The sequence below is a fragment of the Heloderma suspectum genome, chromosome 3 (genome assembly GCF_057233095.1).
Source record: "Heloderma suspectum isolate Gila_16-S chromosome 3, 16-S_ref, whole genome shotgun sequence".
NCBI classification, from domain to species: domain Eukaryota; kingdom Metazoa; phylum Chordata; class Lepidosauria; order Squamata; family Helodermatidae; genus Heloderma; species Heloderma suspectum.
In genome coordinates, this window is record NC_139460.1 from 177288672 (window position 1) to 177360760 (window position 72089).

At 43.6% G+C, this 72089-nt stretch overlaps 2 protein-coding genes across 4 annotated transcripts; both read right to left on the reverse strand.

The window, feature by feature from the left end:
* Positions 1-14748: 14748 nt before the first annotated feature.
* On the reverse strand, positions 14749-58840 carry FAM53A (family with sequence similarity 53 member A). Of its 3 annotated transcripts, XM_084845005.1 has the most exons (7): positions 58750-58807; positions 56480-56571; positions 53050-53119; positions 35325-35573; positions 32670-32724; positions 29491-30290; positions 16417-17786 (listed from the first exon to the last, which is right to left on the reverse strand). In XM_084845005.1, exons 4-7 carry the CDS (start codon positions 35400-35402, stop codon positions 17442-17444), a joined length of 1278 nt encoding a protein of 425 aa, XP_084701131.1. In that variant the 5' UTR covers positions 35403-35573; positions 53050-53119; positions 56480-56571; positions 58750-58807; the 3' UTR covers positions 16417-17441. The 3 variants fall into 3 exon arrangements, with proteins under 3 accessions (XP_084701130.1, XP_084701131.1, XP_084701132.1); XM_084845004.1 differs by lacking the exons at positions 53050-53119; positions 56480-56571 and having other exon boundaries at positions 14749-17786; positions 58750-58840; XM_084845006.1 differs by lacking the exons at positions 53050-53119; positions 56480-56571; positions 58750-58807 and adding an exon at positions 38411-38589.
* LOC146350452 (uncharacterized) lies at positions 48553-49143 on the reverse strand. The gene has a single exon (XM_084845555.1). It carries the CDS (start codon positions 49141-49143, stop codon positions 48553-48555), a length of 591 nt encoding a protein of 196 aa, XP_084701681.1.
* Positions 58841-72089: the final 13249 nt, after the last annotated feature.

The window sequence follows — 72089 nt, forward strand, 5'->3', positions numbered from 1 at the left end:
ATGCCTCCCACCCGCAACCCACAGAGTTGGTCCAAAAGGATACTTTGGTCAAAGGTATCAAAAGCTATCAAAGAGGGATCAAAGAGAATTAACAGTCACAATCCACCTGTCCTTCTCCCAACAAAGGTCATCCACCAGAACAACCAAGGCTGCTTCAGTGTCAAAAACAACCTGTGTGAACCAGCCTGCCTGTACCCTAAGATCTGATGGAGATGCCCTACTCTGTGTGCCCTGACTATGATGGAGATCCAGTTGATGGGTACAAGAGAAAGGACCTTCTCTGTGTTAGTGCCCAAATTATGGAATTCTTTGCTCTGTGAGGCTCAGTTGGTCCCCTCTCTTCCCATGTTTGTTTTAACAAGTATATAATTCCCTATCTGATCTCTTTACTATCTTCTGAAGCTGTGTCTGATCAGTATTTGCAGTGGAAAGGCAGGATATAAATGTATTAAGTTTTTTTTATCATATTATTTTTGTGGAATATTTTATAATTGGCTTGAATTGCTGTAAGCTAGCCTGAGTGGTGTGTAAGCACCAAAGTCAAATTTATCTATATGGTCATAGACCCATAAATCCTTAACTAAATACCAGGCCAAATTGCAAAGGGTTTAGATACTGCATTTCATCCAAGACTGCCTGGAATTGAACTACCACCACCCCACTCAAGCACCCTGTCCAAAAAGGGACTATTTGTGACTAGGTGATAATTATTACAATCTTCTGAGTTCACAGAGGATTGCTTAAGAAAAGGCAGCTAGAATCACTCCCTATCACATAGGGGCATTAATTACTTCCTGGACCCACCCAATCAATCTCCTCCAGCTAAATGGCACCAGTGGGACTCTGCTTTTAACCTCTACTGAGTAGAGGAGCAGGCACAGGCTAGTCTAGAACAATCACAAAGCTAGACACAAAAAGGGAAAAGAGGCTATGGAAGGACAAGACTCTCCAGTGGTGGTGACCTGCAAGGTGTGTGCAATGTTTGTTTTCTTGCCTGAGAACAACATGGCCTACACCTGCAACAAGTGCAAGTTGATCACGCTGCTGGAGGAAAAAGTAAGTGGACTGGAGCGGCGACTGTCAACCCTCCGGGGAATAAGAGAACACGAAGAGTTCTTGGACAGAATGGGGGAACTACAGCAGCAAAGGGCAGACCAGAAGCTTGAAGAGCAACAGCAAGATGAGGCAGTGGGAAATGCTGAGGTGAAGAAAAATGGAGTAGAGGATACTCCTTGGAAAACGGTGACAGTTAGGAGAAGAAGAACTAGACGCCACTCTGCACCAGTGGAAGCGGTGGAGCTGTGGAACCGATTCCAGGTACTTGCAGATGAGACTGGAGGACAGCCTGCAGAGGAAGAATCACAGGGGAACCTGCATGAGAGTGAGCAAGAGGCTAAAGGTCAGTCAAACAGAGGCGATGAAACCCAGGCCTACAAGAAGAAGAAGAGAAGAGTGGTAGTAGTGGGAGACTCCTTGCTGCGTGGGATCGAGACCCAAGTATGTCGCGAAGACCCGTGGACTCGCCAGGTATGTTGTCTCCCGGGAGGACAGATTAGAGACGTGACTGAAAGGTTGCCTGCACTCATAAAGCCCACTGACAGGTATCCCTTTCTTCTCATCCATGTGGGAACAAATGATACCGCCAAGCGGAGCTACGAAGAGATCACGTCAGACTTTGAAGCTTTGGGAAGGAAACTCAAGAACTTTGGGACCCAGATAGTTTTCTCATCCATCCTTCCAGTAGTTAGAAGAGGGATAGAAAGGGAACGAAAAATACTCCGGGTGAATGACTGGCTACGAAGGTGGTGCCGACGAGAGAGATTTGGATTCTGGGACCACGGGCTATACTTCCTGGAAGATGGGCTGTTGGCTAGGGATGGGTTGCACCTCACAAAGGCTGGGAAGAATGTGTTTGGCCACAGCATGAAGAACTTCATCAGGAGGGCTTTAAACTGAATCCTACGGGGAAGGGAGATGTAATGTTGGGGGTAACAATGGACGTAGGCGCATGCACTGCAATGGAGAGAACAGCGCTGATAGCGCCCAATAATAGTCTTCAGACACATGTAGGAAGAAAGCCAGACTATGAAGCACATGGTCTTCGATGTCTATATACTAATGCCCAGAGTATGGGAAACAAACAGAACGAACTTGAACTCTTAATACAGGAGGGAAATTATGACTTGATAGGTATAACTGAGACTTGGTGGGATGACTCTCATGACTGGAATACAGCAGTTGAAGGATATAACTTGTTCAAAAAGAACAGGAGGAACAGAAAGGGAGGCGGGGTTGCACTGTATGTGAAAAATACATATCTCTGCACAGAAATACAGGAGGAGGAGCTTGGTAGCCCCATCGAAAGCATCTGGGTTGAAATAAATGGAGCAAAGAATAAAAGGAACCTGGTGGTCGGAGTCTACTACCGGCCACCCAATCAAGGAGAAGCCAAGGATGAAACTTTTGAAAAGCAAATAGCCAATGTTTTAAGGAAGCATGATGTAGTAGTAATGGGGGACTTCAATTTCCCCGATATTTGTTGGGAGACAAATTCTGCAAAACATGGCCCCTCCAGGAAATTCCTGACTTGTGTGGCGGATAACTTCCTCCTACAGAAAGTAGAGGAAGGAACTAGAGGATCGGCTATCCTTGACTTGATCCTAACCAACAGAGATGACTTAGTGGATAAAGTAGCAGTTACAGGAACTCTGGGGGAAAGCGACCATGTTGTACTTGAGTTCTTGGTTCTAAGGGAAGCAAAAGCCGAGTGTACTCAAACGCGTACCCTGAATTTTAGGAAAGCTGATTTTAATAAACTCAGAACAATGATCAGTAAGGTCCCATGGCAAACAATGCTAGCGAGAAAAGGAGTCCAAGATGGGTGGGAACTTTTAAAAAAGGAAATTCTCAAGGCACAATCACAAACAATTCCAACAAGAAGAAAAGGTGGAAGACAACAGAAGAAGCCAATGTGGCTTCACAAAAAGCTTAGGGATGACCTGAAAACAAAAAAGGACACATATAGGAAGTGGAAAGAAGGCCAAGTAACAAAGGAAGAGTACAGGCAGGTAGCACAGAATTGCAGGGATGGCGTCAGGAAGGCTAAAGCGGAGAACGAGGTGAGGTTAGCGAGGGATGCTAAAAACAACAAAAAGGCTTTCTTCAGCTACGTGCATAGTAAAAGGCAGAGGAAAGAAATGGTTGTTCAGCTATTAAATAAGGATGGCAAAATGATAACAGATGACAAAGAAAAGGCAGAGGTGCTCAATTCCTACTTTGGCTCAGTCTTCTCCCAAAAGAGGGTCTATGACCCCCCTGGCAAAGGCGAAGTACAGGCTGAAGGGGCAGGATTGCAGCTTGAGATCGACAGGCATATGGTCAAGGAACACCTCATTACTTTGAATGAGTTCAAATCTCCAGGGCCAGATGAACTGCATCCTAGAGTCATAAAGGAACTGGCAGAAGAGCTCTCAGAACCGCTGTCTATTCTCTTTGAGAAATCATGGAGGACTGGGGAAGTGCCAGATGACTGGAGGAGGGCTAACGTTGTCCCTATCTTCAAAAAGGGTAAAAAGGAGGAACCTGGGAACTACAGACCAGTCAGTCTGACATCAATCCCTGGGAAAATTCTGGAGCAGATCATAAAGCAATCCATCTGGAAGCACCTTGACAACAATGCAGTGATTACTCGAAGCCAACATGGATTTGTCAAAAACAAGTCCTGCCAGACAAATCTGATCTCATTTTTTGATCAAGTCACCTCCCTTGTAGACCGTGGGAATGCTGTAGACATCATATACCTCGACTTCAGCAAAGCTTTCGACAAAGTGCCCCATGATATCCTGATGAGCAAACTAGCTCGAAGTGGGCTAGATGAAACAACGATCCAGTGGATCCACAGTTGGCTACAGAATCGGACTCAAAGAGTGCTTATCAATGGGACCTTCTCAAGCTGGGGAGAGGTAACGAGTGGGGTACCGCAGGGCTCAGTCCTGGGCCCAGTGCTCTTCAATATTTTTATTAATGACTTGGAGGAGGAGGTGCAGGGAATGCTGATCAAATTTGCAGATGACACAAAATTGGGCGGGATAGCTAATACCTTGGAAGACAGAAACAAAATTCAAAGTGATCTGGATAGACTGGAGTGCTGGGCAGAAAACAACAGAATGGCATTTAATAGGGACAAATGCCAAGTTCTGCACCTAGGAAAAAGAAACCAAATGCACAGTTACAAGATGGGGGATACGTGGCTCAACCACACTACGAGCGAGAAGGATCTTGGAATTGTCGTCGATCACAAGCTGAATATGAGCCAACAATGTGATGTGGCTGCAAAAAAGGCAAATGCTATTTTGGGCTGCATTCATAGAAGCATCGCTTCCAAATCCCGGGAAGTACTAGTTCCCCTCTACTCAGCACTGGTTAGGCCTCATCTGGAGTACTGTGTCCAGTTCTGGGCACCACACTTTAAGAAGGATGCAGACAAGCTGGAGAGGGTTCAAAGGAGGGCAACAAAGATGATCAGGGGACTGGAAACAAAGCCCTATGAAGAGAGACTGAAAGAACTGGGCATGTTTAGCCTTGAGAAGAGAAGACTGAGGGGAGATATGATAGCGCTCTTCAAGTACTTGAAAGGTTGTCACAGAGAAGAAGGCCAGGATCTCTTCTTGATCATCCCAGAGTGCAGGACACGGAATAATGGGCTCAAGTTACAGGAAGCCAGATTCCGACTGAACATCAGGAAAAACTTCCTGAGTGTCAGAGCAATACGGCAATGGAACCAATTACCTGGGGAGGTGGTGGGCTCTCCCACACTGGAGGCCTTCAAGACGAGGCTGGACAGCCATTTGTCAGGGATGCTCTGACTTGGATTCCTGCATTGAGCAGGGGGTTGGACTCGATGGCCTTGTAGGCCCCTTCCAACCCTACTATTCTATGATTCTATGATTCTATGATGAACAAGAAGAGCAAGGATGAAGTACCCAGGTAGTTGGCTGAATCCCTCAAAATATCCGGTGTACATCCTCAAGCCACAATAACTGAAACTGATCCCACACAATCAGACTAGATGGTGCTCTGGAAGCCTCTATAGCAAGGGTAGGCAAACTCTGGGGGCACATTTGGCAATTTGAGAAACTGTCCTGGGCACAAAATGGCTGCCCTGGGAGGCATGGCTAGTCACAAAGGACAAGTAATCTGCCCAAAAGACTGAGCATATGGCAGAAGTGGTGTCTGAGTCCCAACAGACTAAACAATTCCTTTGAACCCACAGTTTTCTGCCAACAGAAACCTATTTCACAGAAGGCAAACAGTTTTTCTCCCCTGACAACCTGACAACCAACTCATTCCCCCCATCCCTTTTTCTCTCTCAGTCCGGATCACACACACACACACACACACACACACACAGCACCCCTTCTATCTATCTATCATGCATGTGTGCACACAGACATGCATATACACACACCCCTCCCTTCTCCTCCACACTGCAAGCACATGAAAAACTACAGTAACTTTTTTTCAGGTTCTCTCCAAAATTCTGCCTAAGCTTTCTCTCTGTCTTCCCCACCCACATGTAGCCTCCATCAGTTCAGACATACAGGCACACAACCCTCCGCAACCCTCCAGGTTGCTTCCCGCTGGCTCCCCCAGCCCCCACTGGCTTCCTGCTGGCTTCCTTGCCCCTCCAGCAGGCTTACTGCTGCCTTTCCTAGCCCACCCCCTCCCGCTCGCCTCACAGAAGTGACAGGAATTCCCTTTTCTTTATCCCCTTCTTTTTCTTAGTGGCTGGACATGCTGCAGAGGAAAGCACTGGCCTGCAGCCACCCACCATCTTCATTTCCTAAGAATGTCTCTGAGCCTCACATGTGGCCCAGAGGGATTTATGGGAGATTAAGATGCTCACTGAGTGCAAGTGATGAAGCATCAAGGTAAAAAAAATTACCCAGTGATGAAGCATCAAGATAAAAAAATTAAGTGCAAACACACAAGCATCTGTGCCAGGAGAACGTTAAATGCATATTACTTGTTTCTTTATTAAATTCACTCAATAATAACTTAAACCCATAAATCATCAGCTGAAGCCAAAACAAGGCATAGCAAAGAGAGCTAAATCTCAAAAGGGTAACAGTTGAGAGCTAAATCCCAGGAGGAAAACCACCTACATTTATAGTTAGAAGTTAAATCCCAGGGGGGAAATCCTACAAATACCACTGAAAGCTAAATCCCAGGAGGAGAATCCACTAGATATTTAATCAGGCGCTAAATCCCAGAGGAAAAATCATCTAGATACTCAGTAAGGAGCTAAATCACAGTGGGAAGAAATCCTGCAAAAACTTATAGACAGGAGCTAAATCCCAGGGGGAAATCCTGCAGAAATTTAAAGTTCTTATAGCCCTGCACTAAGAGAGATTCCTGAGTGGTTGCAGAGATCTTCAACCACATACTTAACTAAACCCAAGTTTGGATAAGAGCAATAAAATATTAATAGCTCATTATTGACAAGGGCCACTGTGCAGACCTAGCTAGTGCAAGGGTATGCTTATAAAGAAAAAGTGGGGCTTAGGTTCAGTTCAGGTTCAGTGTAGGCCTAGGTTTTAGGTCTTTAAGGCCAGCTCACAAACTAAAATTTAGGTATAAACCTCAATCTGAGTTTTTTTTTTTAAGAGTGTAAGTCTAGAAAGTGCACATGCTGAGCCAGACTCAGGGTGACCAGCCCCTTGGATTCCCAGGGAAATTCAAACCACATCTTCTCCTTGATCCTCTACCCACTGTCTGTTGTCCTCTCTCTAATTAGAAATCTCCATTCCTAAGGAGCTCAATTGACCTAGATTTCCACTCACCGAAAGCTGATGCAGACCACTTGCTGAGCCACATCCTCCCTTGTTGTTTTTTTAAATAAGGCCCTCTAATCTGATTGGCTGCAGCAGCAGTTAGTGCAAGCAAGCCACAGCTATATAAGTAGACAGGCTTGCGAGGGAGTCCAGCTCACTGAGTGCAAGGAGCCCCAGTGACAATGCATCACAGCTAAACAAAGTTAAGCACACATGCGAGTTTAGCAAGAGAGCATAGAGGCAAGGGCAATTGACTCTTCCCCACTTTCTCCTAGTAAATAACATAGTTTTCCAGGAAAATAAACACAGTAATAACAATAAATGAAACAGGTATGAAGGTAGAAAGCCAGCAAGGGGGTAGGGGCTAACTGTATTGCACTAAGTATGACATGCATGACTATCGGTCAGCTGGATAGAAATCATGGATATGTGCTTGGTGTAATGAGTTCCTGGCTGTCAGGGAACAAATTCATTCCCTGGTGGCTAAGGCTGCTAAATGGGAGAAGCTGAGAGAGGCAAAGAGGTTAATGGACAAGACCTTCAGGGACCTGATAATGGTGTCCCAATCCCTGGATGACAGCCACTGTGCTGTTATGGAGAATAGGGGTCTCAGGAAAGGAGGGCATCATTCTGAGGAAGAGAGAAATTATCCCCTAAAAGGGACCCATTATTCAGAAGTTGAACAAATATCCTCTTGCACCAAGGATATGCGTCTGGAGGGCAGAGGGCTTGTGATAGTGGGAAACTCAATCATTAGAAACATAGACAGCTGGGTTTATGATGGACACATAGACCACATGTTAAATTGCCTGCCAGGTACAAAGCTTGTGGATATATTTCACCATCTAGAGAGCTTTGTACAAAGCGCTTGGGTGGAGTCAGTGGTGGTGGTGCATGTTTGTACAAATGATCTGGGGAAATATAGTTGTGAAGCCCTGGAAGCCAAATTTAGGTTGCTAGGAAGGAGGTTGAAATCCAAGACCACCAAGGTGACATTCTCTGAAATGCTACCAGCTGAAGCTGAAGAGTGCTCAGGTGAAGCTGAGGTGAATGCTCAGGTGAAGCTGAGGAGTTTCAATTTGTGGATGAGATGGCGGTGTAGGGAGGAGAGGTTTAGGTTTGTTAGGCCCTAGGGAACATTTTGGGACAAGCCAGGCCTGTACAAGAGGGATGGGCTCTACTGGAACCAGAATGGAACCAGACTGAGAGCACTTAACATAAAAAGGTGGCAGGGTAGCTTTTAAACCAGGGGTGGGGAACCTCTTTCAGTCTGAGAGCAGAATTCAGTTTCGGAGAACCTCTCAGGGACCACATTCTAGTGGTCTGTGGGGCCAAAGACAAAGGGGGTGGGGCTAAAAAAAACCCACCCCCAGCATATTTTAGCTTCAAGCTCTTCCTGCCAGTAACAAAGCCTTAGGAGAGGCAGTTCAGCCTTTTAGAATGGGGGGAAACTGCACAAAAGCCAAGAAACTACCAAATGATCAGTGGCTGGGGGAGAGTGGGTGGGGCCAGGGGCAGGGAGTGAGGCTTTCTGAAGAACTTTGGAGGGCCAGATTGGGATCCCTGGAGGGCTGAGTTCAGCCTGCAGGCCTGAGGACACCCACCCCTGTTTTAAACTGAACCTTGAAGGAAGCTGACAGGAGCTGGGAAACATCTGGTTCAGGTTGAATCATCCCTAGGGGATGAAGGTGAAAATGTTTCTGATTGCCCAAATGGGGACAGGGAGAAAAGAGGCCTATGGTGAAACATGGTAGTCAGTCAAAAAGGCCTAAGGGCCACAGCAGAATACACACATGCCAGAGATTTCTGGACAGTAATAGACATAAAACATCACCCAGCATTGTGGCTATCCAAGAATGTTTTTGCAGTTCTCATCCTTGCCTAAAACTGTGCAGTGAAAAACAAACAAGAAAATTTAATTACTGATAGAGAATGTGTCCAGTTGCTAATAAACGTAAGTTTGGCATCAGAAAAGCAGTTAATAGAACAACTGGAATAAATATAAATTTGGACCATTTGATATGTTTTATTAATCTTTACAAAACTCATAAGCATTAGATATGAAAAATTACTATTTTATGTGCTAACAGCAGCAACTGTCCTTTGTGCCAAATACTGGAGAGTGAAAGAGATGCCTGCTGTAGAAGACTGGGAAAACAAATTGCCTGAGTATCCTGAGTTATAGCAAAATTGACCTACTGCAGAAGAAGAAAGACAGAAATGTAATTGATTCAATTAAAAATGGCAACCACATATTACCGGAACAACAAAGCACATTCTTCCACAGATGTTATCTTACTGCTGAGTTTTGCATAAATACATTTCTAATTGTAGTTAATCACTATAGATATACACGTTCTTAAATTATCTAATTTAAAAACTGATTAAAATGTTGGTCTGGCAGAGGGCAGCTCTAATAAGGCTGTGTCTGCCCTCAATAAAGCCTCCACTTTATCCTGTGTACCTACAAATTGATTGCTTTATTATTTATTGCTTTGATTTTAGGGTGGAGATAAGTAAAATTGTTCGAAAAATAACCCCAACAAGTTTCAAATATGTGCTCAGTGATGTAGATTCTATTCTCAGCTGATGTGACACAGAAAAGAACATGATCTTCCCTTGATTCATCACCATCAGCAAGTAAGCAGTATCACACACACACACAGCATGAACCAGGCTGATGTCTGTATTTTTCTTCCCGCGCTGACTTGCCTTGATTGTGAAAACAGAGCGTTCTATTCAGCACAAACCTTTATTCCCATGGTTCTTTGTAAGGACTTGAACAAAGGGAAAAGATGTTGCATACTGATGACCATGTGCGCAACAAGGCCTTTTCTCAGCCATCTTCATCCAAAGTTTTGACTTTCACTGATCTCCAACTACTTTCCCCACCCAAAGGCATTTGTTTTAGCAATGGCCTCTGTTTAGAAGGGAACATAGGCAAGACAAGGAGAAGATGTTCAGTGGCTGTGTAGCAGCAGCCCCAAATCTGAAAGGGGATTTTCTTTGTCAAGAAAAGATGAAGGTTTGAGGAGGCCTCCCTCACAATTATCTATTGAAAAGTAACTCAGACCCCCACCCCACCCAAGACCTGTGCATGTTTCAGTCTGCTTTTAGCTCTGTTCATAGGTCTGTTTCCCCCCCACCCCACAGTTTCTTCATTAGCCAGGATAGAACTAGTATCCCAATAAAAGAGCGAAAGAACAGAAACCCAGGGGACTTTGCCAGTGTCACAATTTATCTTCTGTCCAGACAACAATGAAGCTTGAGATAGAATTACGATGAGTTTCTTCAGTCATAACTCAACAGACAAGAAAGTTAAGGTGTTGTTAGGAAAGAGATTGCAAACATCATAATGCCACTATATAATCTTACAGTGCAGTCACACTGAAAATACCACCTAGAGTTTTAACTGTAAATCTCAGAAAGAAAATTAGAAAGTTGGAAAAAGTAAAGAGCAACCAAAATGATCAAGAGGTTGGACCACCTTCCCCACAAGGAAAGAATAACACTGGATACTTTTAAGTGATAAAACAGGAAAAGATAGAGCCCAAGGGCCAAATCTAATCTCAGGAAAGTTCTTGGGGGCCATATTCCACTGGTGGATGGGGCCAAAATAGCAGCATATTTGAGCTTAAAGTTCCTACTCAATCATCCCATAATGCAGGACATGGAATAGTGCGCTCAAGTTACAGGAAGCCAGATTCTGGCTGAACATCAGCAAAACCTTCCTGACTGTTAGAATATGACAATGGACCCAATTACCTAGGAAGGTAGTGGGCTCTCCCACACTGGAGGCATTCAAGAGGAGGCTGGACAGCCATCTGTCAGGGATGCTTTGACTTGGATTCCTGCACTGAGCAGGGGGTTGGACTCGATGGTCTTGTAGGCCCCTTCCAACCCTACTCTTCTATGATTCTACTGCTAGTAACTAAGCTTTAGGAGAGGCATTTCAACCTTTTAGAATGGGAAAAATACCTCACAAATGCTAGGAAACTACCAAATGATTAGCGTTCAGGGGAAAGAGGGTGGGGCCAGGAGCTCCTGGGGAACACTGTGGGGCTGGATTGGGACTGCAGGCCTAAGGTATTTTTCTGGACAGTATCCATGGTATCCTTCTGGATGGCATAGCAAGGCTGGGCCTTGGAGGTGCTACTTTGGTCCTTTCTGTTGGGTCATGTCAAGGAAGTGGTGCTGGGGGATTAATTATTTGACTCCATGACTGGGGATGTCCTTTGGAGCTTTGGATTAAGGTTCCATCACTATGCTGATGACACCCAGCTCTATTGCTCTTTGTTACCTAATTTCAAGGAAGCAGTCAATACCCTTGAATGTTTGGATTCTATAATGGGCTGGATGATGGTGAACAAACTGAGGTTAGGCCCAGACAAGACAGAGATATTGTTGGTCAGCAGAAAACCTAAGTTAGGGACCTATTTGGAAGGGGTTGTGCTCTCCCTGAAAGATCATGTCCATAGCTTGGAAGTGCTTCTGTATCCTATGCTGAACCTGGGTCTTCAGGTGGAGGAGTGGAATATGTTTGCACAATTACTCTTGATGCACCAGCTGTGACCCTTCCTGAGTTGGTCTAACTTGACAACAGTTATCTATGCCTGGGTTACATCACATTTAGACTCCTGCAGTGTGCTTTATGTGGGGCTACCCCTGAAAAGTCTCTGGAAGCTTCAACCGATGCAAAACGTATTGGTCCCAGTATCGGGATCATATTACACCTAAGCTAAAAGACCTGCACTGGTTGTCAATTGCTTTCTGGGCTCAATTGAAGGTGTTGGTTTAATCTGTAAAGCCCTAAACAGTTTAGGTCCTGGCTGTCTAAGGAACTGCCTGTCTCACTCTGAACCTGCCTGAGTACGAAGACCTGTAGGAGAGGCCCCCAAGGATGCCATTATCCACAGTGGCCCATTTATCAAGCATGCATGAAAGGGCTTTCTCCTGCGATGCTCCCCAACTATGGAATGAGCTCCCTAAAGAACTACGATTGGTCCCCACTCACTTAGCCTTTAGAAAGGGTGTGAAGACACATCCTTTTAATTTAGCCTTTTAAATATAGTTGTTTTAATGTTTTATGTTTTTTATACTGCAATTCTATAGTCAACTTATCTAGGAGTAGGCACATATAGGACGGCACTGGTAATGTTCCTTTTATGGTATGAAGATGTTATTGTTTTAAAATGTTGTTCACCGCCTTGATAGCTTTTTAGCAAATAAGGCAGTATATAAATGTTAATAATAAATAAATAAACCCCAGAAACTGCAGAGCAGATCCAAGGGCCATCCTTCCACTACCACCCTATGTACATCTCCTCTTTCCCTTTCTCTTTCCAGGCTCCCTCTGCTTTCTCCATGCTGGCCCAGTCCTTGGTCCAACTTTTCCCTCCCTCTGATCCCCACCAGCAAACCTGCCCCTGCCTGCCTGCCTCCCTTTCTGTTCACCTTCCTAATCTTCTTCCTTGCCAACTTTCCTTTACTTCCTCTGCCTCACTCTCCAGCCCTCCATTCTCCTTCTACCACCTACCCAGCACGCTGACCCTTCCAAAATGGAATCATGCACTTCATTTTATTTTGAATTCAATTTATAGATGTAGTGATGATTGAGGAATGCAGTAATTATACGGGAATTGCTTAAATTTTAGAGCAGGATCTGGATGGGAATTGGGAAATTATTTATTTATTATTAACATGCATATACTCCCTTATCTTATATATTACCAGAGAGCTTTGACTAATGGGGAGTGTAGAAATGAAATGAATGAATGAATAAATACTATCTGCTAAACAGCCATCAAAGTGGTGTATAATTTAAAACAAGAAAAAACAAGAACATTAAAAGCAGTAAAAACATTAATTCAGGCTGACCCTCTGATTTTTCCTTGGCTTACTATTGGATTTGTGCTCTGTCAATTTTTTGAAACTCCATTTTGGTGCCAAAGTTGACAATCTGAGTAAAAGGACTGGTGAAAAAACCTACCAGGCACTCTCTTTTATGCATTTCTGTTCTCTGCCATTGTAACTGAACTACTGATTTTGGATGATCTGGGGTAGGGTACCAATTAATTGAATAATTTGTTCGATTTGGGGTGATTTGGATGGAAATGAATTGGCTGGCTTTGCCTTCTTTGAAATGTAAATAAATCCCAGCAACTACTAAATTTGAATATATCAATATAAATTAGCATAAATTAACATATGAACACGTTATACAAATTTGTTTTCTTATGGGCCTCAACCCCTGAATCTTTTCAGTGCCTAGTAATGCTCCTGTCTGGACATCTCATAAAATTCAGAGAATGAGCTGGCTTCCTGTTTCACTGCTCATTTGTACAACTATCATTAACAGGGAGGAAGCAAGAAAAAGCCATAAGTCTGTGTCATGGATGGTACATCAGGTCATTTTCAAAATGGATTATAAAGGTCTGCACAGCATACTCCATTTGCATAATGAAGGTTTCCTCTGGCCCGACTTCTACCTTGGAACCCAGTAGCAATGCTATCACATCACTGATATTTAGGACTGGCCCAAGAGCCATCGGATCTGAGATCCAAACAACTGCACAACTAGTTCTGCATGCCCAAAACACGCTTTGTGCTTGTGTTTCTTGAACAACAGTTTCCCAAATGCCAATGGTTATCATGAAATGGTCACTTCCCAACCATCAGCACGAGAAGCTTCTGAGTTAAAAGTGAACTGCTGCATTTTTATTCTAGGGCCGTAGTCTAATGAAGATAATAGGGAAAACATATATATCATCAATAAATGTTCTGGGGCGTGGGATGAGGGAACAGAACAGTGCTTCAGTTTTCTTTGACATTTTCATTGAAGCTACTTTGTTAAAGAGGCAAGCTGCTTTTCAGTTTAGGCCAAACATACTGTTTTAGACAAGTTTTGCCTTTAGGACATGGCTCCAATAGTATCACACTGAATTTTCACTGCAAAAATTTCTATGTTAGGGGGCACAAAAAGATTCACAACCTCACCCATATCTTCCACTCTTTGGTCCATTTTTTGATGCCTGTTCATATCCATTGTGTATTCATCTGTTGCTGCTGCTTTTGGGGTTGGGGACAGAACTCATCCTCACTGCAAAGTCAAGATGGCCAACATTCCTATGCATTGGAATGTACACCCAATTGAAAATAATGCAATGTAGATTTCCTGGGAGCCCCCAGATGTAGCTTTTTAAAGGCAAATCCTCCCCTTATTTTCCCTTCATAGTGATGCTTCATACAATCTCAGGGATTATAGACCCTCTCTTTCTACTACCTGTTGTGACTTTCCTACTAGGCTTCCAAAGGCACAAGGGATACCCTGGTTATTACTGCCTGCTACTCAATGCTCCAATTTTCTTGTTGAACTTCCCTGGATATAAAACAGAACCTTGCTGGATCAAGTCAGGTGGTGCGTGCTCTACTATCCTCTTTCCAACGTGGCAAAACAATACATTCTTATGCTTCAGAAAGTCCCATCGAACTACAGCAGGGGTGGGCAACTTGTGGGCCCCCAGATTTTTGGCCTACAACTCCCATCAGCCCTAGCCAGAATAGCCAATGGTGAGGGGTCATAGGAGTTGTAGGCCTAAACATCTGTAGGGCCACACGCTGCCCACCCATGAACAATGAGACTATACTAGTATATTCAATTGCCTGATGCTCCCTTAAACCTTTCACACTGCTTAAGTTAACCTGATATAAAGGAAGGATTCATACCCATGACTATATGTGATAGCTACTGGTATTTGTCTTCTATTAATCCGCCCACCCCACCGCTCAGTTCTCAGTTGTATCCTTGTTCATCTGAGGTTATCTGAAATATAGGGAGGGGGTGATGTGAGAGTTGTAGCAACCTGTCTGTGGCACTCCCTTCCCAGAGAGGTTTGGACCCTCTTTATTTTCTTTTCAACAGCTGAAAACCTTTTATTTGTACACATCTTTTAACATGTTTATTTTACACTGAATTAAAAACCCTTCTTGATCTTGGATATAATGCTCCGTTTTAGTGCAATTAACGGCTTTGCATTTATGTTTCTTGATATTGTTTTTATAGATTTGCTGGTGTTTTGTAAGCCACTCTGTGAGCCTTATCAGCTTAAGAATAGGGTAAAAATATCTTAAATAAATATTTGGGGGAAAGAGGCACAGATCCGTGGTAGAGCACATGCTTTGCATATAAAAGGGCGCATGTGTAAAGGTCCCTTGGCATCTCCAGGTAGGGTTGGGAAAGATTCCTGTCCGAAAACCTAGAGAGCTGCTTCCGGTCATACTAGACATACTACCAATAACTTTGTTACACCAGAAATCCCTATAATTTGACAAAGAGTTGGTTCACTGCCTACTTCTATGTCGAAAGCCAAAGCACTCACCTGCATATTTAGGTGATGTAGTAGAAGCAGGCTAGGCTGACTCCCACAACAGGTGACCAGTGATTAGACTTCAGCTGTCCCTTTCAAAGTTTCATATCTCCCTGCTCAGCATCCTGCCCCTTCTTGGAGACTGAGTACCTCTTAGGATTGCACTGCACCAAATGAGAGCTCTGTGCAGGCATGATGGGAGGGGGGAAAAATCTGTTTGCAGGAGGGGGTAAAGGAAAAATTACTGCTAAGAGGATAAGTTAAAACGGAATTGATTTGGGGATTTAATGCATTGGGTTATCCTACATCTATCCCACTTCTACCTTTTACTCAGTTTGAAGTTTCAGACAGGGTTCACATGATCAGGGAGGGAAAATAAGCCACTGTGGCTTATTTTCCCTTCCTCAAAGTGCTGGCTGAAAGCTGCCTAATTACCATAATTACCCTCGCTGGGTGCAGCTGGTCATGATGTCCGAACTCAGTGAGGGTGAGTGGCTGGGGTGGCTTACAAACCACCCTGGAAGCCATGGCTTGTTCTAGGGTTGCTTGTTGTTTTGTAAACCACCCCACCCAGCCACCTTCCCTGCACTAGACAGAGACAAACCTTAGGCTTCTCTCCACCTTAGTGCTGCATTCCGTTTTGAACAGTAATCAGCCAAATGCCTGAAAGACATGTACAAGCAAGCCATAATGGAAACAGCATTAATCTGTTTGTCCCCAGCATTTGATATAATTCCTGAGAACAGGGAAATTCCATTTAGCTAGAAGAGCTTAGGTTGGGGCTTCCACAGGAAGAGCTCAGTTGGAGCAGATTTGGGTGGGCAGACCCAAGGAAGGGCAGGGTGGATGGGACTTGTTATTATCCTCACTTTTGGGGAGGCACCAGCCTCCTTCTCACGCTCAGACACATCTTTAACACATCTGTGTGCATGCGGTGTTTGGATCCTTTGGCCCAATCAGGGCTCTCAGACAGGTGTATGGCATATTTCTGTAGGAAAAGTTGCTTAATACTAGTGTTTCCCACAGCAACTTGACTGATGAAGCTGCCTTAAGCAGCTCAACGTGGCATATTTACACCTAGCTAGCCCCCATCTCATCATTGGGAAATTTGTATTTCACACATAGAGCCATCAGGTCAGCAATGAACAATTTCCAGAATTGGACTCTATAAAGAATACAAGAAACTGTGACATAAAAATCATTGGAATTCAGCCAACAATGGAAAGCAAAATGTAATTTAATTGAAGGACTGGTTGCCTTCTAGTATTGCTGAAAGGACTACCTCTTGGGGAACTCATCATTCCAAAGTCCCTTCCTAGAAGTTGAAGTGCTTTTGTCATACATTCCTCTGAATCATAGAAAACATAATGACCAAGGCAGTGGGCAATGACTTGCAGTCCAGTCCACTTAGTTTAGCATTGCTTCAGCTACAAAACAGTTTAAATAGGAAAATTGTAACCTTTAGAAGGTTTTGACTGAAAGATACTTAGTGCTGTTCACACAAGGTGCTATTTGCCAACATTTTCTACATATGAATATTCTTATGCCTTCTGTTCTTTCATGAAAAAGGAGCACATAAACTGAAGGTACACATGGATCCAGCTACACATGGCTGCTAAGACCCCATGACTGGGCAGTTCTAAGAAGGGCTGATGTGGCAATCAGGTATAACCTGGTATCTGTAAACTTCTGGTTCACATGCTGTTTATTCCATGCAAAGACAGGCAAGCAGAAATCAGAGGACATTCTGTGGTGCCACTGATGTGTGAACCAAGCCCACTTGTATAGAAAGCCATTTCTGCATGATGTTCAAAACTCTACTCACTGCACAAGGAGGCAGTTACATGTTTTGGATCAATCAAGTATGCCTCACTAGCAATTTGGTTATATAACTCACTTTCATGTTAATCTCTTTAGCAAAAGACTTTAAACCCTCAACAGAATCACTTAATCCAAACTCCAGCATTGAATGCCCTTCCAAAGATTAGTTTCAAGTGAATGCACCCTCTAGACCTTAAAAGGAAAGAACCATGAAACATGCATTAGGAGTTGTCTAAATCAAAATGATTTCTTGACAGATTGCCTCCTAGAGTGTCTATGCAGAGATCTAAAATTCAGCGCTAATCATCCTTACTGAAACATTCCTTCTCACTCAAGCTGCAAAAACTCAGTGACAAAGCATCATAGTCCACTAATATTTCCGGTACAAAATTAAAATCTAGGTTTTTAGCCTGCCTCTGGCTCAGTTATTTTCAATCTGCTCAAGATCTAGGCCCTCACAGTCCAGAGGAAAGATGCCTTCTTCAATGCCTTCTTCAATGCCTTCACAGTCACTGGTCTCCTCTTCACTTTCGCACATGGCAGCCACTTCCTTGGAATTCCTTGTGCTGAAGCTTGCTGTGGCTTGCTGTGAGCCATGGTACTGGTCATCATTTGGCTGCTCTTTCTCTAGGCTGAAACCAGGGGTGATAATGTTCATTAGGTCATTTGAGTCGCATGGAGAGGAGACAATGGTCTTCATCTGTGCCTCATCATTGTCATCATCCTCATAATCAAGTGAGCAGAGACTTTTTGAATTTTTTAAAGTCTGTAATTAAAAAGCATGCAGTCAGAAATGGAATATTCCAGTATTTATACAACCACACCGTAAAGGGGTTTTGAGCAATTATTTCCCTGTATACCAGTTAGTATTCATTCTTGATACAACATGAGCTAATTATCCATCTATTTGTTGAGCTATTTAGATATTTATTAAATTTTGGTACCACCCAATAGCCGAAGCTCTCTTATAACTTATACAGAAAGCTACCTATGCCATGTTTCAATACCATCTTTACAGCTGACATACAACATCACATTGTCATGGCACATTATAGACCAGGTTCATTACTTATTTCACAGTGGCAGTGTGAGCAGACTTCCAGGAACTTCAATTATTCCCTTGTAATTATCCAGCTCTAACCCTGCTATGCATTTGGAGTTATTACTGACCCTAAATGGGTAATACATTTATGTAAGAAACCACATGTCTGTAGCCTGTGCCACTTCCTAACTCATGTATTCTCCTATAACAGATTGCTTGTTCTGTAGCATTTCAATCCCCATCCCTTAATTAGAAGGACTTTAAAGCAAATTGGGGGGAAGGAAAGAAACACTACACTTCTGGAGTGCTGGTGATCTAAAATGATCCCAGCATGGTAGAATATATCACAGCAGCTTAAAGGAATTACACTTTAAAGGTTAGCAATACTAAAAATCTTGCAAAAATAAGGTCTTCACCTGGTGCTGAAATGATAGTAAAGTGGGTGCCAGGCAAGTCTCCCTGGAGAGGACATTCTACAAACACAGCACAATCCCTGGTTGCCGCTTGCCTGAGTTCCAATGGCAGGGACACCCGGAGGCAAGCCTTAGATGTATATCTCAGCACATAGGCAGATTGCTACAGGAGAAGACAGTCCAGCAGATCCTAAGCTGTGCAGGGGAGAAGCAGTGAATCATGGGAAGTTAACCCTTCCCCTGCCTGCCACTTTTCCTCAGCAGTTCCTTCCTTGCTGGCAGAAAGTGGCAGACAGGGAAGGCATTAATCAACCCCTCCTTCCACACACTTCTCCCCTGAAAGTGCCCCCCGCCACTTTGTGCATTGGCAGTAAATTTGGGGTTGGGGATCCCACTATATTCCATTGAATATCTGAGTACTGCCCTAAGATAAGGAGGTGTTAACCATTCAGTGGGTTGTATCCAATTACCCCGTCCTTCCAACAGTATGGCTTCCATTAGCAGAACGGGGGAGGGGTGCTTCTTCCTCCCCCTGCAGCCTCCCTGCACCGCAGAAGCTGGTCTGGGGCAAATTTTGGGGGTGCAGGGGGCTGCAAGGGAGAGGAGAGGAGGGGGAAGTCCCATTGCTTGAGGAGCAGTCTGTTCACCCAACCTTGGACTCCACCCAGGTTTTTTTCTTTGTATCTCCAGGGAATTTTGAGTTGTATAAGTATGCGGAGTATGAACCCCCCACCCCAACACACACACAAAGAGGAATGAACTTTGGAGTCATTACAGAGTGCAGATACCAATCCTGCTTAGTTGTATCCCTTTACTACATGCACCTGTTAAATTGTTTGAGTGACTAGCACATATATCTCCTTGCTTTTGAAATTATGACTGAAATTTGCATTTATTTGACCCCAGTATCATTAAGAGTGTGCTTTTTACAGAACTAGGAGGGCTAAGCAATACTGGGTTTATAGTTGTTGAACAATTAATTGTTGTTTATTTATTGCATTTATATCCCGCCTTTTTTCCTCTTGCAAGGAACCCAAGGCGGCTTACATGGTTCTCCTCTTCTCCACTTTATCCTCACAACAACAACCCTGTGAGGTAGGTTGGGCTGAGAGTCTGTGACTGGCCCAAAGTCACCCAGTGAGCTTCCATGGCCGAGTGGGGACTAGAACCTGGATCTCCCAGCTCCCAGTCCAACACTCTCACCACTACACCACGCTGGCTCTCAAGTAATAGTTTAAAATCAAGTAGTTTAAAAAATAAGTTTAGAGCATTTATACATATGACCAACAATTCTATGATTTTGCTTTAAAAAAAAAAGAAGAAGACATACAGCTCAGAGGCTTTTCCTATAAGGAGCCTATTACTCCTCAACTTAAAGCAAAAGTTATCTGATTTGTTAGAAATAAGTTGTCTGAACCACAGAAACTTATATACAATGACAATATAGACATAATATATATGAAAAGCAGTTCTCTGAGTGCCGCTTGTGTGTAACCAAAACGGCACCACTGATGAACAAGAGGGGGATAACAGCATGCTTGGAGGGAAATCTTTAGGGAAAAAATCCCCTAAGGGAGCAAAAAAACAGAACAGCCAGTGGGGACTAAACATGTCCAATGGGTGCAGAACGCTGAATGCCTGTTGAGAGGAAAAAATGTGGAACTGAAGGGGAGGGGGAACGTAATGGAGTATCCAGAAAGAAGGCGCCCTGAGCAGGAACACTTCACACTGCAACATTTTGCCACAGGTCCTACTTTTAAGCTGACAAAATCCAAGAATATTTTTACAAATCACATCTATATTTTAAAACACATGAAACAATTTTGTATTGTGTTGGTAGAAATGAGGGGCGCATGTGAAGACTCCCCCAACCCTTTGTGGTTTCAAATTTTTGTCAAACAATTACAGTGAATTCACTTTTTATCAGATCTCACTAAAAGTTGGATTAGTTTTGGTTTGTTTTATCTTCTGCTTACTTAATGGCTGAAGCATACTAAAAGCCAGTGCAGTTTAGTGTTGGAGTTTGCCTGGGAGACCTGGAACTTTTCTAGACAAGGCTGTTTAATCCATTGCTTCTGTTTCCAGATTCTTTGCAGAATTAAAGGCAGATCTCTCAAGAAGTTTTTTTTTTTTTCTCCTTTCCTTCCTTTCTGCTCTAGGTGGTGCTATGGTATAGCAGAATAACACAACTACACCGGTGGAGAATTGGGATTTGTTTCCCTGTGCAAAAAAACACTGGATTTTCCCTGTCCCCAAATCCACTGCGAAAGTGCTTTGAAAACACAGGAGCAAAACTGGGGGACAACATCATCTAAAGCACTTGTAAACAACCATGAATGAGGACTGGCAAGCACACAATAAAAGGTGTGTCTAGAAAAACTCCTGGATTCAAATCCTCACAGCCATGAAGCTCACTGGACGACTTGCCCAATTTTTTCAACTAGCAAAAAAACCTGAATAATACCACAAATGTTTCCCTGAACTCCTTAAAGGGCTGGATAAATGAAAAGAAAACCTGTAGAAGGTTTAAAAATTGTCTTGAAGTGTTCATAGATATTAAGACCTCAGACGATGTGGCTTTTAAGTAGTATCTGTTTTTCAAAAAGAAACTAGGACACTTTATCATAATATTAGTTTATTAAGCTTCCAAATATTTGATAGATATCTGTTTGAGCACACAACCAAGAAAAGGTCATATTTTAGGAATTTGGTTATAACCCAGTACCCTGAGTCTAATTACTATCATGTGTGAGAGAACACATTGCAATTAGAGACATAAAATTTCTGGAAATTTTAAGGCTATGGGGGGGAAAGTGTGCGTGTTTTTCCAGAAAAAACAGAAACTTTGGGGAAAAAATTGAAAAATAAGCAATACTTATCTTTTTAGTGCTCTTTACAGATCTAAAGTTACTTTGTGGCTTTAAGACAGCCTTCCTCCAGATATTTTGGACTTCAGCTCCCATCAGCCTCAGGAAGCATGGCCAATGGTCAGGAAGGCTGGGCATTGTAGTCCAAAACATCTGGAGGGCACCAGGGTGGGGAGGGTTGTTTTAGGAACATAAAGCAGGCTTTCTGTTCCTAAAGTTATATTATGTATAATTTGGTTTGCTCATAAAATTATCGTTAAAAGTAAAATCAGTTAGTAACTGTGTGATCACTGTCTGAATAAACTATACTTCTACATTTAATGTACCAAACTAGATAATTTTATGAGCAAACCAAGATATACATAACATACTTCAGGTTCCTACTTAATGTCTGACCAGAGGGAACATCAGCAAGTAGCCTCTGAAACACCTGAATCATCCTAGAAGCCAGAAGAAGCAAGAAGAACTGGAGGCAGAGGAAGACTGGTGTACCACATCTGTTCCTGTTTGTAAGGAAGTTTAGGGAAATTCCTAAATGTGTTCCTGTTTGTCGGGTGGAGCTTAGAGGTATCTGATCTAAAGGAAAAGCTATTGAGATTTTATTTAGCCAAGAAAGACTCGGCTTGGAAATGGTAAGCAATCATACTTTAAGAACATTTAAACAATCTCAACCTATTATTTGAAGAGTGACATGTAAGTAATTTCCATTAATGAACATCTTATTTTTTGTTCATTTTGAAAGTTGTCCCTTTCAAAATGAACAAATTTTCGAATTTTTCCAGGTTTTTTTTCCTGGGACTTCACATTTCTAATTGCAATTGCTCACTTTTACCTCATACACTGCCTTAGGCAATTTTCACTGGAAAAGGTGGATTATAAATACTGCAAAAATATCTGCTTTATGTATGGGTGTGTATCTCTGTGTGTGTCTGTGTATGCACACGTGTACACACAAGCTTTTGTAACAAAGATCATCCTGGGGATCTGTACCAGCTCCCAACTGCAGCAAAGAGACTCATCAAGTTTGAGCAACTGGGACATATGGATTAGCAGAAGTGTTCTTTAGAAAAGTAAGCATCACCCTATTACTACAAGGTAGCAAAGATGTGGTGGTTGTTTTTTTTAAGCAAGTTTTTAAATAAAAGAAGCTCTAGAAAGAATGGTCTATTTAGAGCTAGGAGAAAAGGAGCATTACAAAACTAAAAGGAGGTGAAGAATTTCAAGCTGGTGCACAAAGTCAGCCATTACACAGAAATGGCATTCAGACATTAATCTTCCTTGGGGGATGGGGGAGGAAGAGGCTGGCTCTTCGTGAATCTTAGTGTGGAACACCAGCTAAAACATTCTGAGTACGCGAAGGCACACAAACAGCCTTCACCTCCTGGGGGAGATGGCTATCAATATGTAGCGGGCGATTATATATAGTAAGAAATCACTATCTTTGTACACTAGTTCTTCCTCTCCTTTTGTTCTTCTATTCATTTAATATTTAATAATATTTTCCCCTAGCACAATTCCCCAAGGTGCACATGATCACAGGGCAGACACACTTCCTGTGGAAGAGTGAAGTGGGGCATTGGCTTCAGGACACTGCAATTTAATTCATTCCCCTTTCAGCTGTCATGAAATAGGCCACCATTGACCAGGAATAGGGTTCCTTGAATGGGGGTCCCATTTATGAACTCCCTCCTGAGGAAGACCAGCCAGATATATTACATTAGTTCTTTTTGGATGGCAGTAAAAACCATTTCCAAGTTTTCAGCTTTTGGTTATGAACTAATGTTATCTTGTATTGAATTTCCTTGTTTTTAATAGGCTGTAAGCTGCTTTGGGAACTTGTAGGTCACAAAGCAGGGTACAAATTGAATAAATCAGATGCTCACAAAACACAATTTGGCAAGACAGCTATTTGCAGTGCAAACCTACTCAAGTCTACTCTGAAGTAAAACACACTGAATTCAATGGGACTTGCTCTCAGTTAAGTGTATATAGCAAGCATTTTTATTCATGTAATTATTACATTTCTATACCATCATTTCTATACCACCCTCTGGGGCTGGGGAACCTTCAGCCCATAGGGGCTCTAGAACCTTTGGCCCATAGGGGCTCTAGAACTGGCCCATCAGCTTCATCCCCAGACTCTGCTCCTACTCCCTAGGCAGGGAAAAGATCTCTGATTAGGCTTCCTTTGTTACAGCACAGCAGAGACAAAGTATCATCTCCAATCAGGTGTTAATTGCACATAAGAGCTTTCCCCTGCCATGCCTTCACAGTACAGGAAAGAAAGGCAATGCATTTCCTGTGGAGGGAGATCACTCTCTGCTTCTATGGGCAGTTCCTTGCCTTTCCATGCTGCAGCTTACTGCCAATTAGGGAAGAGAACTATCTCTTCCTCCATGGGCCTTTTCATGTGTGAGTGCAAATGGGATGGAGTGTGTGTGCGTGTGCCTGAATGTAATGTGTGAAAATGGGGTGAATCGGGTATGTTATATATGGATGAATAGGTGTGTGTGGGTCTGGGCTTGCCAGCAGTGGGAGTGGCCCTGCCCACTGGTGACATGTAGACCCTGATGTGCTTGGTTGGAACCACTGCCACCCAAAAAGGTTCCCCATCCCTCATGTATTGGACTGCAGCCTTACAGTGCAGTCCTATACAAGCCTACTCAAAAGTAAGTCCCACTGAGTTCAATGAGGCTGATGTCCTGGCAAGTGGGTATTGGATTGCAGCCTTGGAGAATTTACAGCACAATCCTATACACCTCTATGCAAGACTATGCACCTGTGTACAGGACAGCAGGTTTAATACTTTGACTTAAAGCCAAAACTACTGTCCATCCATTTCATACTAATTCCATTAATCATTACTCTCCACTCTAAATTTTGAGAACAGATGATGGATGCATTTCTGGCCCCCAATGAAATGAAAGAAGGAAGCAAGGAAAGAGTCTATAGAGCCTTTTTAAGCATCCATCCATCCATCCACGGAACCTACTGCCCCCAGATGCACTTGTATAGCTCTCTAGGACAACATTGTCAATTAGCACAATTGAGTTCAAGCACAAACTCCCAATTTTTAAAAACCACACCACCACAAATTTCTGCTCCACTCCTATTTAAAAATTTAATAAATGTCACCCTTTCACAGCATGAGAAATAGACAGCCTGCTTCTCTTTAGCTCTTTCAGCAATGAACTACAAATTAATGTGCTAAAATAAGAAATCTGTAACAGTCCATAAAAGCTTCACGCAATTATTAGTACATCACTTTTACGTTTAAAACACATTTAAGTCATAATTTTCAGAGCTGCAGGAGGGCCTCAAGTGTCAGGAAGTGTTCTGCCAAACATTCTATTTGTAAAAATCTAAAAGGCAAGGATAATGAAATACACACACACACATTTTCCCAGAGGCTTTACTCTGCAGTTCCTCTTGAGTTTTTAATATGGGGGCCTCTTGCAAAATAGCTTTGGGCCTAATTTCTTATTATGAAATTCTGATACCTCTTCTGAAGAAAAGTAAAGAAAAAGACATTTTCAATGCCTGCCACCTTTCTTTTGAATCAAGTCTTAAATACACCCTACTTAAGGTAAAGGTGTCCCCAGCCAGTTGTGTCCGGCTCTAGGGGGTGGTGCTCATCTCCATTTCTAAGCCGAAGAGCCAGCACTGTCCGAAGACGCTTCCGTGGTCATGTGGCTAGCATGACTGAACACCGAGGTGCATGGAACGCTGTTACCTTTCCTGCCGAAGTGGTACCTATTTATCTACTTGCAATTCCTTGCTTTCGAACTGCTAGGTTGGCAGGAGCTGGGACTGAAGACGGGAGCTCATTCCATCACGCGGCACTCGGGTTTCGAACTGCTGTCCTGCCGACCTTCCGGTCTGAAGTTCAGCATCTTAACCACTAAGCCACCGCAGCCCCTACACACCCTACTTACACCCCCAAAATAGTGAACAAAGTGTCACCACCTGGGCTGACGTTTCGCCAACGTGTTGTTACCCAGTTCTACCTCATGTTCTCTCAACTATTTCTAGGAAGGCAGTGGACATTATGGAGGCAGTGCTGGGATGAATGAGGGCGAACAAGCTGAAACTTAATCCAGACAAAATGTAAGTGCAGTTTAACTGGAAATTCTTCTAATGTGGATGGAGATATACAATCTGTTGTGGATGTGATTGCACTCTCCCTGAAAGATCAAGTCCACAGCTTGTGGGATATTTTAAACCCAGAACCAACTTTAGAGGTTGAGGTGACATCAGTGCTAACAGTACCTTTTCTTGCCAGCTGTGGCATTATCTGGAAAGAGCAGACCTGGCTCATGTACTGGTTACAGTCAGACTGCATTACTGCAGCGCTCGCTATCTGAGGCTGCCCTTAAAGAAGCTAGGAAGTTTCAATTGATTCACAACACAGCCAACCACGATGCTAGTAGGAACACAATTATCAGATCAGATAACATCATATAACTATGGCAGCATCCAATGGGGCCGCTCTGCTGGATCTGTTGCACTCATGGGACCCACCGCTTGCGCAATGGGGCTTTGGCATTTCTAAAAATAATCTGGGAAACTAGCAGAAATGCTTGTTTCTGGATCAGGACAGGTCAGCAGAGCTCCCTTCCGCGAGTTCTGCTGACCTGTCCTGTTCTGGAAACGAGCGTTTCCATTTATTTGGGGTTATTTTTAGGAACACCATAGCTCCATTGCACGAGTGGTGGATCCCACAAGCACGTACTGATTTTGACTTTAAAAGCCCTCAATGGTCAGGGACCCAGTCATTTAAAAGGGCTGCCTTCACCTATATGACATTTATGATAGTCATCTAAGGCTCTGCAATCTGATCTCTCTTCAAATCAGACAAGTACCAGAAATAGGGGCTTCTCTGCAGCAGCACCTCGATTATGGAATTCCATCCCTTGGGGAATCCAAGAAGCACTTCTCTTTGCACTTTTAAGTGATCTTTGAAAACATTTTCATTCAGAAAGGCCTTTTGTGATTTCTAAAACTCTGTAGGGTGACTGGCTTTTATAAATTCTTTTAGCTGTTATATAAATATATATATAAATATTATTAATACTATATATATTATTACTATATATATAAATATTATTTTATTATGTCATGATTGATATGTTTACTCCATATATATAGTAAGCTGCCTTTGTAAGAAGATCTTCTAAAAAATTGGGTATAATGCCATAAAATACAATATAAACAAACAACAGCGTACCGCAAGCTCAGCAGCTCCTAACAGATGAAAACATGCAGGCTGCTTTGCAGCTTCCTTCTGAGGTTTGATCATCATCTGCCAGCACAACCTGCTTCATACTCCCCGATCCCATCGGAACTTGAGCTTCCAGTGGATGTGCATGCAGGTAATAGGGGGAAAGGTGGCAGGGGTAAAAATTTTAATTCAGTACATGAACTAAGGTCTAAGACTCATACTGGTAGGATGTCAAGGAAATAGAGCTCCCAACCCAGTGGGCTGCAATAGCCTGTAGCCATTCATTCAAACAATGTACTGGACTGAGAAGAGGGGGTGGGAGTGGGAAATATACAGCTTAATCTTCAAGCCAAGTTAATGCCAGGAATCCAATCTAAAACATATGAAGCAAAGAGATAAAATGTGTTTCTAACTATATAGAGAGTTTAAGAGAACTGGAACCCATTCTCAATGCCAGGTTTAATCCTGGAACACATGAAGTGACAGAGTTATATAGCACATTCATTTTACATTTGTACCCTGAACGTTACTTGATATTCCATGAGTGTTATTCGTGTTATGGCCAAGTCACACATTATGTTGGAGTTCCATGGTTGGAACTCCCAATGTAATTCTTCTTGTAGACTCCAATTTACCCTTGCGGGAGGGTTCCAATCCTTTGCCCCCATACTGTGGTCCCAATACAAATCCCAGCCCATGCTACAATTTGCTGTGGAAGGGAAAAATATAGTCACAAAAATTGTGCCCATAACTTCCCCCCTTCACTACCAATAGGAGCTTTGGATTAGGTGGGTGGATTTAAGTGGGAGAATCAGTAGAGGTTATAGAGTGGGAACCCCCTCGCCCCATGCTGTAGCCCTGGCGCAAATCAGAACTCCTCCGTGGCTGGTTTTACAAGAAAAAAATTATGTAGTCTGGCCCCTTAGGAAACACTACCTTAAGCTGAGAGCCAGTGTAGTGTAGTGGTGAGAGTGACGGACTGGGAGCCGGGAGATCCGGGTTCTAGTCCCCACTTGGCCATGGAAGCTCACTGGGTGACTTTGGGCCAGTCACAGACTCTCAGCCCAACCTACCTCACAGGGTTGTTGTTGTGAGGATACAACGGTGAGGAGGAGGATAATGTAAGCCGCCTTGAGTTCCTTGCGAGAGGGAGAAAGGCGGGGTATAAATGCAATAAATAAATAAATAAATAAATAAAGGCAGTTTGCATGGAAAACTAAGTGAAAGTGAGATCATATTAAAGGTCAGTGACCACCAAGCCAAATGCAGCCAACCAACTATGTACTGTGGCGTGGCAGTTGCTTGGAACCCAGTTTTGCAGTCCTAGGCAAGCAGCAAGAATAGGGGGTTTCTTGGGCTGCCATAAATGTTTCCTGGCCAGCATTCAGCTTGGTGGACCACAGGAAGTATAAGTCTGGTATAAGCACTAGGAGATAAAAGCAATCTTCCATTTTCAGTCTCTTTAGCCCAGGAACTGAACGTTCATACAAACGTGCAGCATACAAACGTTAATCAGCTTCAACAATGGCAGGCTTAAAGAGAGCTGTTTTGCTTTTTGAGGAGTACAGGCCACCTTAATGCCTGACTAATCTGCAGGGTGTGGGGGAGTAGCACTGTCAGCTATCTAAATCAAGGCCACATTTCTGGTCTCATGATACATATCAAAGTAAGTGCTACTGACTCCTCTGTTTTCACCAGTGCTGTGGACTGGCTGCCCCACAAGCTGGGGTGGCTCCAGGGTTGAAGGGCCCTGGATAAATTGCTCTGGGCAGCAGTGGCAACAGGAAGCAGCCTTGGGGCAAGAAGAAGTGCCACCATCTCTATTGCCTACTCTGTGTTCTTGTTACTCGAGCACCAAGCAGATGTAGCAAGCTGCCAATTTAACTTTCCCCTAAGTGCTTGGCCCCTGACATACTGTCAGAGCCTGGACACATGGGGGTGGGGGTCTGGGTGGATTAACATGTTGTCTTGCTGTGGCCACCCAGCACTCAGACAGGGGCAGTGGAGCTTCCATTTAATTCCCCCATATGCCTGGGTCCTGATGTCACTCTACAGTCTTCCCCAACCTAGTGCCCTCCAGATGTTTTGGACTTCAATTCCATCAGCCCCAGCCAATATGGCCAATGGTCAGGAATGCTGGGAGTTGTAATCGAAAATATCTGGAGGGCAACAGATTAGAGAAGGCTGCTCTAGAGCAACATTATGTGGGGCATGGAATGCACTGCGTTAACAAGGAGGCGCAACACAGCACCGGGCAGCAAGAAAAAATGGCTAAGAGGGGCCCACCCAGTCCAGTGCAGGCAATGGGCCCTGCTGAGGCCCAAGCATTTGCCACAGTTTGCTGTATGCTGATGCTGGCCTTGCTCCCCAAGGCAAATCATCCAGCCTGAACCTCAATTCACAAAAGGGTGCACCTACTGAGATTTCCATTTTTCTCTGTACCTTTAGGAGGAGCCATCTTTGGGATCACATCTGAACCCTGTTAGATGTTTAGATAACAAAGAACCCATTTTTTAAAGGGGGTAAAGCAAAACATGTGATTGTATGCAATGCCACCAATCGATTGACTTAAGAACATTGCCTTCTAGAGTCCCATTCCATGCTTTGGAAAAATAATTTAAATTCTTTACAATGACTGTTTCTACAGTTACCTGAAGAAAATAGACTTAGGTTCTTAGAGCATTATCTGCCACAAAAGCCAATTCAAAGTTTCAGAAACAAATCCTGCATTTTTCATCTGTCTGTTGTTCTGTAAAAGCACTTATTCTCACTCCAGAAGATAGCAAGCAATTCATAGGTTGTATGAAGGCACTGGATTCTCAAAGGAACGGTTGAACTGACTAATATACCCAAAAGGACCGTTTTAGTAGTTTGTATGTGGTAGGTTTAACATCATAATGCAGACAGACAGAGACAGATAATCTCACCCGAGTCATTTTTAAAAAGTCTAACGAGGGGCGATTCCATCGGACATCCTCTTCTCGTCTCCTCTTGAGTCGGCTTTTTTTCTCATTGAGGACACAAGGCTGTGAGCGACATCTCAGCAAGCCCTGGCTCCGACTGAGTTCTGGAGTGGAGGTGGGAGTGCTATTGGCTGAAGACAAGATGCTCCCTGTTTCAGTAATATGTTCCTGTGACAGGGAAAGGCGACGTCTCGGGTTAAAGTCATAAGATCTTCCAGAACTCCAATGAACACCTGAACTTGAGCTTCCTTCACTGCTGTCTACAAAACCACTACTCGCAGAAGACGGTCTGGGCACTGGTGAAGTGTTGAGGCTGGTGATTTGGAATACATTATTTAAAGGTTGTCCACTGTGGGGCAGGCTGATGGTTGTGCTTTGCTTTAGAGTGGTGCCTCCATGGCTATTGCATCGCTGCAAAGTAGTGCTGCCCCCACTGTTGCATCGTCTCTTAGACACAGGAGTCCAGATCTTTGAACTACCAGGTTTCCATGGTGATCGGCAACGAACCAATTCATCTGGCTCAGAGAGTGACCTACAGTGTCGTTTGGTAGGTGGTGTCAGTGGCTGTCTGGAGTTCTCATTAAGACTGAGTTCACTTATCCATCCTGAAACCAGAGACTGGCCCGAAGGTTCGTGATGCCAGTCTAAACCCCCACTGGCTGCACTTGAACTAAATGGGTACAATGGCAAAGAACAAACTGAATGCTTGCTTGGGTCAGTTCGAACCTGACAACCCTCATGTGAAGGTTTCCAAGGACCCTCTCCTGTTGAATTGAAATATGGATGAAAAAGAAAAAGTTTGTTGTAAAGTCAGTAGCATTATAAAGTTTATGCCATGAAGGTTTGGAAAATGTGAAGGAGAACCTTCCACTACTAGTTTATCCTCATGAAACAATGTTAATAATGTTATAAGGGGGTGGTATCAAAAAGCGAGTTAGCCGAGTTCAGGAGTTGAAACCCGCTGTTCCACAGCACATCCTTACTTTCCTACTCTTCCTACATTAGGAGGCACTTCACCTGTTTATTATTGCACAAAATCTCAGCATGTAGATGCTGGGAAGCAAATGGACACTGTTGTCCTGGATTCACCACTGAATTCAGGTATGACCAATAACACCGTGGAAAATCACTTTCCTTGGACCAGACTCCATGAAGTATTGCTAATGTATGAAATCTGCAGTCATGTGGGTTACTTAAATCACTTGTTATTTCCCAAACCAGCCCGACCACAGCAAAGCATTTTTTTTTAATGGATACCACAACGGATGGTTAATGTATGATGCAAGCTTAACATATAAATTTGGCCTTGCTTCTGAAATGCTACATTTTGTGTTTCACATAATTGGTGATTCCTACTCACAACACTGGTAGCTTTATGCTTGCTTTACTGATAGTCATACTTGCTTAGTGGGTTTCCTTTATTACACATTCTGGCAAAATTCTAGGCATAATTAGCATATATTTTTCTTTTAATTTAGGCTTGGTTCACACTTGATAGTGTACTCTGCGTATACCTCTGCGCTCTGGAATATATAGGGCCAAAGCATTGTGGCCAGGCAGTATTTATGCAGAAGTACAATTAGTATGAGCTGCTGCCTCCTTGTGGTGGGCTGGATCCATAGCTGCTGCAAATTTACATTATTCCAGCAGCTCAAAGTGAAGCCATCATGGTCACTGAAATAATGGCATCCACGCAGAGATGCTGTTTCACACAAAATGACACCTCTGCATGAGTGCAACCCAACTGCAAGGGGCAGCAGTCCTGTATACCTAATTGTTAAGAATTTAATTTCATTATTTTCTAGTTTAGCTTAGTTTATACGCCACTTTCCCACAGTGGACTGCATCCAAAGAGGCTCACAATAAACATTAATCTACTATCAAAATATAGCATCATCTTTGAAAAAAAAAACACAATTTGTTAATAAAACCTATCAACAAATACAGATGAGACAAAAAACAATTCAATAAAACATAGCATAAATTTAATCTAGACAATCTAGACATAATACCTTTTCTAAAAGCTTCAGCTTTTGTAATCATAATAATTGTAGTAATCATAAGAACTGTAACTGAACTTGCTTTTTCTCTCCTCCTTCCCCATCCCTTATTCCTTCTGTGTTATGTCTTTAAATTTAGATTGCAAGCCTGAGGGAAGGGACTGTCACGCTACTTAACTTCGTAAGCTGCTCTGGGAGCCTTTTTGGCTAAAAGGTAGGGTATAAATGCTATAAATAAATACATAAATTGCTGTATTTAAATAATTAATTAATAGTTTTTAGAATGCAAGTAAGAAACTAAAATATGCCTTAAGTTTAAATAATGGTTTAGAATATGTATGTGTTTTACATCTAGGATTCTCTATTTGAGATCTTTGGGTAATATATATATTCCCACACCCACCCGCTGGGTTCATCCCAGATGTCTGTGATAATATTCTTGTCTGTGTGAACCCTTTCCTGCACACTCTGCCATTCTAATGCTTCATGATAATGCAACCTCCTCTTGCACAGCATTAAGCCTGGTGAATACTAATTGACCCAAAGATTGCTAGAAATGGGGCACACTAGAAATTCAGAACTCTCAAATAGAAGGGTGTTTTAGGTTTTATCCTATGTGCCAAGTTCTAGAACCTGCAATGTCTAGAGTTGCAGAGTATCAGCATACTGGAGACATTTACTTTCCTACAAACCCAAAATGAAAAACCCAAAGCCCCTGGGAAGTATCCCTATCCATGCTTCATTTGATTTTACACATATTACATGCTATAACTTCCTATTCTAAGTGCAATTCTTATGACAAATTAGGCATTCCTCCAAATACATGTTTACATTGTGGCAACCACGTGCAAATACTGTTTCCACAGTGAACAGTTTATGCTAACCAACTGGTGCATCCCTCGAAGAAGCTCAAGATGCATCTTTTAAGCAGAGCCTTCAGAGTCTGACAGAAGGTGGCGGGTATACATTATTCCAAAATAAAGTTAACCTATATCACAATATGCAAAATGTACATGTAAAGCCATCCATTCCAAAAATTGGGCAAGGATAAGCAACACTTTGTGTAACTTGGCCCAATATTACTTCAAAATATTTAGAACACTAAATAAAACCTCAAAGACAGTCCAGTGTTTTAGAACTTACCACTGATTTCAAATGGGAACAGGCTAGTACTTTTGTTCTGCTTCTCAGACGAGTACTGCAATAAGAGAAATATTAATATTGTACAATTCTCCATCATGTAAAGTTCTATATAAATGGTTATCAGTTCCCTATGTCTGATCAACAAGATGGCTCTAGCCCTCAAAGAGCTTCGTTAGCAGATTCAACGCATAGTGCAAGAACAAGCCAGACTGCCTCAGTCCATTTGGATACTTTACATAGTACTCACTTTAAACGCTGTAGCTAGACAGATGGATTTTATGGAAGTGTGACTCCTAGAAACATTTTTTAGTAAAAGTGGTGGGACTTCTATTAAAGTTTTAATATGTTTTGGATGTGCTGGGTCCAAATCTATTGTATACCAGGCTGTATTTCAGCCTTCACCCTTAAATCTATAAAAAAGGAAAATGGCAGCAGATTTTCACTGAGAATGAAATACCAAAACACACTACAAGGAATAGGATGCTGGAATGAATTAAAAGACACATAAATCTGGTACATATCATCCCATTTCATGTCCAGGAATACCACAATGCTATGCATCCACCATAATGGATCCAAAATAACAGAGAACGTAGATTTTGATGGCTAATTAGTATATTGTCCTCACTATGGATAAAACCCTATATTGAAAACTTATGCTTAAATGGGTTGTTCCTGGATACCAAGATACCAGCACAGTCGGTTAGGTTATGTATGATAATAAACTTCCAGAAAGATATTGGTCTATACAGCCAATATTCAGTCCTAGTGGATGTTATGCAACCGCCATAGTGGATCCAACATGGCCACCAAGGATTCAGAGGAGACATGCCATACCCACTCTTGTATACCTGTCTCAAGAGACCTGAGTGAGTGGGTCCAAAAGATCTGAACTTGATAAGTACCTTTATTGTCCTAAGTCTATGTTTTGCTGTATGTCAGAAACAATTGCAGCAAAAAATGGAGTCACGTGGCATCTTAAAGCTACTGCTGAAGTAAGGTTGTTGCCTTTGAAAGCTCATGTGCAATTCATCTTTTCTTCTTAAAAGATGCCACAGAGTTGCCATTATCTTTTCAACAACAAACCATAAACATGGGATCACTGAAATCAACCCCCCTCACCCCCAAATAAAGATCCTTGGATATCTTACTGCCCAAATATATGCATGTTTACTCTCTGAGCTCAACGGAGTTTACTCCCAAGTAAGTATACGTATAAAATAATGGTGCTCTGTGTGTGTGTGTGTGTGTATGTATGTGTGTGTGTGTGTGTGTGTGTGTATATATATATATATATATATAAAAAAATAACCTGAATTAGCTCTCCCCTATAAGTCACTACAACAGACACCCACAAAAAGTTTTTGGTCAAATATTGTGCTTAAGAATTCATAGCCAGGGATCTATACTCCCCTTTCCCCCAGTTGTAACCAACATCTGATGCAAAATGTTAGTGTTGTCAAATCACTTTGAACTGTGGTCACAACAAACAATAAATGTGAATGGAAAACTTTCTACTAAGTCCAACACAATCATTTGATTTCAAAAGGGGGAGATTTCTCAGGAAGAAAAAACTAGTTCAAAGGAAGATGAAAAGCAACATAAACAGGACAGAGGGTGTCAAATCCATTATTTATGCAGATGTAAACACGTAGCCACAGTTATCATGTATGCATTAGTTCAGACACCAGAGGCACAGGGACGGCATTGTTGGTAGCTGCCCCCAAATTATGGGAACTTCCCCTCCCCCATAGATCCACTTAAGTCCAAGATCCTTTTAAAAGCATTGCGAGACCTACCTATTTCGGCTGGCAATTCTGACAAGGTGAGAAAAGATAGGGGAAATGCAGTAATTTATTCTGTTCTGCTGCTGAGGGCAAGTGTGTGTGTGTGTGTGTGGCTTTTGTTAGCTTCCTCTTTTAAGGAGAGTCTTCAGCGTCTGACAGAATGTGTCAGGCTATGAATAAAGTAACTGAAAGAATGCCAGTGTGATTAAAACAACAGAATCAAAGGAAGGAAAAAAGTTTTCCTTTAAAAGAGCAGTACAAAAATCTTACTTCAAAATAAAAAAATAAAAGGGCAAAAACTGGTGTAAAGCTACAATAAGGCAAGCCCAGAAATTTCAGGAGCAAATTCCTAAAGACAGAAAAACAAAAATTATTTAAATACATCAAAAGTAAGAAACCAGTCAGAGGCAGTACTACCACTAGATGACAAAGGAGTAGTGAAGGAGAAACAGAGATGCTCAGTGAATTCTTTGCAACAAACTTCACTGCATCTGAAAAACTATCCAAGTAGTAATAGATGTTTCAGAACTAAAATTGACAAGTTATGTAACAAGTCTAGATGGTTTAGAAAGTTTTTGAAGGACTCAGATATGAAACTTGTTGAGCTTTTGACCAAAGCTGTCACCAAAATTGCCTCCTTATCAGAAGAAAGGGTCCAGGATTGAGAAAAATTAGAGAGCAGCCCAAACTTTGTTCCAGGAAATTGGTGGAAAGCCCTATCGAGTTAGAAAAAAACTACCATGGCTGTCCCCTATGTTTCTTGCTCTTATCCGTCTTTCCATGTTTGTGAATATTTTTTCTTGCTAATATGCAAATTCTATGATAATAGAGAGCTGTATATTGAACAAATACAGGGGGATTGTCTTACCAAATTAATATTCAATGTTTTACATGTTAGGTCATCCAAGGTCTGGTTTTGCAGCTTTTCTGTTATTAGTGTTACCATGGTATTCAACAGCCTCTCGTTGCTTACACTTTCAAGTGGTGGAGACACAGTGCCTTGCCCGTGTTTCAGAATTAGCCAGCCATTTCTGGGTTTGTGTACATCAAATGTTTTGTTTTCATCTTGTAGTTAGGTAGATTTTTCCACCAATTCCTCAGTGCATTGTGTATGTTTCTAATAAAAGAAGAAATAAAGGTTAGCTTTAATATGAGCAGAATACTATACCTGAAAATTACATGTAGTTTTCTGCTCCTGCATTAGATATTCACACTTCCAGAGGAAGACACATTCCATATCTGCATGCCACAATGCTCTTTCTTCTTCTCTAATATAACCCAAATCAAGAAGATTAACTGAACAAGGACTTCCCTACAGAAGGTTTGCTCACAGAAATCAGGAAGGGACCTGCAGTGGACAGGTGTCGTGCTACTCGAGCTTTGATAGCACAGCACCTCCTCCCCAGCCCCAGAACTAGGACTCCCTCCAATTCTAGGAGGGAAAAAGAATCATATATGCAGTCATCTTAGTGCAGTCCCGGAACAGAACAGCATTACAGTGGCTGAACACAGGGCAATACACCCAGCATAATGGAGATCTACCTTTTATGCCCCACAGGTGAATGGCAAAAATGGCTAGGATGGTTATTCTTTACGTTCAGAAACTGTGTTCCAGCCAATATAGACAGGTTTACTGAACACCATGTATGTCTTAACTAAAAATGCCTACTTCATTAAAAAGGTTACTCCTTAGATGCTTCTACATGTCAAAGCTATACTAGCAAGTGGTTCTTACGGTCAAGCTACATTATACATTAGATACATAGCATGCAGCTGATGCTCTCTTTCATTTCTACTCACAAGTATACATGTGGGAACCTGATCTGGACTGGGACCACCACACGTGGCTAGGGGTGGTTTAACTCTCCCATCCCTCGCACAGGGACTAAAAGAGAGAGAGAAAGCCTCCACTGGAGCCAATGAAAGGTTTTCTTCTTTTTTAGGCCCCAAGTAAATTTCAGGAAACAAGTGGCAGGGGGAAAGGTTTAAACTTCCCTTGCCCATGCACAGTGCTCCCAATACAGATCAGGGCCCTGTGAGGTTACTTGTGAGTAAAAGAGAAGAGAGGGTCAGCTGCACACTACCTATTTAGCATATCATATTGTTTGACTCTTACACAAGGGTATGTCAATGTGTTTCACTGGCTGGGTTCACACATCACTTTAAGTCATGGTGGCTTATAAGCTACTATATCCCCTACACGATTGGACAAATAAGCTACTGTGCATATCCCATTTTCCCCGCCCTCGCCCCTCCTCCCTCTACAGTCCTCCCGCTTGGCCGGGATGGTATCCCAGCTTCCTTTGCACTGGAAACCAAATCCCAGCATCCCCTGCGCCTCCACTCCATCACCTGCATCTCTCTGATTGGCCGATCTTGCGCTACGGGTGTTCTTCTGACTCCGTTGGATCTCCGCCATTACTGGTGCACTGCCGATTGTTAGACGTTTTTCTGCTCCCCGCCCCACCCAACCAGCAGTGCCCCAATTCTCAAAGCTTTCCTTCTAGCTCCCTCATCCCACTGCCGCCGCCTGCTTCCCAGGCGGTTTTCAAAGCCGTACCCTTATCCCCAGTAGTGTGCACCAAAAGGGGTTGGGGCTCTAACTCCTTGACAGTTTGCTGTAATGGAGCAAAATTTTATACATAGGGTCTCCTTATGGGGAACCTTCAAATGCTGTACTGCATAAATGCGTGACCTTCCTTTTTCACAGAAAAATGACCAGAAACCAACTGCTTGCTACCCTTTAATTTCCTTCACTCTCCCCCTCTTCACCTTCCCTTTGCATCCTCCACTCCCCCACCTCTTTTTCCTATCCTGCAGCCCCAATGTCCTAGCCTCCCCTCCAACCCAACTGTAAAGTAACAACACAGAAATAAAAAGAAGCTGTTTACTGACATACAAAGCGGTTTGTTTGGCTTCTTTTGCTTGCTTGGAACTGGGCTTGTTTAGTACTGCACTGAAGGTACTAAGTACAATCTGTTGCTAGGTGGATCTCGGAAACAAAGATCTGCCAGGAGAGCGGAGGAGAGCGGCAGCAGCAGCTTTGACTGCTCTTGCCATGCAATTCTGTAGGTGATCTTTCAACCACTCTTTAAACTACCATGGAGTGCCAGACAACACAACAAGCCATGATAGTTTAAATAAACCTCACTGTAGACCATAGCTTATCAGCGTGGCTTATTTTGGCTAAATAAGCCACCATGGTTCAGGAAAACTGCTCGCAGACAACAAGATAAACCATGGTTTATAAGCTACTGTGAGTAGCTTATAAACCCCGTGGCTTAAAGTGATGCGTGAACCCAGCCATTATTGCACCAAGTAAGTCAAGATCTGATCAAAACTTACTTTTGTAAATCGAGCCAAGCTGGTCACAATCTTTAGCATTTATATAGAGGTTTAGCATGTTCAAAGCACAGATTTAAGATTTAGAGACTAATACAAAGGGCCAATTTCCAGTTCCAATAGACTTTTCCACTTCCATCCCCTTTCAGATAGGATGTACTACCCATTGAAATTGATGGGAGAAATCAAAGACAAGTTTTACTGTAGCTGTGACTGGACACCGTCACCCCTCAAAAAAGCTAGCAGCAAAAGAAGAACCTCAGGCTCTAACTTAGGTCTTACTACATTTGAAAGAGTTTTTAAAGTGTAATGTGCCTGCATGAAAGTCAATGGAACATGAAACTTCTACATGCAACTGAGTGCTAGATTTGGGTGGGAGAAAGTCTAAGGGACCCACTTAAGTGCACTGACCTTTGCTGCAACCTAAGTGATGTTTTCTTTGGAGGGGGGCAGGAAATCCAAGCCAGACTCAGCCGCACCTCTGACATACCATTTACTCAATCTTAAAGCTTTTATGACAGAAGCCCCATGAATAATAAGGAGATAATGCTGGTTGTGAACTCCCCAAACTTTCATTATTTCAATCACTATGGTTCAAAGTGCTCCACATACCTTATCTTGCTGTAAACCTTAAAACAGTTGTGTGAGGAAGGTCACTATTATTATCCTCCTACTACAGAGAAGGTTGAAGCTGAGAGAGCGTGGCTACTTAAGGCCACATAGCAAATGTATGGCAAAGGAGTGCATAAAACCAGGGACTTCCTGGTTCAAAGTTCAATGTCTGAGCTCTCCTGTGATAAACAGAAAACAGTTGCATTTCAAATAAGCTGTTCAAACAAACCACAACAACTAGAAGGTTCCAATTTTAGTATGGGGGAGTGCTCATTCTTGTGAGCCCAACCCACAGTCCAGTGGTGTGGCCAAAGCGCAGGCTCACCACCTCAGTGAGAACTAGGCCTAGAAGTGCCTCCAGTATAAAATGAAATTACAGCAGCACTATTTTAACAAAAGTTGCTCAAGTTCAGCTCCGTTTCTCTTGCATTATTTCCTAGCTTTTCATTCTAGAATATGGAGATGTATAGACTGAATAAGAAAAATGTCATTTTCTTAGAGAACTGTCATTCATATGGTGGTTTCTGAAGACTGGGCTCAAGGCAGCAGCTGCACAGGAAGTTGTCAAACCAGGAGACACCCCCCAAAGTCATAAATAGAGGAGGCAAGATTATAAACTGATGAGCTGGGAGAGAACAAAGAAGCACCAGATGTCAGGGGTGTTTCTGAGCGCAAAGAGTGGGATAGTAGTTCAGATTCTGAAGGAGAACTGCCAGCCATGGGGGAAGTATTTTCCCAGCCAGTTCAGGCATGACTAGGCAGGCTCCTCAGGTTTCAGAGGTCCAGCTGGCAGAGGATGAGGGTCCCTCTTCACCCCCCCTGTGAGAGATAGCGAACAGGGGGAGGAGGGGTTTGGGGGGTCTGATTTAATAGACGCCAGGCGCAGATGCAGAGCAAAGAGAGAGAAGGCAGGGGCAGAACGTAGACGGTCTACCCGATTGGCCAAGCGTGAAAAGCTGCGCTTAGAAGCCTCACGAGACCTCCCCGCCCCTTAAGTTAGTCTAGTGAGACCACCTTCCTCTTCAAACTGTGGGCAACTTTCATAACTACCTTTTGAACCCCCTGAAGGCATTTCCTTGAAGACTGAAAGTCACTGAGAATTTGCATCTGTATGTCCCTGTGAAGTAATGGATTAAAAGCTGCAGACTGAAGCCTCTTGTCTGTGTTTGTTTCAGCGTTTGAAGTTAAGTGGGGGCAAAAGGAATCCTGACACCAAACTATCTTGAACTAGAGTAGACCTTGTAGTTTTGTCTTTTAGTTCTAAATTGGGTGGCAGGGGACTGGGGGAGAACTGGATTGGGTGAGTCACATTTGGGATGTGGTTAAACACATATCCCCATCCACCAGTGGCACTACAAGTACCTTACAAATGAAAGCTAAACATCTCCTCCAGATTACATTCTAAAAACCTGGTCCTAATTTGCTTGGTGTCAGGGATTCCAGGCCCTCCTGCTGAGTAGTGAGGCAACAAAGACTTGCTGTGCAATCCACAAACACTTTTATTCAGTTAATAGCACCTCTTCACACCTGAAGGGACTACAAAGGCTGGGAGCTGTCCTCTGGGCCTAATTAGCTAAATACAGCTTTTGTTAAGAGAGCTACTGAAAGCATGGCAGTTGCCTTTCAACTAATGGATGGGAGTGACCCACAGGCAGCCAATTTGGCAGGATGCCTCCCACCTCCTCTCAGCTCTGCCTTGGTGGCAGGTATTTGTCAATTCCGATGCTCCCCCCCCACAGGCAGAGGCAGGGTTCCCACAGGGAAGAGGAAAATGGTCTCTGAGACTGGCACTCCTGCTCAATTAGTCCCTGGGAAGGTTCTCTGTTGACTCCTGGAGAGTCTTGGGGAATTTCCTCCCCCGTTCCCTGTCTTGGCTGGGCTTCTTCTAGCTCCATCTCCAAATCTGAATCAAAGTCGGAAACCAAAACAAGCCTGGGCCCAATCCTGACAATTGGGTTGGGACCCACAAATGGCTCATGGTCTGATTTAGGGCAGATCATACCAGTGGCATTGGTATAATTTCTTTTGCTATTTAGTTTTGTTTGTAAAGAGATGAAGTTAGTGGGACAATGAGACACTAAGGAGAAAGATGTCAGAAGTCAAGAAAAAGTCCCATGGTACATTTTGGGCGTTTAACATGGGTCCAGTTTTTAAAAGCTTGAAGATTACTCATATGTACTTTTCTGTATCAAATTGACTGCCTAGTTCCCATTTATCAGTTGTTGAGTAACTACATGCTTGGCTCTAAGACAGGCAGGCTTTCCCATAACCTTAAGCCCAGACAAGGGGGAATCACCATAATGTCATAATATATCAACTCCCCAATATGATTTCCATAATACAATTTCCATAATACAAATGGTTTCTCCTTCTGAACAGCCTAAGTGCACAAACTATTTAAAAACACTTTATTTATAATGAATTTTCCCATATAAAATTGCTGAACATAAAAATACAGCAGAGCATGATCTATACTTTGAACCCAGGCTCCCTGGGACTGAACCCAGGCTCCCTGGAGCAATATTTGGTCGAGTGACTATGGATCATAGGAGACTGTATTTAATAAAGTACAAATCCTTGGGGGTGGAGATGGAGTTTAATAGCATGTTCATTTTAATTGTTTGGGAACCCACCTCAGAGTGGAAAGCACTGGCTCAGGCTTCTGGGAACTATTCTTATTCTGATAGAAGTTAAAATGTAATTGTTTTCATATAAAAACTTCCTAATGCTTAAGTTCCTCAAAGCATTATTTATTTATTCAGTACATTTTTAGATCACTCAGTAACCGAAGTTTTCTGTGCAGTGTACAGATAATGTTTTTAAATTTATCAGACACTGAAAGAAAACTGACGTAGTAGTTAAGATGACAGGAAGAAAAGCAGACTGGAACAAATAAGTGGCAGTTCATATATTAGGAACATAGGAAGCTGCCACTGGTCCATCTAACCCAATATCGTTGACACTGACAGCAGCAGCGGCTCTCCAGGGTTCCAGGCAGGAATTCTTCCAGCCCCACCTGGACATGCCAGGGATCGCACCTGGGAGCATGCAAAGCACATGATCTACGACTGAGCCAGGGCCCTTTGCTTATTATCATACACAGTATTCTAAATGTGAACAATGGAAAAAAGCTGGGCTGTAAGACCACAGCTTAGTGGGAGGGACCATCCTTTGTATGCATAAGTTTCCAGGTTCAGTCTCTGTTATCTCAAATTAAAAGGATCTCAGGTAGCAGTGCCCTACTTGAGATGTTAGAGAGCTGCTGCTAGTCAGAGTAACTTCTCCTGGACCATCTTGACAATGATTTACAGTTGTAGCCACTGCCTACAGTTATAGCTACTGGAGTGATGCTTTTCAGAAAACCAAGACAGTATACACAAGTTGAATGCAAAGACACTAGAACACATTTTCTCACTAGTTTCTGGCCAAACTGAGAGGATGCACCTCTGCTTTAGTGTTTACAATGGCTTTCCTCATGCTTTATACTATTCTTGTTCACAATTATCACATGTGCTTACTCTCTCTCTCTCTCTCTCGGTGATGTAGATATTAAAGTGCACAATGGACACTAGAGATGTCATAAAAAGCATTTCACTTGTTCCAAAAAAGAAACTATTTCATAAGGAGTGTTTTTCAGTGTTCCCTAACATTTCTAATTTTTCCATTGGCAATGGTTTTAAAAGACCTCAGTAAACAGGGAAAGTTTTTTCCGGATTTTTTTTGGGGGGGGGGGGGTCCCATGTACACAGAACTTCAACCATGCATTAATCTGCATCTAACCTCAACCATACATCTCATCCAAATGCCAGCACTTTGGAGCTCATCTCTCACAGCACCATCTAATCCCTTAACTAGATACAAGGTAGTAGAAGGAATTCTAGCTTTGTACACATAATTCAAGGTCAGACAGAATTGATCAAGAGAAGCTACAGATTAATGTTTAGAGCCAGACTAGACTATCTAGAAGAGCCAGTATTATGTAATGGTTAGTGGGTCAGCCTAGAATTGGGAAGATATTAAACTATGGAATTCACTACTACTAGATGTAGTGATGGCCACCAACTTGGACGGCTTTTAAAGGTGATTAAACAATTCTTCGAGGATAAGGGTATGAATGATCATGGCTATATATAAGATCCGTATCTGAATTGACAAACTGACTACTGGAAAAACATAAGATATTTAGTTGTGATCCAGCCCCTACTTAACTGCAAGTAAGACTTACTGAACACAATCGGCCTTCCTTCCGAGTAGTCACGCACATGCTTACAGCATATGAAATTAACGTGATGCACTTTTAAAAGATTTGTATACCAATATAAATCAAACAAACAAGCAAAATAAGATTACAATAGGCTTATGGCACTGGAAAATCTTTCCCCAAACCCATACTACTGGAACTCTCCTTCCTAATATGCTACTTTTCTACAGACAGCACAGGAGTCTTCAAACATGCAGTCCCTCACCAGCATTCTAAACTGATTCACTTCCAGGATGGCTGTATCATTTGCTTTTTCCTGAACGTGTAGATCAGTCCATCATACTAGCATCCCAAGTTTATGAACACTTTAAATGCACTACTTGAGGGGTGGGAAGGCTTTCTATTTTGGGCAAGTTGTATTCCTGTCTCCTGACAGGTGTGAAATTGCTCATGAGCAGATAAGTCTGAAGTTCCTTCTGTTAGAGAACCAGTATCAAAAGCACACAGAACTTTAACTGAGTTATTTTTAGAAGTGTATTTCTCATTTCCCATCCTTCTGAGCTTAGTCTTTGTAGCTACTGAGCTCATGCCTGAAACTATACAAAAATAAATGTAAGGCAACACAATAAACATTGTTGTAAATTGGGTCTTTGGTAACTATATAGCCCTCCAGTGGAATAAGTACATCAATATTCATTGGCCTCGCTGTTATAAACCAACTGGACACTAGGACCATATTACACACTACTTGATTTGAGCCAGAGTTCAACTGCAAAATAGGCCAAGTCTCATCCCTAAACATATGGAGACAAGGAGGGAACACCTCTGTGTCTCTATGCATGTGCAAAGTAGTCACAGCCAACACAGCCACATACACATACACACCCTCCCACCGCTGGAATTATAGATAAGATCTTCAGGAGGAAAGCCTACTGCTTCCAAGGGGTCTTGAGTCCCAGCACCTCCCATTTTAAGAATTGTGTGCAGGTACTGTTCAGCTTACATTCTGTAGGTTTGAGTTATGATCCAGAGACCATCTTTTATTGACAGAAACTGGAATTTCTGTGCTTTTGCCAGCTGCTTGCACTTCTCCCCTACTAGCTTCCTAGGAAGCATACTTGAGTTTACATCCTTTAAATCAAACTGAACTTAACCATCAACTAGGCATCTTCCCCACTTTGGGGTTTTGTACCAGAAAATATAAAGTTTCTATAATAGAGCAGGGGGCAATTATAATCAAAATATAATTATGAGTAGGTGGCAAAAAAAATCATCCTTGAAAACTAGATAGGAAACAAGGCAAACATCATGAAATGAATTTTATCAGAAGCTTTAAAAAATCATTTCATGTTTTCATTAACATGGATAAAAGCCAGACTTGTTGTTACACAACTTTGTTCAGTCTGACTAAACTGATATCTGTTTTGGAAATGCATACAATAAGCTGTGGAGGCCAATCCCACCGTGATATTGTAATACTACTATATGTTGTATTTCACAGCTGGCTAGTGGGGGAAATGGTTGCAACCAAAGCCAGGAATAATTGTGGACCCCTGAGTAGAATCACATTTTCCATGAGGCCAAGGATGCCCTTGCTTATGTGATGATCTACATTTTAATTGCATTATGTTGCACTGTCATCTGACAACAAAAACAGGAGTGAGGGCACCTTCAGAAGTACCTGTGTACTTCTGAAGGAGTACACAGAGTCCCACTCCTGCACTATACGAGCATAACTACATTTTGCATTGGGTTTTGTCTTTTCCTACTATGTGTTTCATTTTTAAAAGGCTTGGTGTTTGGGTTCATGCTAATCTCTTTACTACTGCTCAATCTCGTCATGGTTGAACAAAAACTTTTGCCATCTTTCATAAAAATAAAAGACTAAGTATTTCAATTCAGGAAGGATTTTTAATGTGCTCGAGAAAACCCTGAGGTGTGCAAAAGTACAAAAAAAAAACATGCTGGCTGGGGCACACTGGGAACTGTAGGACATTTTTCTATCTAAACATGCATAGGATTGCTCCCTTAATTTCCTATTTTAATTTCCTGTCTGTGGTGATGGTGGTGGTGGTGGTTTTGGTTTTTGTTTTGCAAAAGTGAAGAAAGAACGGACAAGTCTTTCAAGAAGAAGGAGTCCTATGGCACCTTAAAAGACCAACCATTTTTTTGTGGCATGACTTTTCATAGGCTACATAATACTTCTCAGGCAGATTTTCAAACTAGATCAACAAAACCTTTTGGGAAGTTTTGGAAAAGCTAAATCTGGGTTGTTTGTATTCAGGATTCATGATGAAACCAGATTTCTGGCACGCAAGTTCCTTTATTAAGGCTCTCAAGATGACCCCAAAAATGCATTTTAAAAACTGAATGAAGGACTGTATTAAAGGAAGGGGGGAAATTATCTCTTCCTGTAATACTGAACTCGATGCACCCATGCTGTTGTTGTTGTTCAGACGTGCAGTCGTGTCCGACTCTTCGTGACCCCATGGACCATAGCACACCAGGCCTTCCTGTCCTGTTGTCTCTCAGGGAGCCAAATAGAGCCACTGAGAAATAAGAGGGAGGTACCAGCAAGGTTATGCTCAAAATCCTACAAGCTAGGCTTCAGCACCATGTAAACTGAGAACTACCGGAAGTACAAGCTGGGTTTCGAAGAGGCAAAGGAACCAGAGATCAAATCGCCAACATTCGCTGGATCATAGAGAAAGCAAGAGAATTCCAGAAAAATGTCTATTTCTGCTTCATTGACTATGCTAAAGCCTTTGATTGTGTGGATCACAACAAACTGTGGCAAATTCTTAAAGAGATGGGAGTACCAGACCACCTTACCTGACTCCTGAGAAACCTGTACGAGGGTCAAGAAGCAACAGTAAGAACAGGATTGAACCGATTGGCTCAAAATTGGGAAAGGAGTACGACAAGGCTGTATATTGTCGCCCTGCTTATTTAATTTATACGCAGAGTACATCATGAGAAACGCCAGGTTGGATGAATCACAGGTCGACATTAAGATTGCCGGGAGAATTATCAACAACCTCAGATACGCAGACGATACCACCCTAATGGCAGAAAGCGAAGTGGATCTAAAGAGCCTCTTGTTGAGGGTGAAAATAGAGAGTGCAAAAAGCTGGTTTGAAACTCAACATTAAAAAAACGAAGATCATGGCATCTGGCCCCATCACTTCCTGGCATATAGAAGGGGAAGAAATGGAAGCAGTGACAAATTTTACTTTCTTGGGCTCCAAGATCACCGCAGACTGTGACTGTAGCCATGAAATTAAAAGATGCTTGCTCCTTGGGAGGGAAGCTATGGCAAAGCTAGACAACATAGTAAGAAGCAGAGACATCACCTTGCTGACAAAGATTTGTATAGTCAAAGCTATGGTTTTCCCAGTAGCAATATATGGCTGTGAGAGCTGGACTATAAGGAAGGCTGAGCGGCGAAGAATCAATGCTTTCGAACTGTGGTGCTGGAGAAGCCTCTTACAAGGCTTGGACTGCAAGGAGGTCAAATCAGTCAGTCCTAAAGGAAATCAACCCTGAGCGCTCATTGGAAGGACAGATACTGAAGCTGAAGCTCAAATATTTTGGCCACCTAATGCGAAGAGAAAAGTCACTGGAAAAGACCCTGATGCTGGGAAAGATTGAAGGCAAAAGGAGAAGGGGACGGCAGAAGATGAGATGGCTAGAAAGCATCACCAGTGCAATGAGTATGGACTTGAGCACACTCTGGGAGAGAGCGCGGGACAGGAAGGCCTGGCGTGCTATGGTCCATGGGGTCATGAAGAGTCGGACATGACTGAACAACAACAACAATCAGCATGCTTGGGGAAACCCTGAGCTTTGCAGAAATACAAAAAGAAACAGTTAAAAAAAATTAAAGAGAACCAATGACTGCTAACCATGCTCAGCGGCCTCCAGGAGTCATGGAGTGCTGAATGTCAGCTAGAAAAGAAAAACAGAAGACTTGGGAGGGAGATGGGTTGCCCTGCTTGAGCCCCTTACAGCTTATACTATCTTGAAGGACAGCATGGCTGCCTGGCTGGACCCCTGAACAGGATGTTAGGAGATTAGGATACAGTGGCATATTTTGTTGCAGGTGCCATTTGTATCATGTCCTAACTAAGGCTGCAATTCTATGCGCAATTAAATGAGAGAAAGCTCCATTTGACTCAATCTCTTGCATCCACCGGGACTTAAGACTCCAGTCTTACAGCAGGTGAATCTGGTGAGATGTCCAAGAGCACAGCCTTGTCAAGTTTTCTTGGATGAGTTTCAGTTGGTGCAGCTTGAGGATGTTGACAAGGTGCTTGGACTGGTTCATGCAATCACTTCCATATTAGATCCTTGCCACTCTTGGCTTATAAAAACTGAAAGGGAAAGAACAGTTGGCTGGGCCAGGGAGGTGATAAATGCCTCCTTGCAAGAGGGAGTGGTCCCGGGCCACCTCAAAGAGGCAGTGGTGAGACCACTCCTAAAGAAACCCTCCCTGGACCCAGAAAATCTTAACAACTTTAGGCTGGTGGCAAATGTTCCTTTCCTGGGCAAGGTCCTTGAGCGGGTGGTGGCCAACCAGCTCCAGACACTCTTGGATGAGACTGATTATCTAGATCCATTTCAGTCGGGGTTCAGGCCGGGTTTTGGCATACATACAGACTTGGTTGCCCCGTATGATGACATGTGTCGGGAGAGAGACGGGGAGTGTGACCTTGCTGATTCCCCTTGATTCCCTCTGTGGCTTTCGATACCATCAACCACGGTATCCTTCTGGGGCAATCTTCCGAGTTAGGAGAGGGAAGCACTGCACTGCAGTGGTTTCACTCCCTACTTCGATGGTCGGCTCCAGAAGGTGGTGCTTGAGGGATATTGCTCAGCCTGTGGATCTCCAGTATGGGATTCCACTGGGGTCGGTTTTGTCCCCCATGTTATTCAACATCTACATGAAACAGTTGAGTGCAGTCAACCAGAGTTCTGGAGTGCATTATCATCAGTATGCTGATGGCAAGCAGCTCTATTTCTCCTTTTCAGCTTCTTCAGGTGAGGCTGTGGATGTGCTAAATCGGTGCCTGGGTGCGACAATGGACTAGATGAGGACTAAAACTGAAACTCAATCCAGACAAAACTGAGATGTTGTTAGTGGGTGGTTTCCTGACTGGATGGAGGGTGTTCATCCTGTTCTGGAGGGTGTTGCACTCCACCTAAAGGAGCAGGTTCATAGCTTGGGGGGCCTCCTGGAGCCATCTCTGTCACTTGAGGCTCAAGGAGCCTCAGTGGCACGGAGTGCCTTCTACCAACTTCGGTTGGTGGCCCAACTACGCCCCTATCTGGTCAGGGATAACCTGGCTTCAGTTGTCTATGCTCTGGTAACCTCCAGGTTTGATTACTGCAATGCGCCCTACATGGGGCTGCTTTTGAAAACAGGTCAGAATGAAGTCTGAATCAGCCCCCCGTCAGTAGCCATGGATATAGACAAAACACACTCGAGTAGTGGGTTAAGGACAGACTTTACTCGAGATACAACAAATTTGCATCTCGAATTAAGTTGGCTGGGGTCAACCCCATGGTCAGTATCCCTTGCAGGAGGAATTAGGAAGAAGAATAGGATAGTATGGGGAGGAGACAAGGAAAAGGCAATACAATCTCCCAGAGATCCCCTCCCACCTGACTCAGGTACATATAAACCCTTCAAGTTCATGTTAAGTGACTCATGGCCTGAGTCCCTCCAACACCCCTTCTCAAGGGCAATGGGTCACTGTACTAGTCCCATGCCCATCAGGTGGCGCTGGTGCAGTTCCCCCAGCAGAGGCTTTGTCAGCACATCTGCCACCATTTCTTTAGTCGGGCAATACTTCAGTTCAATCACCTCTTGCTCTACTAAGTCTCTTATCAGGTGATGCCTCACGTCAATGTGCTTTGTCCATGGCCTCAGTTTCTCGCTCTATGTCTGCTTTAGGCACCCCTGATTGTCTTCATATAGCACTGTGGCTTGCATGTTCTCCAGTCCCATGTCAGTGAATAATTGTCTAAGCCAAATCACTTCCTGACATGCACTGGTTGCTGCCACATATTCTGCTTCTGTGGAAGACATGGCCACAACTGCCTGCTTCTTACTGGCCCAACTGGTAGTCCCGCCACTGTATGTGAACAAGTTTCCTGATGTGGACTTGCGGTCTGACTCATCACCTGCCCAGTCTGCATCCATGGACCCGATCAGCCCTGCATGTGTGCTGCTGGGCAGGTTGAGCTTTGTATGTGTGGTACCTTTCAAGTAGTGTATCACACGCTTTACTCCGTTCCGGTTATGTTGAGATGGCTTGGCCACTTTCCTGCTCAGGATGCCCATGGCCGCAGCTATGTCTGGTCTGGTAACTGTTGTGATGAATAGCAGCTTACCAATCACCCTTCGATACTGCTCTTTATGCGGCAGTGAAATGTCGTCATCTCGCCCCTTCAAGTGATCTATGGTTATGGGAGTCTTGACCCCCTTCGCCTCTGCCGTTCCGATCTCCAACAGCATCTCCTCGATCATTTGTATTTGACTAAGGAGGAAGCTCCCATCATCCCCCTTCTCGACCTGTATACTCAAATAATGCGTTATTGGACCCAGGTCCTTGTTTCAAAGCTCTGCTTCAGTCTGAGCATAATTTCCATTTCGTTGCTTTTCCGTTCATAGCGCAGGACCAAATCATCTACATACACCAGTATGTATGCCTCCCTGCCCCCCTTCTGCCTGGTATAAGAGGCAGGAGTCTGCTTTCTCCTTGGTGAAGCCCAGATTTACTAGGACTCCATGAATTTTCTCATTCCAGGCCCTGGCAGTCTGCTTTAGTCCGTAAATGCTTTTGTGCAGCTTGCACACTTTCCTTGCCCCTTCTGGATCTACAAACCCTGGCAGGTGCATCATGTACAGGTCCTCCTCTATTTCAACATACAGGAATGCTGTTTTAAAGTCTAGATGCCTAACTTGCAACTCCCTGTTGGCTGCTATGCTCAGCATTGCGTCAGGAGCGCTCTGGCAGCTTCTCCAAGTAGATTCCAATAGCCAACTCAAGACACAGACAAAAGGATTTCTTTTCAAAGCTTTAATCCTTTTACAACTTAATGACTCTTTCAGATGCTAATCACCAGCGACTAAAGCAAGGAACAGCAGGGTAGCCTAAGCTTCAAGTAGTCAGTTGATCCCCCTTTGAAAGAGAGTCACTTGAAGACCCAGAACGTATGGGCTAGGGAGAGATCCTCCCGCTTTCCCTTGTGTCCATGGGAGGCGGCCATTGCTAGCGCACCAAACGGGCGCTACGCCTCCTTTCCACGCCCTCCATCGCTCATCGCTCTTTGTGTCTGCGTCGAGCGTCTAAGAAGCCCCCCTCCCGCATTCCCTCACTACCCGGGTTGCTATCTATCTCTGGAATGCTGGCAGGAGGAATCTCTGCCAGGTGCTGAGTCTGTGAGCTGACCCCTCTCCCATGGATAGCTGTTCCTCCTCAGAATCTGAACTGCTCTGAGGCTCTCTGGGCTCAGTTTCCACCCTGACACATTGCTCTAATGGCGGTGTGCTTTTCCACCAGGGCAAACGTTTCATCGTAGTCCTCCCCATACTTTTGAGACTATCCCTTGGAAACTAACCTGGCTTTGTAGCGTTCTACTTCACTGTCCGCGTTGCGCTTCACTTTGAAGGTCCACTTGCAGCCAACTGCCTTGCGATTGGGGGGAAGTTCAGTCAGGGTCCAGGTCCCATTTTGGTGTAATGAGTCCATCTCTTCTTGTGCTGCCTTCTTCCACCTGTCCGCCTCATCCTTGGGCAAGGAGGCAATATCCTCCCAGCTCGCTGGCTCTTGGATCTGCTGTGTCCTGCCTGCAAAATAACAGTCCCTGTACCTGGCTGGCAGCACACGCTTGGTGGCCCTCTCCAGCCTCCTGGGTTCCTGCTGCTCTGCTGCATTCAGCTTGAACTCCCCGGTGTCACCAGCCTCACTGTCAGGATTAGGTGTGTCGGCTGCCCTCTCATCTTCCTCAGGCGCTGTGGGCTCCCCTCCTTCACTCCCAGGTATGCTCAGGTTCATCTCTATCAGCTCCATAGTCCCAGGCCTCGCAGTCCCATCAAACTGCACACTTCGGCTGACTATGATGCTGCAGTCTTGAGGAATAAGAATTCTATAGCCTTTATGGTAGGGACTGTATGCCACCAGGACCCCTGCAATGGCTCTGTCAGCCAGCTTAGTCCTTTTCGGTTCTGGGAGGTGAGCACAGCCCTGGCATCCAAACACTCTCAGATGGCCCACTTTCGGCTTGGCTCCATGCCACAGTTTGAAAGGCATTTTGCTAGTGGTCCTGGTTGGCAGCCTGTTCTGTATGTAGGCCGCCGTAGACACCACCTCTCCCCAGAATTTAAATGGTAGACTTGCATCTGACAGCATGCTTCTTACCATGCCTAGGAGTGATGTGTTGCGCCTCTCAGTCACGCCATTCTGTTCCAGCGAGTAGCTGATGGTCTTTTGGTGCACAATGTCTTGGGCCCAGAGGTATGCCTCCATCCCTCTTCCGATGTATTCTCCTCCACTGTCAGTACGAATGGCACCCAACGTCTTGTGGAATTTGTTCCTGGTTGCTGCAACAAACTCCTTCAGCTTGCTCAGTACTTGATCCTTACGCTTGATGATGTACACTGTTGTGAACCTGGAATAATCATCAAGGAAGGCAAGGAAGTACTTACCCCCTCCAAGGGTTATCGCCTCCATCAGTCCACAGAGGTCGGAGTGGATGAGCTCCAATGGTTCTTTAGTTCTGCTCTCGCTTGCCTTGGGCAGTGGGGCTCGCATGGACTTGGTCTTGATGCAGCACACACAGCTCATCCTTGACCTCCACGCTGGGATCTGTAAGTCTGCAGTGAGTTCCTTGGTCACCAACTCCTTCACTGCCTCCATGCTCCTGTGCCCCATGTGTCTGTGCCAGAGGTGGATGCAACTGTTGCAGGGTGTGTGGTCTGCCCTCTTGGCCTCTTCTCTGCTGCCAACGATCTCATACATAGAGTTTCTTACCCCGGCATTGCCCCACAACCTTCCTTCTCTGGAGATCTGGCATTCATTCCCTTTGAAAAGTAGGACAAATCCATCTGCGGCAAGCTTTCTTACTGACAGCCAGTTCCCTTCCAGGTCTGGCACAAACAAGATGTCTGCTGGCTTTGTTTTCCTGCCATGTGGTGGTGCTATACAGTCTATGGTGCCTTCTCCTATTCCAGCTGCTTTTACCTGTTTCCCATTAGCCAGGCAAACATAATCCTGCTTTTGGTGATCCAGTTCCTCAAAGAACTCCCTCTGGCTAGTCAAGTAGCTGCTAGCTCCAGCACCCAAACTAGGTTGTGCCTCTGAGCTTTAGTTACTCTGATGTAAACAGACTGGCAAGTATGGGCCCTTTGTGGCTCGTAGTTTACTCTGCCTTGCCCTTTGTTGCTCTTTGGCTCCCTCTTGTGGCTGTTCTCAGGACAGTCTCTCTTGAAATATGTCCTGGATCCACACTGTAGCATTGTTTTGTCTTTGCCTTAAGGTCTTGTTCTGATTCTCTCATGGCCTTTGTTTCTGGCTTAGCCTTTGTCCTCTTACATGAGGCATCAGCCATGTTTTCCATCCTGTGATTCCACTCACTAATCAGCCTGGTGTACTTCCAAGGCTGCTATGAGAGATTCATAGGAATCATCTAGGCTGCACAAAATGATAGCCACGACATCCTGTGTACTCTTTGGTTTTAATTTTTGTGAACCGCCCCAAGAGCTTTGGCTATTGATTGATTGATTGATTGACTTGATTGCATTTATACCCCGCCTTGGGCATAAAAGGCATATTGGGTGGTATAAAAATGAAATGGATGAATGGATGGATAGATGGATGGATGGATGGATGGATGGATGGAGAGATAGATAGATAGATAGATAGATAGATAGATAGATAGATAGATAGATCGATCGATCAAATCCTCCTCTGGGCTCTCTGAGCAATTGCCCACAGCTCCTCAACTTGCAAAACTGCATTTATATGGTCTGGCAAGCTGGCTCCTTTCTCAAGCCTCATTTTAAACAGCTTCCTCTTCAAAAAGAGCTTTGCATTTATGCTGGTAGGCTGGTGCACTATCCACAGAGCCTCCAACATTTGCTTAGTTGTTTTCTCATTTCTGATGTAGAGCAACTGGTCATTTTGGACTGATAGAGCAAATGTTGCCCTTGCTTTTCTGTCCCTTTTGTCCCAGTCCTGGGGGTTTTCTGCAAAGCGAGTCAATTCCAGAACCTCCCACAAGTCCTCTTTCACTAGCACCATTTCCATCTTTAACTTCCATATCTGGTAGTTGCTGGTGCCTAGTTTTTCCATGGCTGCATGTACATTTCCTTCAGCCATCATTCCACCCTCTGAGATTTTTCTCCCTTGTCTATCCTATGGGCAGTACTTACAGGTTTCCGAGTGATTTCTTGTGAAAGCCTTCTTCTTCTTTATTGGCTGCTGGGCCACGTAACCTGAAGTCTGAATCAGCCCCCGCATCAGATATAGACAAAAAGTGGTGGGTTAAGGACAGCCTTTACTTAAGATACAACAAGCTTACATCTCTTGGGTGGGGTAAGTTGGGTGGGGTCAGCCCCATGGTCAGCATCCCTTGCAGGAGGAAGGAGGAAGAAGAATAGGAGAATAGGGGGAGGAGACAAGGAAAAGGCAATAGACCTCTCAGAGATCCCTCCCACCTGACTCAGGTACATATTAACCCTTCAAGTTCAGGTTCAGTGACTCATGGCTCAAGCCCCTCCAACACAGAAGCTGCAGCTTGTGCAAGATGCGGCAGCTAGACTGATAACAGGGACCAGAAGGTCTGAACATCTGGCCCACTTGCACTGGCTGCCTATATGCTTCCGAGCCCAATTCAAAGTGCTGGGTTTGACCTATAAAGCCCTACATGGCTCAGGACCTGACGGAATGCCTCTCCCAGCATGAGCCAACCCAAACACTACACTCTGCATCTAAGGCCCCCTCTGGAATCCTCCTCTGAGGGAGGCTTGGAGGGTGGCAACAACGGAGAGGGGCTTCTCGGTGGTGGCTCCCCGTTTATGGATCATCTCCCTGACGAGGTCCACCTGGTGCCAACATTGTCATCTTTTCAGCGCCAGGTTAAAACTGCCCTCTTCTCTCAGGCATTTGGCAGCATATAATGAGTCTCTTAATTGTTTTTGTTTTAGATATATGTTGTTGTTGTGTGTGTTATTTGTTCTCTGTTATTACGTGAATGGTTTTATATTTTATATAATGTATTTTAATGGTTTTAAATTTCTGTGAACCACCCAGAGAGCTTTGGCCATGGGGTGGTATGGAAATATAATAAATGAATGAATGAGGTCTTACATCTGAGTAGATATGCACGGGATCAGGCTGTAAAACACACTGGCTCTACTACCAGCTGTAATGCAACCTTTGCATATGTAACAACAAGCTAAGGCTACAATCCTATCTATGCATGTTTAGACAAAAAAAAAAGTCCTAGCATCCACCAGCCAGCATAAGTTGGCTGGGGCATGCTGGGAGTTGTAAGACTTTTTTGTTCTGCCTAAACAAGCATAGGATTGCTTCCAAAATGATTTTACAAAGAACTGCTAGTATTTCAAAAGGTTTGCTTTTGGCTTTCTAAAGTTTTAAACTGCTAGTCTGTGCTAGGAAGCAACCGCAGGGAGAAGGACATAACAGCCCTTCCCTGAAAGATTCTTTCCTTCTCTTACTCTAATTTATTTATGACTGGTATTTAGTCTTTCACTGTTTAATTATTTTTGTATTTATTTATGGGCAGAATCCAACAGGGCGCTTATGCTCCCGCCGATTCTCTTCCTGCCAATTCTGTTGCGCAAGTGGCCCCACCGCTTCTGCAATGGCAATTTAGTGTTTCCAGGGCAACCCAAAACAAGTGGAAATGCTCATTTCTGGAAGGAGGCAGGTTGGCGGTGCTCGCATAAGGAAGCTCCACTGACCTGCCTCCTTCCAGAAATAAGTGCTTCCACTTGTTTCAAGGCTTCCCCAAGGAAGAACTGAATGTTCCTTGCATAAGTGGTGGGTCCTGCTTGTGTAACAGAACTAATAGGACCCACCTCTTGCAGAAGTGAATGGGCAGGGCAGAAAGGAATCAGCGGATGTATAAGTGCCCCGTTAGATTCTGCCCTATACAATTATTTATTAGTTGCCTTTTGGCCCAAAGAAGGTGAAACACAAATTTAAAAATATCAAACAATAATAACATACTAAAGAAATTAAAACAAGAGAGAAAAGGTATTTTGAAAAGCAGAGCACAGAATTACATCTAAAGTAACTCAAACACCAGTCAGAACAAAAAAGTTTTAACAAGTTTTAGTTTAGTTTTAAAATTAAACAAGGAAGCTGCCAATCTAACCTCTCTAGGAAGTGAGTTCCACAATAGGAGTGCTGCAGAGAAGGCCCAGTCCTGTGTTCCCACCAACCTAACTTCACTTGTTGATGAGACATATAACATGGCCTCTGAAACAGATCTTAAACTATAGCCAAGCTAGGCGGTCCTTCAGGTATCCTCGCCCCAAGCCATCTAGGGTAACACCAGGCAGTATCCAATGTTAGTCCTACTTAGAATAGCCATTGAAAGGAATGGGACTGAAGTTAGTCATTACTAACTTAAGTCCCATTCATGTCACTCGGTCTACTCTAAGTAGGACTAACACGGGATACTACCCTTTGCCTTTAAGTTTGTCTCCTGTCTTTTCACTAAATGGTGCACAAGGCAACTAACAGCAATAAAATACAAAGTAAAATACAAAATAATCAAACACATAAAAAGAAGGCAGATTGAAAACACCTTGATAAAACTGCTGCACAACAGGCAGCAGAACGAACTGCAACGTATTTACATTGGCCAGAACAACAAGTCAGCCAAAGGCCTCTTTGAATAAAAACATCTTTGCCTGCTGGCAGAAGGCCATCAGAGAAGGGGAGCGACAGGCTTCCCTTGGCAAGGGGTTCCAGAGCTTGGGAACAGCCAGTGGGAAGCCAGGCTCCACCTCGAGTCCCCACCAAACACGCGCCAGGGGCTGGCAGGACAGAAAGAGGAGCCTCCCCTGAAGAACTGCAAACCTGAGCAGGCTCATATGGAGGTATATGTTCTATCAGATAACTTGGTCCCAAGTCCGGTAGGGCTTTGTAGATCATATCTAGTGCTTTGAAGCTGGACTGAATTGTGCCTGTAAATAGACTGGTAGACCATCAAGATGTTGTAACATGGGGGTTATATGCTCACTGTAAGTTTGAAGCATTAGAATTGGAGGTATTTGCTGTGACTTGCAGATTAAAAAGAAATCAAGTGTTCCTGCCTGCCCCCCTATCCTTTTTTTAAAGTCTGGAATGCCTCTAGCTCCACATAACAAAGATAAGATCATCCTCCAAATGATCCTTCCAAGTGATTTATTTATGAGTTACATTTATATCCCTCCTTTTCCTCCAAGAAGCCCAATGCAGTGAGGTAGGTTAGGCTGAGTCAGTGACTAGGTCAAAGTCACCCAGTGAGTTTCATGGCTGAGTGGGGACTTGAAGCCAGGTCCCCCAGTCCCAGTCCAACACTCTAACCACTACGCACACTGGCTCTGGACATGCCCAGCTTCCTATATCTCTACCCTTTAGAGCAGGGATGGAGAACCTGTGGCTCTCCAGAACATGTTGGACTATAATTCCCTTCATTTCTGACTACTGACCATGCTGGCTAGGGGCTGATGGGCGTTACGTCCAACAAGATCTGCTTTAGAGTTTGTGCTAATCATGTTAACAAACCAAGCCTCCTGAGCCTCATGTTGTCAGCTCATTCACTTGAGTCAGGAAAGAGACACTCACCAGAGGAGGGAGGGGCCATTGCCATGGCATTCTTGAAGAGTGCTTTTCGTGGATTGCTGACACTGTTCAAATAGGTGGCCAAGTGGCAATATCTGAGAAGCCAATAGATCAGCTGGTAACCCTAACGTCAGTATTTTTCAGTTACACTTAAGCATTCCTAGGACATTTTGTGTTTTATTGGCTCACATTTACCCGGGTCTCATAGCAACAACAAACAACTTCTTCCATATTTACAAATGAAACAAGTAAACTTTAAGAGTAAAATAACTGTTTAAAAATTTAGTCATTGCATGAGCAAGAATGCTTCAATCCTGTGATGCAGACAGCACACAACCCCATTTCCTGAAGCTTGCTCATGAACATTTTGCTCCTGGTTGCCTAATTTAGAGTTTTTTCCAAGATATAAAAAAGTTCCCTCGTCAAAAAAAGAATAGCTTGTTCCTTATTTGATCTCTTCCTGTTATAAACACTAAATTTCAAACAATAAACTGAAACAGAGTAATCTTCCCAGCAGGATAAGTCCTAAGAAATGAAGATGTAAGTGTGCAGGGCATAATAAAACAAAGCACCACTTCAACCCACAAAACCATCCAGAGTTCTCTTCCTAGGCAAGTGTCAGATTAGCTAACCCCTTGGCACATGTTCTGAAACATGAATTCAATGGGATGGGAGGAGACAGTGACAAGATGTTCCATCATGGCTGCACCATGGTTGCTTTGCTCGCACTGTTAGTACTACAATAACGTGCTGCTATCCTATCAAGCAACACAGGCAAGGCTTTCAACCTTGGGCACCTCCTGCCACAACAGCATCTGGTAAACTTTAAGAAGCCCCAACTGTGAGACAACATCATTACAGCATGGTGAGGATGTATCACTTTACCGTGGCTCAACCTTAAATGATCCTCTATTGCTCCCTGACAAAAACAAGCCCATACTTGCTTGCAGATATGTGTTTCCAACTGTTGCCAAAGCATTCTTGCATAAACATGTCTGACTTAAGGCCTTCTTTGGAGGCCCTGCTCAGAGTGTCCTTACCTTCTGAGGCAAGTTGGGTGGCAACAAGAAACAGGGCCTGCTCAGTCATGGCACCTTATCCCCGTCCATCTCTCATGCTCATTCTGACAGTCTTCAGGAAGAAACTAAAAACACTGCTCTTCTCCTCAGTCTTCACTATTGTATGATACACTGCCATGAACTGAAATGTTTTATTGTAAGTTTTATTGGCTGTTACTTTGTAATTTGTAGAAAAAGGTTTATACTTTCAGATGCGTTAGCTACCACAGGAATCATTAAGAGGGAGGGTACAGATATTTTAAATAAGAAATAAATGCCTTTTCAACCTGTACTTTGCTAAATGAAAGGAGGTGGGAAAAGCACCACACTTCACACTCATGTTAAAACAGTCTCACTTACCCAGGAATTGTTCTCCTTGTTCTGGAACATCAGTGACTGCCACAATTAGACAAAGTACTGGGGAGCACAGACTTGCACTTAAAATAAAGCATCCCTTTGGAAGACTATGGGTAGGTTCCTATTTATTTCCTATAACATAGTACCTTGGGGGATTTTGCTTTCCTTTGTAACTTGTCACTTTATTCAAAGAAGTGGAATGCAAACGGATTCTCACAAAGGCCAGAAAATCAGAAGCGGCCTCCAGCAGCAACATTTAGCAATTCATTTAAGATCCTGCAGTGTCTCATTTCCACATGTGCTGAGCGTTTGTTTCTTTTTACTGAACAGCCCCACTGTACAACAGCTCAGAAACACCGAGCTGCTGCCACAATGACACCTTTTCAGGGTACCTCCACAGCAATTCACCTGACACGTGTGTCATCCCGCGTGCGCAGCCTCCCCTCCAGAGCTCTGCAGCAGTTGCCATCCTCTCATGGCACTCTGCCTTACAGTGGCTTGCATTGTGAATACTGAGGAGGCCAACGTTCAGCAGCTCTAGGAGACCCACGTTGGCTGGCAGGCATCCCCAGGTGTGCAAATATCGTTATTTGGCGTATCGTAGCACCAACGCTGTTATGTTGTGTATCACAGCACCAAGAACGTTAGCTCTGACCTGGACACCCCCATTTCATCCCTCAGTCATTAGCTCACTGGGTAACCTTTGGGCAAGCCACTCTCTTCCCCTTCTCTAAGGTGAAGCAACAGTGCCGCCAACGCTCTGTTCAGGCGTTCATGTAAACGTGATTAACTACTATGCACTCGTCCGCCGTGTACACGCATTTAACACAGCCCATATGCGCGTTGAATTATACATACATTCAGCTGTTCGCGCGTTGAGCACAGCACCACCACACGTTCTCCGACGCCGCTGGCCGAATGGGAACTATTCTAGTTCCCGGATGCTATCCCAGCAAGCCCTGCCCCCTTGCCAATAGTAGGCAGCAGCTTCGGTGACGTTTCATGGATGCGTCCGTCATTACTGTGATGCCGTCTTCTACGCGGAAATTTACTTTCCGTGGGAGAGCGAGTGCCAGGGAGCTGGAAAGTCCCCCCGTTATCTGTAGCCGGGGCTCCCCCCCGTTGTTTATTGAAATGTTAACGTCTGCCCCGCTTTTGATCGGATGGGACGCCTGTCTGCCTAACCCACTTTTGTCTTTCTGAAGGATTCCGATATGCGGGGATGGCATGAGGAGGGGAAAGGGGGTGAAAGAAGAAACCAAGCCCTAGAGCAGAGGCGAAAGACTCGCCCTGTTGAACATCATCCTTTCATGCCAGTAAGCTTAAACACCCTTCAAGTTGTATTACATTTTGCTATTACGCGCAGGGTGTGAGTTGATCGTCGGTTCCTGCATGTAAAGGTGGCCCTAAAGCCAATAGTGAAGCTTTAAAGAACAAAATGAAACTTCTTGAGAAAAAGACCATCGACCAAGCAACGGACGGTTGTTCGGAATCGGATCAAGAGCCTAGGCTTTGGGACTAAGTGCATATTTATCTCGGAGCCACTTTTCTGAAATCCGGAGGATTAAGTTAATATGTTGGAAATCCATCTGCACATTCTACTCACTTCCTCAGATGATAGAAACTTGCGTTAAGCTTTCAGTGCTCCTCTTTGAAAATACTGCTAGAATAAATCCATACACATCATTATGTCTAACCAAATCAACATTAAGACTGCAATCTTGAGCATAATTCCTTTCTATGGAACTCCCTGCCTGTGGAGGTCAGGCAGGCAAGGCACCAATACTGTGTTGTTTCCTGTGCCACCTGAAAACATCTTTATTTCAGGAAGCCTTGTTTGACTGACCAGCCACAATTTTTATCAGTATTGTTTTTAAAAATAATATTTTTAATATGGAGTGTTATTCTTTTATCTTGTATTGTTCACTGCTCTAGAATCTGTCTAGTTGTGGAGCGGTATATAAATGTTGTAAATAAATATTTAAGAGTAAACACACTAAACTCAATGGAAATTAGGCATGCATAGCATTGCACTGTTTTATGACCTCTTCCAATATCATAATGAAAGCAGTTATTGTTCACTTTATTATCATAAGTTATTTTCATTATAATATCAAAATGATCTCCACGTTGTTATTTTTCAGTTAGCACATAGTAAGGTAGTAGGTGGTAAACAATGTTCTTTTATATAGTTTATATAAAACCCACCTGTTTTATACCTTTGCTTTGCTTACCAATTCTGGTCTCAAGAAAACTGTAATACCCATCCACCCACTAAGTGCTGCCGCCCACTAAGACATTGTATTTCTAGAAATTGGACTAATAATAACAGCTGCAGCCATTCACACTTTCACGATTTTTAAAAGGTAAAATATGGAGAAAACAGGCACAGTGGTTTACTTTGAACTAGTTCCAGAAAACCGGACTGTCCCTAGTAAATATGTTTGGAGTATGCCTGAAGCTGGTGACTTAGGCCAGTTTCTGTCTCTTAAATAGCAAAACTTACTGAACTGGAATAATGTGAGGCTAAAAGGGGTATAGAATCATAGAATAGTAGGGTTGGAAGGGGCCAATACGACCATCGAGTCCAACCCCTTGAAGGTGAACAATGATTTATGCTGTCCTAAACTTGGAGGAATTTCACCCAATGGGACTTATTTCCAAGTGTGCTGGTATAGGATTGTGCTACCAGAATCTTGTGCCATTACCACACCTCCAACAGATCTATTGCAAAGTTTCCTATTTGTAACTGTTTCCTACAAACAGCTCATCACAGCTTATGTAATAAAGCTTTATTTTAAGTTTTGCCATTAATCGGTTTCACAAAATGTTTCCTACTTATGTAATGTCATTAAAATATTAATATGTGATCTGGGATAATTTGCGAAGTCAAAGACTTCGCCAAGTCTTTGGTTATTAATGGAAAATGTAAAACAGAGTCTTGTCCCATTGTCCCACAAAGGCATCTCCCAATGAGCCTGGACCCTGTCCTGCTCTTGTGCAAAAAATGATGGCAGACAGCATTGCTCGCAGTGGCAAACAAGTCGACCTGTGGCATCCCCCAACGCCTGAAGAGGTTGGTCAGAACCGACCTGTCCAACTCTCATTCGTGAGATGTCTGCATTGTCTGACTCAGCTGATCTGCCAGAACATTGTCCATGCCTGCAACATGAGTTGCCATTAAATCTATCTGTCGAGGTATGTACCATTCGAAAATCCTGAGCGTAAGGGCTAAGAGTGGAAGGGACCTGGTACCTCCTTGCCTGTTCTAATACGCGATCACCATCATGTTGTCCGATGTCACTTGGAACTACCTGCCTGTCAGGTCCAGTTCAAAAGCCTTGTCTACTGCTCTCAGTTCTAGAAGATTTATGTGTTGAGTGGCTTCACTGGTGGACCATCTGCCATGCATGGTTAGTGTCTAGCAATGGGCTCCCCATCCCGAAAGGGACACATCTGTCATCAACACCACCAATAGGGATGACTGGATAAATGGGAGTCCCCGATTCAAGTTGGTTAATACCGACCACCACTATAGAGAATCCTTGATATCGGATGGGAGCACCAGCCTGGTCCAGTGAGCACTGAGCTTGTTGTCGAAATTTTGGATGAACCAATTCTGTAAGGATCTCATCCACAACTGTGTATAGCGGACGACAGTCGTAGTAGCCGCCAAAAACCCAGTAAGCATTGTTTTTTGTAAGCTGTGGTGGATTTGCTTGCCAGCATGTTTGATACAAATGTGTCTAGTGTCTTCTGTCTGGTATCGGGTAGGAAAGCTCTGCCCACTTTGGAGTCCAATAACGCCCCTATGAATGTTATGCTCTGAGTAGGCAACGGGTGAGACTTTTCAAGGTTGACACATAGTCCGAGAATATGGAGGAGGTTGCAGGTCACCTCTATCAACCGCAGGAGCTGTGACTTCGTGGACGCTACCAGAAGCCAGTCGTCTATGTGAGGATAAATTTCTATCCCCTGAAATCGAAGATGGGCACACATGACTGCCATGCACTTTGTAAGTACCCTCAGTGCGGCGGCAAGACCAAAGGGTGGAATTCTGAATTGACAGACACTGGTACCAAAGACGAAGCGCAGGAAATGCTGGTGAGACTGCTCTATAGCTACATGGAAGTAAGCATCCTTGAGGTCAATGGAGGCGAACCAAGCCCCTTGGAAGAGGAGGGGAAGAATAGACGTAACCATGCAGAATTTCCTGGCAAAATGTATTTGTTGAGCTGCCAGAGGTCCATTATTGGCTGAAGGCCTCCATCCCTCTTCATTATCTTGAAGTAATGAGAATAAAAACTGTCCTTCAGTTGGTTGTCTGGGACTGGTTGGATTGTCCCCTTGTCAAGGAGAGTCTGAACCTCAGTAAGGAGGACTGGAGCCGGAGCCATAAGCTTCACAACACCGAGGGGAGGGATGGCATTGAATTCAATCAAATATCCTTTCTGAACTATGGCTAGAGCCCATGAGTCTTTTGTGATGTTTCCCCATGCCAGATGGTATTTCGACAAACGTGTCCCAAAAAAAGGAGGCTGGTGGTAAGTTGGAGAAAGAATGGGTAGCGAGTCAAAGGTGCCACTTGCCCCTAACCTCCTGCTTCTTGCAGTAATCCTGGAACCTAGGATGTTGGAAAGACTCCCCTTGCCAGCTTGTCTGTGGTCATTGCTGTTGCTGACAAAGTCCAGAGTTATACAGCTGGTACCTAGGGACCAAAGACTGGAACCAGCAATGACGTCTAGACTGCTGGTGTTGAGGTTGTGAGAGAAAACCCATCCAACGTGCCATGGTGCGAGCCTTCTGTACTGTATCCAATGCCTTGTCTGCCTTGGCATTAAACAAGCCATGCCCATCAAATGGCAAGTCTTCTATCCTAGCTCTTGTTTCCTGTGGAAGACCTGAAGACCAAAGCCAAGCGTGACATCAAAGGGAAATTGAACTCACTAGAACTTTAGAGTCGCAATCTGTTTGATGGCGAGATGTGTTAATCTGTTGCCTTGACAGTTTCAAAGCCTTCACCCTGAAAAGATGAGCCTCTTCCTTCTTATCATCGGGCAAATGATGTAGCAGCTTGCCCACTTTGTCCCACAACAACAATTGATAACCTAACATTGCAGCTTGATAATTAGCAATCTTTAAACCCATTGAAGTGGAAGAGTAAAGTCTCTTGCCAAGTAAGTCCAACCTTCTCCCTTCTTTGTCTGTAGGCGAAGAATGTACTCTCCTCGACTTGCCTCATGCTGCTTCAGCTACCATAGAATTGTGTGCCAAATGTTTAAACAAATATTCCACGTCAGTATTCTGCAGACGGTACATACCCTCAAGGCGCTTTGATATCGGCGGTACCGTAGAAGGGGCACCCCATGACTGCTTGATGGTCTCATTAAGAGTTGGCAACAATGGTCTAGCCACTGGCTTATATGAGTCTGCATTTACTGCATCAAAGACCGGGTCCTGTATGGGTGGGGCAGCTTGCTGCTTTTCAAGCCCTGGCGCCTGTGCCATTCTGAGGACTTGGTCAGCCAATTGGCCCAAATCTTCAGAAGGAGAGATGGCTTCACCCGCACCTATCAGAACATCAGGTGAAGAAAATGAAAGTGGACCTGAAGACTCGGAAGTAGAGTCTGACTCAGCCCTCCATCTCAGACAACTGGGGGCGTGCTGTGTGTTGTGGGGTAGGCTGTGGCCCTGATACCTTTTCAGGGAGAGGTGTCTGCGTTTGAAACATAGTTGTACTAGACTTTGCTGTGGTGGTACCAAAGGCAGGAGACCTATACACAGGAGGAGGCAGGGCCACCTGTGGAAGGGGCTGTAATGACACTGGTCCCGGTAGCAGTGATTGGTCTGGTGATTTCAATACCATAGCTGATGGCCTTGTTCAGGATTGACTTTCTTCCCAACTTGGGAGATCTGGCAAGCAGTGATATTGCCATTCCGGCTTGTCATAATACGTAGGCCAGTGTATTGGCCTGGGATGTCTATGGTAAGACTGATGCCTTCCCCAATCTGACTGTGGGGATCTAGACCATTCCCGGTACCAACCTCTGTCTCCACGAGCAGGCGTATAAGCTCTGTGAGACGAATGTACAGAGTACACCGATTCAGGCGATTGTTGACACCTATCCCAGCCATGGTCATAGTATCTCTGGACTGCAGAAGATGAGGTGGTGGTTCTCAAGGTGAGAGCTTCCTGATCTCACCCTCCAATGTGGATGTTAACAGGGGGAAGTTCCCATTGATAAATAGGCCCTCTAGGTATGGGCGAGGATAGGAGTGGTAGCGTCGGTATGGACTTTGGTATCACCAATCGCTGATCCCGAGGTGTTGTCGGGTTAGAGGCAGGAGGCTCATCTTGTATTGGTGACTGTTCTGGCAGTGGTTGAATTCGAGGAGGAGCAAGAGCCATCTGATCATTCACTCGGTCCCAAGTGACTTCCTGAGACTTTTTGACTGTCTTCTTTTGCTTCTTATGATCAGAAGATGGAAAAGTAGGGTTTTTAGAAGGCTTTGCCTTTTTTGAGATTCGTTTCGCAAGTGTCAACATCAAAGACCGACCCAGTGTTGGAGGGTCTTGGGTGCCTGGTGAAGCACAACGCTGGGGGGATTTGGGCCCTGATGCTACAGGCTCTCTGGCCCCCGGCTGGGGTTGAGTACCCGCCTTCACCATTTTTGTAGGGCTTTCGACGGACTCCAAAGCCCTCTTCAACAAAGCCGCTTTAAGTTGTTCAGATCTATTTTTCCTCGCCTGCTTTGAGAAGGCGTTGCAGTGTAGACAAGTTCCCACAATGTGCCCTTCCCCCAGGTAGACCAGACATAAACTATGCCTGTCTTTGTGAGGTAACTTAGCTCTACAACAGGTGCACTTTTTGAAAGGTGCCCGGAGGGCCATATACCCTCACAGCTATCGCGAAGGCCACAAAATTAAATCAAATAAAAGTAAAAATAAGGAAAGATGGAACAACGAGAGAAAAAGATTGAATAAAACCTCAGCTGCTTTTTTAAAAATACTATCCAGCCAATGAAGAGATGTTCCCCACGAGGCGCACGCAATGGCGGTCGAAGGAGAACTGAGGGAAGAGGCAGGAACCTGCTAAGGATGCATACGCTGGACAGTGGGGAGGGGTTCCCCCCCCCAACTCCTCAGCTTTAGAAGTTTCCCGTTTTGAGGTTCTGCACAGGTGCAGAGCCCATAGGTGTGATGCACAGAGACCACGAAGAAGAACTTGTATTTTTTGTGGTGGAGAGAGAAACATAAAAGAGTCGAAAAGGCTTCAGAGTATACAGCAAGTGAGTGTACTACAAGGCGATAACCTTCATGAACAATTACATGTACATTCTGTATGGTGTCACCAAAACTGTTTGTCTAATTAATGCAGCAAACATATAGATTGTCATCTGAAGCATCAACAAGAAGCTTCACATTCTGGACCTTCGGGAAGTCTGCAGTCAGAGAAACAATTGAGAGAAAGTTTTGACAAGTTCACATTTCAAGAGTACCGCATTTTTTGTGCTTCACAGCATTCAATAAAACGTGATGAGCAACACCCTTTGAGGTGGAGAGAGTCATATCTCTTTTGTACTGCAGATCGTGCTGGAAAAGTCCCATTCAATACGGTCATACTTACCCGGGCTACACAGTGAAATGATCAGTGGGGCAGGGATGTGATCTTGTGATTGAATAGTGTCTTCAGTGACCTGCATGCAGCAGTTGGTCGTTACCACAAAAATTGCTATGTGAAATTCTTCTCCAACAATCTAATGCAGGCAAAGACACTGCCTTACAGGCTTTGGTACATGAAACAGAAAAGGACAAGTCCAAAGTCTGGAGTAGCATCACATGTCATAAACGGTATGTCGAATTGGGAGGGACACTGTTGCAATGGCGGTTTTTGGTAGCAGTACTGTTGAAAAACTGACCAACTTGCTCATTCTTTCAACTCCTGGAGTAGCTTCCATTCTGATTTTCCGTGAAACAGCTACAAGAATGCTGACAACTGAAGATGATGACAATATTGACAGTGATTTGGCAGCTGTCTCAAGAGTGGCAACCTTAATCAGGGATGAGAGTAAATCCATAAATCTGGATCCCGGGCATTACCTAAATATAGTGTCCATGGACTCTGTAATGGAAAATGTTAGTCCTACTGTGTGAAATCTACTCCAGAAAATATATCTGAAGCTTGATTCAACAATGCCTGCAGTAATGATAGTAACCAGCATGGTAAAAAAATGAAGCAACAACATTGCAAGTTTCACTTTCCATTGCGCTGAACTCTCATGAAACATTGACATTTTTCGTGATTTCGGGGTAAAGTGCATGTACTCTGAGCTATGACACTTCCGAACTTCTGCAGCTGTCACTACTGCAAGTATTCATTGGGAAAATTGAATGGTTGGGCTAGCAGACAATGGCCTCATTCAAGTTATAGCTGATAGCTTTGACAACATTTCCTACCAGAATGACCTCCTGTCAACACATGGGCTTGCCATGATAGTGATACAAAAGGATGTCACCCTCATGCATTGTAAAAGGAGAATATTACCTATGAAAATATATCTCAAGTGGGAAGATATACCAACTGTTGAGCCATCAGATATTGCAATGCATCTTTTTAAAGGACCAAAGACTAATGCCATGCCAGTGGAAGTAACGGCATGAAGGGAGATGACTTTCCTTGGCTTAAGGACCTGGCTGCCAAAGTGGTTACTGAATCAAAACGCAAGAGAGCAGAAGCTCTTGACTATAATTTCCTGGAACAAATTCTTGATGGAGGTATGGAATTTGGTGGCTGGAACATGAACACTTGAGAGAGGAGTATGTCCAGAAGAAAAAACGTGAACTGCATTTGTACCATTATTTGATATACCATCTAAGCTAGACACTATGAAGATGGCTATAATTGAGGCAATGCAAATAACTGAAACAGCAGGTCAGAACTGGACTATCTTCACAACTGATCAACAATTTTATAAAGTTGTTGTCAATTTAATTTGGGTAGAGCAGCCATTACTTAATAATGTCTTAGTGAGGCAGGGAGGCATGCACATGCTTTTGTCCTTTATCAGTTGTGTTGGTACATTAATGCATGGTAGTGGACTAGAAGACATTCTAAAGAGTTCATTTGCTGGGATACCAAAGATGTTTTCAGGACATAAGTTTCCTCAAAACATGAGAGCCCTTAGGATGGTCACAGAAGAAATATTGTGGGAAGTTATTAGTGACCTCCCAGATGCAACTATGAGTGATATGGTGTAACTGATTGATAAGAAGTCTGAAAGTAGTCAGACTTCAAAGCTATGGGTTGACTGCTTGCTGAAGCCTGTTTTAATTATGATATTTTCATCTGTGCTGAAAGAGAAGGTGATTGGTTACTGCATTTATATGCAGTAGAGTCAATGCTCCCATATTTCTTCACTGCAAGGCATATCAACTATCCTTGGTATAAGTCTTCCTATTTGACAACTATGCAAAAACTTGATTGAGAGATATTTATAAAGCTCATGCTGGGTGAACATAGTCAGGCATGACCCTGGCCCAGTTCTACCATATCACTCATAGATGCATCATCTAGGAGTTCACTAATAACTTCCCTGGAGGCATAATTGGATTCACGCTGAAAGCAAAGACTTTGGCTGTTTGGGCTTTGTCACAACACATTTTTGGTCAGATTTTAAAAGATCTGGAAGAATGAAGGAAGGGAATGTTGAAAATGTCTATCACAAGGAAGAGGCTGATCCACATATCAAGGCTGACTGTGCAGATTACATGAAGATCTGGGATTATTTAACAATGTGTATCAATCCACTTGATTACAGCAGTCACCCAGTGAACAGTTTAATAAACATAGTCAGTGGCCAAATTCTGAAAGATTGCTCATTAAATGTGCATGATGCAGTAGCGGTTGAGTAGTCAGTACAGTGAATTTGTGAACAACTGGCCCTCTGGTTTTCATGAAACTTTCACCAAAAAAATTAAAACAGTAACAGCAGTCAACCAAATCCGTCAAGCTGGGCGCAGCAGGTAGTCGTGAAGTGGTTGTGAATCATACTCTGATTTATGTTTGCACAATAGGATTGCTCACATCATCTTGAGACATCAACATGGAAGATGTACTTAGTCATGAGCTTGCCCTAGTGCCTACTGCTCTCTTCAGTGAAGATGGTGATATGCAGCAGGTACCTAAGAGTGTGCTCAAAAGAAAACCTGCCATCACAAGAAGTGTTTGAACAATCCATTCTCTACCCACATAATTATCCTTGATGGCTGTGCTATGCTCTAGTGTGTGCCGTGGCCAGCGCACTGTACATGAGTGCATACAAAGCAATAGTAGAATGAGAACTGAAACAAACTCCCATCATGCATGTAGTGTTTGATAGATGCTATAAGAAAAGTATCAAAGCTCCTACACGAAAGAAATAACAGGGAGCAAATTCCAGATACCAACTCTCTCTGGCTTCTCCACTACCAAAAAGAGACGTGGTACTGAACTCTACAAAGACAAAAACACAATTGATTACATTGATTACTGATGCGCTAATTAATGTTGATGTCAATGAAACCCACAGACTGATTTTAACTGGTCCAGAGCCATCACCAGTGGAAGTTAATGCTGGGTTATGGGGGCCCATCAACGACATCTGATACAAGCAAGGTGTGATGACACTGATGTCTTGCTGCAGCTGGCATACCAGGTACATACCCAATACATATTAACACCGATTACAACGGAAGAATGTTCTGGGTTCAAATTAGTAATTGACATAAGTGGTGTTGTCGCAGCTCACAACCCATATATAACAGATATGCTAACTGCCCATGCTCTAACTGGCTTTGTGACACAACCCCATCTCTTGCTTGAATTGGTAAAGGCCACATGCTGAATGTTCTCCAAAAGTTTAAAGGGATGCTTAAAACTGTTGGTGACCCCACTTCAGAAGAAACAGTTGTAATGAAACAGCGTGACACCTTTGTTTCTGAGCTATACAGCCAAGGGGAGAGCTCGACAGAAGGCTTGCATGCTCATTTGTGGAAGGAGCATTATAGCAAAGAAGCATATTGTTTCCAGCAAAATAGTAACAAACATGCTAACACTTTCTAAGTTGCCTCCAATACCCAGTGCACTGCATGAGCACACATCCAAACAGCACTATGGAAGACTGCCCATCTAATTAGTTCATGGACCCTCTAGATTTTGGATGGGAGATTTTTTCAACCACAACAGAGGAGTGCACACCTTGCAAGCTGCCACAAGGCACCCCTCTAGCACCTAATACGGTACTGAATCTTCTTATATCAGAATACAGTAGCGTAGGGCTTATTACTAGACATCTACAGCACCAATTTTGCTTTTTTTTTTAAGTCAGGCAGTGTAGATGTGCAGAAAATGTTGAAACTTCAAAGAAATTCAAAGCTCAAGCTTTTGGCAGCTCAGGAAGGGAGAGGGATGAAGCAAAGGGCAGGTTCGTGCATATGCCCAACACTGTGCATGTAATGTAACATGTGGCACAGTGTAAGTATGCATGTGTAATATCGCTTACTCCTGTGAGGTCTTAAGAGTGCTGGGCCAGTGAAAGGACAAGCACAAAATGTTGGGGAAGGGGCTGAAGAAAAGTCAATTAGTGACAGAGGAGGAGAAAGAGAGGGAGTCCTTGCAAGTCTGTTGTAAAGAGTACTAAGATAGAGTGAGTACTTTGTACATTTGAAATATTGAACTGCTAAAAATTATAACAAAATTAACTCATTTTTCTAGTTTAGAGAAATATGTAATTGCATATACTTGAAGGAAGCTTAATTTCAAATAAAAGAACACAGTTGAGATTGCCAGGAACACAAGTTCTGCATAAATTGCCAGACCATTTCCAACAGTCTAGTGTCACATATAAATAGGAAAGGCTGTAAGGGAAATAGGAAAGGCCTTTCTATATTGAGTTATCTATGGACACAGTCGGTGTTGTGAAAGCTGGAAACTGCTCAGGCATTCCAAAATGCAGACAAGAGATCCCAGGAGCGTTCATTCTCCACACAGACAGGATACTGCATGATCCAGAACTTTAATTAAAAAAAAGGGGGGGTACAGTTCTATGTGTAGAACCTCAGGGCAAGCGAACATCACGACGCACAGACAATCAGTTCTACACAAATTAATTTAGCTATGCGTACACTGTCGCTATATGCATGTAGACCATACTGCCTAAACAGGGCTTGAGTCTTTAAAAATGTTTTTCTGTAACTGTCTGCCCACATATGAACTTCTCATATTTTAATTAAATTCTTTAAAAAAATAAATTATTCTAAAACACTTTTAGAAAATGGTCATAATCAATATTATCTTTCAGAAAATATGTAGTTTTGTGCTACAAACAAATCCCCTATAACTCAAACCTACTGAAAGAGAAAAATAGTTAGATAAGCTGATCCAGTTATCACAGAGTGGAGTAAAAGTATACACTGCATCAGAAACAAAACTTCTAAGCCAGGAGTGTTTAAAGTTCATTCCACATAGCTCATTTTATAGCAAACTCCTATTAAATGTTTTCAAATATGTGCACAGAAAAAGGATTAGGCTGGAAATTATCCTACCTACATTTACTTGGAAGTAAGCCCCACTGTGTTCAATGAGCCTTGCTCCCAAGTATGTGTACACAAGACTGCAACCTTGGAGAGGAAATAAATTTGTTCTGAAACTTGCAGAAGTTCAGGGATTAAGGGAAAAGGATAACGATTCCGGGTTGTGATTTTATTCAGGGCCATGTAATTGTTACATTAGACGTAATTCCCAACATTTGGTTTTGACAAACAACACAGGAGTGGCTGCAGGTGAGGTAGAGGGGAAGATAAATCCGTTTTAATTTTTTGTCAAGAAACTCCTATGGAGTGGCAAACTCGTGTTCAGAAAGAGAGCAGCTCCATCTCATATGGATCAGAGCCCCAGGTGTCAATTCTATGGCACAATCATATGGCCGAGGGGGACTATCAGCCAATTCACCTCTTTTGTTTCGAATACATCTTTAAAATCCTTTTATTTGGTAGTGATGGAAACCATGGTAGCTAATGCCAAAGGACCAGTTGCAACCTTGCCCTTTCAAGGTCAGCAGTTCCCCTGACAATATTCCAAAAAAAATATTACCTCTCCATGAGGCCAAGATTTATGAGGATCATGACAGGACAACCAGGCCATTTCCAGAAGCAGTAAAAAATGTAGAACCATAGCCAGGTAGAATATAGTTCTCTATATTCCTGGCTTTTTAGAGTCAAGGTATCAGTCTCCTGAGTAACAGGTCTGGAGGTTAGCAAACTGCCATCAATAGCCTCCAGTGACAGGGTATTCCAGGAAGCGCATCAGAATCTTGTGCCTGCATGCAAACGCAAAGTCCATGAAATTGCTGGAGGCCCCTGAGTTGATCATCACTGTGGTCTGTAACAATTTTCAAAGATAAGTCATGGACGTAGCCAAGGTCAAGCACGCAGGATAGCAGGCAAGTATAATCAGAATCCAGAGGTGTGTCAGGCAGAAGTCCAAGGTCGATAATATTGAGGTCCAAACATTAGTTAAGGTCAGAGAAGACCTGTGGTTTTCTCCCGAGGGCCCAGGCTCCCCCATGTTTCCTGACAGAAGTGGCTCTATCGTTTCACCTGTCTCAGGGAGTTCTGGCTCCTCAGAAGAGGAGGATCCCTCCAGCAGGGGCATGACAATTACCTTCCACAGCTCCTGAAGAACTAAATTGTTTCCACTATATTCTGCTCCTTTACACATGGTTTTTTGCAGTCTGTGTGGGTGACCACTGAACAATGCACTCCAAATTAAAACTATGCTATAACAGTGGTCTCCAAACTTTTGGGGCCCATGGGTGTATTTCAAAATGTGAAAAACTGTCATGGGCATCACCACAAAAATGGCTGTTGTGGGGCCCTGTCTAATCACAAAATACAAGTCATTGGCCCAAGAACAGGGAGAATACAAGGTAGAGGCTGACTCGGAGCAACAAATGCCACAGCACAACAAAATGCCAATTTTCCAGAAAAAAATGGTGAGGCTCAGAGAAACACATTCACCTTCCCCCAGAACAACCCACTATGGGTACGAACAACCTTACAACATGCCATGGGTTCTCAGGGTGGCTTGTTCGAGAAAAAGAAGCCACCCTGCGGAAAACACACCAGGTTCGACAACCCACCATGGCTGGCAGCCCATGGT

Bases quoted from the DNA above. Each gene is read 5' to 3' on its own strand.
- FAM53A (XM_084845004.1), bottom strand. From the start codon at position 35,402: ATGGTAACACTAATAACAGAAAAGCTGCAAAACCAGACCTTGGATGAC. The intron at 30,291-32,669 runs GTAAGTTCTAAA...TCAATTCAACAG, and splicing joins GTTCCCATTTGAAATCAGTG to GAGAGGGTCCTTGGAAACCT. The intron at 17,787-29,490 runs GTGAGATTATCT...TTTTAATTACAG, and splicing joins ACTTTTTAAAAATGACTCGG to ACTTTAAAAAATTCAAAAAG.
- LOC146350452 (XM_084845555.1), bottom strand. From the start codon at position 49,143: ATGATCGAGGAGATGCTGTTGGAGATCGGAACGGCAGAGGCGAAGGGG.